This window comes from Ixodes scapularis, unplaced genomic scaffold (genome assembly GCF_016920785.2).
Source record: "Ixodes scapularis isolate PalLabHiFi unplaced genomic scaffold, ASM1692078v2 PGA_scaffold1__304_contigs__length_218370807, whole genome shotgun sequence".
Classification (NCBI taxonomy): domain Eukaryota; kingdom Metazoa; phylum Arthropoda; class Arachnida; order Ixodida; family Ixodidae; genus Ixodes; species Ixodes scapularis.
Window position 1 is genome coordinate 90713931 of NW_024609846.1, and position 72089 is coordinate 90786019.

At 47.3% G+C, this 72089-nt stretch overlaps 1 protein-coding gene across 1 annotated transcript; it reads right to left on the minus strand.

The window, feature by feature from the left end:
* Positions 1-24032: 24032 nt before the first annotated feature.
* On the minus strand, positions 24033-24911 carry LOC120844393 (endothelin-converting enzyme homolog). The gene has a single exon (XM_040216166.1). The coding sequence runs from the start codon at positions 24909-24911 to the stop codon at positions 24033-24035; it is 879 nt and encodes a 292-aa protein (XP_040072100.1).
* Positions 24912-72089: the final 47178 nt, after the last annotated feature.

Here is a 72089-nt window from a genome sequence, read left to right on the forward strand (position 1 = left end):
GCTAGATTGAGCTTGCCGATACCGACGTTTCTATCCAAAGGTGATTCGACAGTTGTTGACGAGCAAATGCTCGCTAGCAACTGGCGCTTAGCTCCTCCCGTTTCAAATATGTGTCGAAAAAGCTTGGTCACATCGCGACAATGCGTAGCACACTTGTTTAAGCTACATTGAGCTTGCCGATACCGACGTTTCTATCCAAAGGTGATTCGACAGTTGTTGACGAGCAAATGCTCGCTAGCAACTGGCGCTTAGCTCCTCCCGTTTCAAATATGTGTCGAAAAAGCTTGGTCACATCGCGACAAAGCGTAGCGCACTTGTTTAGCTACATTGAGCTTGCCGATACCGACGTTTCTATCCAAAGGTGATTCGACAGTTGTTGACGAGCAAATGCTCGCTAGCAACTGGCGCTTAGCTCCTCCCGTTTCAAATATGTGTCGAAAAAGCTTGGTCACATCGCGACAAAGCGTAGCGCACTTGTTTAAGCTAGATTGAGCTTGCCGATACCGACGTTTCTATCCAAAGGTGATTCGACAGTTGTTGACGAGCAAATGCTCGCTAGCAACTGGCGCTTAGCTCCTCCCGTTTCAAATATGTGTCGAAAAAGCTTGGTCACATCGCGACAATGGGTAGCACACTTGTTTAAGCTACATTGAGCTTGCCGATACCGACGTTTCTATCCAAAGGTGATTCGACAGTTGTTGACGAGCAAATGCTCGCTAGCAACTGGCGCTTAGTTCCTCCCGTTTCAAATATGTGTCGAAAAAGCTTGGTCACATCGCGACAAAGCGTAGCACACTTGTTTAGCTACATTGAGCTTGCCGATACCGACGTTTCTATCCAAAGGTGATTCGACAGTTGTTGACGAGCAAATGCTCGCTAGCAACTGGCGCTTAGCTCCTCCCGTTTCAAATATGTGTCGAAAAAGCTTGGTCACATCGCGACAAAGCGTAGCGCACCTGTTTAAGCTACATTGAGCTTGCCGATACCGACGTTTCTATCCAAAGGTGATTCGACAGTTGTTGACGAGCAAATGCTCGCTAGCAACTGGCGCTTAGCTCCTCCCGTTTCAAATATGTGTCGAAAAAGCTTGGTCACATCGCGACAAAGCGTAGCACACTTGTTTAGCTACATTGAGATTGCCGATACCGACGTTTCTATCCAAAGGTGATTCGACAGTTGTTGACGAGCAAATGCTCGCTAGCAACTGGCGCTTAGCTCCTCCCGTTTCAAATATGTGTCGAAAAAGCTTGGTCACATCGCGACAAAGCGTAGCGCACTTGTTTAAGCTACATTGAGCTTGCCGATACCGACGTTTCTATCCAAAGGTGATTCGACAGTTGTTGACGAGCAAATGCTCGCTAGCAACTGGCGCTTAGCTCCTCCCGTTTCAAATATGTGTCGAAATAGCTTGGTCACATCGCGACAATGCGTAGCACACTTGTTTAGCTACATTGAGCTTGCCGATACCGACGTTTCTATCCAAAGGTGATTCGACAGTTGTTGACGAGCAAATGCTCACTAGCAACTGGCGCTTAGCTCCTCCCGTTTCAAATATGTGTCGAAAAAGCTTGGTCACATCGCGACAAAGCGTAGCGCACTTGTTTAAGCTACATTGAGCTTGCCGATACCGACGTTTCTATCCAAAGGTGATTCGACAGTTGTTGACGAGCAAATGCTCCCTAGCAACTGGCGCTTAGCTCCTCCCGTTTCAAATATGTGTCGAAAAAGCTTGGTCACATCGCGACAAAGCGTAGCACACTTGTTTAGCTACATTGAGATTGCCGATACCGACGTTTCTATCCAAAGGTGATTCGACAGTTGTTGACGAGCAAATGCTCGCTAGCAACTGGCGCTTAGCTCCTCCCGTTTCAAATATGTGTCGAAAAAGCTTGGTCACATCGCGACAAAGCGTAGCGCACTTGTTTAAGCTACATTGAGCTTGCCGATACCGACGTTTCTATCCAAAGGTGATTCGACAGTTGTTGACGAGCAAATGCTCGCTAGCAACTGGCGCTTAGCTCCTCCCGTTTCAAATATGTGTCGAAAAAGCTTGGTCACATCGCGACAAAGCGTAGCGCACTTGTTTAAGCTACATTGAGCTTGCCGATACCGACGTTTCTATCCAATGGTGATTCGACAGTTGTTGACGAGCAAATGCTCGCTAGCAACTGGCGCTTAGCTCCTCCCGTTTCAAATATGTGTCGAAAAAGCTTGGTCACATCGCGACAATGCGTAGCACACTTGTTTAGCTACATTGAGCTTGCCGATACCGACGTTTCTATCCAAAGGTGATTCGACAGTTGTTGACGAGCAAATGCTCGCTAGCAACTGGCGCTTAGCTCCTCCCGTTTCAAATATGTGTCGAAAAAGCTTGGTCACATCGCGACAAAGCGTAGCGCACTTGTTTAAGCTAGATTGAGCTTGCCGATACCGACGTTTCTATCCAAAGGTGATTCGACAGTTGTTGACGAGCAAATGCTCGCTAGCAACTGGCGCTTAGCTCCTCCCGTTTCAAATATGTGTCGAAAAAGCTTGGTCACATCGCGACAATGCGTAGCACACTTGTTTAAGCTACATTGAGCTTGCCGATACCGACGTTTCTATCCAAAGGTGATTCGACAGTTGTTGACGAGCAAATGCTCGCTAGCAACTGGCGCTTAGCTCCTCCCGTTTCAAATATGTGTCGAAAAAGCTTGGTCACATCGCGACAAAGCGTAGCGCACTTGTTTAGCTACATTGAGCTTGCCGATACCGACGTTTCTATCCAAAGGTGATTCGACAGTTGTTGACGAGCAAATGCTCGCTAGCAACTGGCGCTTAGCTCCTCCCGTTTCAAATATGTGTCGAAAAAGCTTGGTCACATCGCGACAAAGCGTAGCGCACTTGTTTAAGCTAGATTGAGCTTGCCGATACCGACGTTTCTATCCAAAGGTGATTCGACAGTTGTTGACGAGCAAATGCTCGCTAGCAACTGGCGCTTAGCTCCTCCCGTTTCAAATATGTGTCGAAAAAGCTTGGTCACATCGCGACAATGGGTAGCACACTTGTTTAAGCTACATTGAGCTTGCCGATACCGACGTTTCTATCCAAAGGTGATTCGACAGTTGTTGACGAGCAAATGCTCGCTAGCAACTGGCGCTTAGTTCCTCCCGTTTCAAATATGTGTCGAAAAAGCTTGGTCACATCGCGACAAAGCGTAGCACACTTGTTTAGCTACATTGAGCTTGCCGATACCGACGTTTCTATCCAAAGGTGATTCGACAGTTGTTGACGAGCAAATGCTCGCTAGCAACTGGCGCTTAGCTCCTCCCGTTTCAAATATGTGTCGAAAAAGCTTGGTCACATCGCGACAAAGCGTAGCGCACCTGTTTAAGCTACATTGAGCTTGCCGATACCGACGTTTCTATCCAAAGGTGATTCGACAGTTGTTGACGAGCAAATGCTCGCTAGCAACTGGCGCTTAGCTCCTCCCGTTTCAAATATGTGTCGAAAAAGCTTGGTCACATCGCGACAAAGCGTAGCACACTTGTTTAGCTACATTGAGATTGCCGATACCGACGTTTCTATCCAAAGGTGATTCGACAGTTGTTGACGAGCAAATGCTCGCTAGCAACTGGCGCTTAGCTCCTCCCGTTTCAAATATGTGTCGAAAAAGCTTGGTCACATCGCGACAAAGCGTAGCGCACTTGTTTAAGCTACATTGAGCTTGCCGATACCGACGTTTCTATCCAAAGGTGATTCGACAGTTGTTGACGAGCAAATGCTCGCTAGCAACTGGCGCTTAGCTCCTCCCGTTTCAAATATGTGTCGAAATAGCTTGGTCACATCGCGACAATGCGTAGCACACTTGTTTAGCTACATTGAGCTTGCCGATACCGACGTTTCTATCCAAAGGTGATTCGACAGTTGTTGACGAGCAAATGCTCACTAGCAACTGGCGCTTAGCTCCTCCCGTTTCAAATATGTGTCGAAAAAGCTTGGTCACATCGCGACAAAGCGTAGCGCACTTGTTTAAGCTACATTGAGCTTGCCGATACCGACGTTTCTATCCAAAGGTGATTCGACAGTTGTTGACGAGCAAATGCTCCCTAGCAACTGGCGCTTAGCTCCTCCCGTTTCAAATATGTGTCGAAAAAGCTTGGTCACATCGCGACAAAGCGTAGCACACTTGTTTAGCTACATTGAGATTGCCGATACCGACGTTTCTATCCAAAGGTGATTCGACAGTTGTTGACGAGCAAATGCTCGCTAGCAACTGGCGCTTAGCTCCTCCCGTTTCAAATATGTGTCGAAAAAGCTTGGTCACATCGCGACAAAGCGTAGCGCACTTGTTTAAGCTACATTGAGCTTGCCGATACCGACGTTTCTATCCAAAGGTGATTCGACAGTTGTTGACGAGCAAATGCTCGCTAGCAACTGGCGCTTAGCTCCTCCCGTTTCAAATATGTGTCGAAAAAGCTTGGTCACATCGCGACAAAGCGTAGCACACTTGTTTAGCTACATTGAGCTTGCCGATACCAACGTTTCTATCCAAAGGTGATTCGACAGTTGTTGACGAGCAAATGCTCGCTAGCAACTGGCGCTTAGCTCCTCCCGTTTCAAATATGTGTCGAAATACCTTGGTCACATCGCGACAATGCGTAGCACACTTGTTTAGCTACATTGAGCTTGCCGATACCGACGTTTCTATCCAAAGGTGATTCGACAGTTGTTGACGAGCAAATGCTCGCTAGCAACTGGCGCTTAGCTCCTCCCGTTTCAAATATGTGTCGAAATAGCTTGGTCACATCGCGACAATGCGTAGCACACTTGTTTAGCTACATTGAGCTTGCCGATACCGACGTTTCTAGCCAAAGGTGATTCGACAGTTGTTGACGAGCAAATGCTCGCTAGCAACTGGCGCTTAGCTCCTCCCGTTTCAAATATGTGTCGAAATAGCTTGGTCACATCGCGACAATGCGTAGCACACTTGTTTAGCTACATTGAGCTTGCCGATACCGACGTTTCTATCCAAAGGTGATTCGACAGTTGTTGACGAGCAAATGCTCGCTAGCAACTGGCGCTTAGCTCCTCCCGTTTCAAATATGTGTCGAAATAGCTTGGTCACATCGCGACAATGCGTAGCACACTTGTTTAGCTACATTGAGCTTGCCGATACCGACGTTTCTATCCAAAGGTGATTCGACAGTTGTTGACGAGCAAATGCTCGCTAGCAACTGGCGCTTAGCTCCTCCCGTTTCAAATATGTGTCGAAATAGCTTGGTCACATCGCGACAATGCGTAGCACACTTGTTTAGCTACATTGAGCTTGCCGATACCGACGTTTCTATCCAAAGGTGATTCGACAGTTGTTGACGAGCAAATGCTCGCTAGCAACTGGCGCTTAGCTCCTCCCGTTTCAAATATGTGTCGAAAAAGCTTGGTCACATCGCGACAATGCGTAGCACACTTGTTTAGCTACATTGAGCTTGCCGATACCGACGTTTCTATCCAAAGGTGATTCGACAGTTGTTGACGAGCAAATGCTCGCTAGCAACTGGCGCTTAGCTCCTCCCGTTTCAAATATGTGTCGAAAAAGCTTGGTCACATCGCGACAAAGCGTAGCGCACTTGTTTAAGCTACATTGAGCTTGCCGATACCGACGTTTCTATCCAAAGGTGATTCGACAGTTGTTGTCGAGCAAATGCTCGCTAGCAACTGGCGCTTAGCTCCTCCCGTTTCAAATATGTGTCGAAAAAGCTTGGTCACATCGCGACCAAGCGTAGCACACTTGTTTAGCTACATTGAGATTGCCGATACCGACGTTTCTATCCAAAGGTGATTCGACAGTTGTTGACGAGCAAATGCTCGCTAGCAACTGGCGCTTAGCTCCTCCCGTTTCAAATATGTGTCGAAAAAGCTTGGCCACATCGCGACAAAGCGTAGCGCACTTGTTTAAGCTACATTGAGCTTGCCGATACCGACGTTTCTATCCAAAGGTGATTCGACAGTTGTTGACGAGCAAATGCTCGCTAGCAACTGGCGCTTAGCTCCTCCCGTTTCAAATATGTGTCGAAAAAGCTTGGTCATATCGCGACAATGCGTAGCACACTTGTTTAGCTACATTGAGCTTGCCGATACCGACGTTTCTATCCAAAGGTGATTCGACAGTTGTTGACGAGCAAATGCTCGCTAGCAACTGGCGCTTAGCTCCTCCCGTTTCAAATATGTGTCGAAAAAGCTTGGTCACATCGCGACAAAGCGTAGCGCACTTGTTTAAGCTACATTGAGCTTGCCGATACCGACGTTTCTATCCAAAGGTGATTCGACAGTTGTTGACGAGCAAATGCTCGCTAGCAACTGGCGCTTAGCTCCTCCCGTTTCAAATATGTGTCGAAAAAGCTTGGTCACATCGCGACAAAGCGTAGCACACTTGTTTAGCTACATTGAGCTTGCCGATACCGACGTTTCTATCCAAAGGTGATTCGACAGTTGTTTACGAGCAAATGCTCGCTAGCAACTGGCGCTTAGCTCCTCCCGTTTCAAATATGTGTCGAAAAAGCTTGGTCACATCGCGACAATGCGTAGCACACTTGTTTAGCTACATTGAGCTTGCCGATACCGACGTTTCTATCCAAAGGTGATTCGACAGTTGTTGACGAGCAAATGCTCGCTAGCAACTGGCGCTTAGCTCCTCCCGTTTCAAATATGTGTCGAAAAAGCTTGGTCATATCGCGACAATGCGTAGCACACTTGTTTAGCTACATTGAGCTTGCCGATACCGACGTTTCTATCCAAAGGTGATTCGACAGTTGTTGACGAGCAAATGCTCGCTAGCAACTGGCGCTTAGCTCCTCCCGTTTCAAATATGTGTCGAAAAAGCTTGGTCACATCGCGACAATGCGTAGCACACTTGTTTAGCTACATTGAGCTTGCCGATACCGACGTTTCTATCCAAAGGTGATTCGACAGTTGTTGACGAGCAAATGCTCGCTAGCAACTGGCGCTTAGCTCCTCCCGTTTCAAATATGTGTCGAAAAAGCTTGGTCACATCGCGACAATGCGTAGCACACTTGTTTAGCTACATTGAGCTTGCCGATATCGACGTTCCTATCCAAAGGTGATTCGACAGTTGTTGACGAGCAAATGCTCGCTAGCAACTGGCGCTTAGCTCCTCCCGTTTCAAATATGTGTCGAAAAAGCTTGGTCACATCGCGACAATGCGTAGCACACTTGTTTAGCTACATTGAGCTTGCCGATACCGACGTTTCTATCCAAAGGTGATTCGACAGTTGTTGACGAGCAAATGCTCGCTAGCAACTGGCGCTTAGCTCCTCCCGTTTCAAATATGTGTCGAAAAAGCTTGGTCATATCGCGACAATGCGTAGCACACTTGTTTAGCTACATTGAGCTTGCCGATACCGACGTTTCTATCCAAAGGTGATTCGACAGTTGTTGACGAGCAAATGCTCGCTAGCAACTGGCGCTTAGCTCCTCCCGTTTCAAATATGTGTCGAAAAAGCTTGGTCACATCGCGACAATGCGTAGCACACTTGTTTAGCTACATTGAGCTTGCCGATACCGACGTTTCTATCCAAAGGTGATTCGACAGTTGTTGACGAGCAAATGCTCGCTAGCAACTGGCGCTTAGCTCCTCCCGTTTCAAATATGTGTCGAAAAAGCTTGGTCACATCGCGACAATGCGTAGCACACTTGTTTAGCTACATTGAGCTTGCCGATATCGACGTTCCTATCCAAAGGTGATTCGACAGTTGTTGACGAGCAAATGCTCGCTAGCAACTGGCGCTTAGCTCCTCCCGTTTCAAATATGTGTCGAAAAAGCTTGGTCACATCGCGACAATGCGTAGCACACTTGTTTAGCTACATTGAGCTTGCCGATACCGACGTTTCTATCCAAAGGTGATTCGACAGTTGTTGACGAGCAAATGCTCGCTAGCAACTGGCGCTTAGCTCCTCCCGTTTCAAATATGTGTCGAAAAAGCTTGGTCACATCGCGACAATGCGTAGCACACTTGTTTAGCTACATTGAGATTGCCGATACCGACGTTTCTATGGAAAGGTGATTCGACAGTTGTTGACGAGCAAATGCTCGCTAGCAACTGGCGCTTAGCTCCTCCCGTTTCAAATATATGTCGAAAAAGCTTGGTCACATCGCGACAAAGCGTAGCGCACTTGTTTAAGCTACATTGAGCTTGCCGATACCGACGTTTCTATCCAAAGGTGATTCGACAGTTGTTGACGAGCAAATGCTCGCTAGCAACTTGCGCTTAGCTCCTCCCGTTTCAAATATGTGTCGAAAAAGCTTGGTCACATCGCGACAATGCGTAGCACACTTGTTTAGCTACATTGAGCTTGCCGATACCGACGTTTCTATCCAAAGGTGATTCGACAGTTGTTGACGAGCAAATGCTCGCTAGCAACTGGCGCTTAGCTCCTCCCGTTTCAAATATGTGTCGAAAAAGCTTGGTCACATCGCGACAACGCGTAGCACACTTGTTTAGCTACATTGAGCTTGCCGATACCGACGTTTCTATCCAAAGGTGATTCGACAGTTGTTGACGAGCAAATGCTCGCTAGCAACTGGCGCTTAGCTCCTCCCGTTTCAAATATGTGTCGAAAAAGCTTGGTCACATCGCGACAAAGCGTAGCGCACTTGTTTAAGCTACATTGAGCTTGCCGATACCGACGTTTCTATCCAAAGGTGATTCGACAGTTGTTGTCGAGCAAATGCTCGCTAGCAACTGGCGCTTAGCTCCTCCCGTTTCAAATATGTGTCGAAAAAGCTTGGTCACATCGCGACCAAGCGTAGCACACTTGTTTAGCTACATTGAGATTGCCGATACCGACGTTTCTATCCAAAGGTGATTCGACAGTTGTTGACGAGCAAATGCTCGCTAGCAACTGGCGCTTAGCTCCTCCCGTTTCAAATATGTGTCGAAAAAGCTTGGCCACATCGCGACAAAGCGTAGCGCACTTGTTTAAGCTACATTGAGCTTGCCGATACCGACGTTTCTATCCAAAGGTGATTCGACAGTTGTTGACGAGCAAATGCTCGCTAGCAACTGGCGCTTAGCTCCTCCCGTTTCAAATATGTGTCGAAAAAGCTTGGTCACATCGCGACAATGCGTAGCATACTTGTTTAGCTACATTGAGCTTGCCGATACCGACGTTTCTATCCAAAGGTGATTCGACAGTTGTTGACGAGCAAATGCTCGCTAGCAACTGGCGCTTAGCTCCTCCCGTTTCGAATATGTGTCGAAAAAGCTTGGTCACATCGCGACAAAGCGTAGCGCACTTGTTTAAGCTACATTGAGCTTGCCGATACCGACGTTTCTATCCAAAGGTGATTCGACAGTTGTTGACGAGCAAATGCTCGCTAGCAACTGGCGCTTAGCTCCTCCCGTTTCAAATATGTGTCGAAAAAGCTTGGTCACATCGCGACAAAGCGTAGCACACTTGTTTAGCTACATTGAGCTTGCCGATACCGACGTTTCTATCCAAAGGTGATTCGACAGTTGTTGACGAGCAAATGCTCGCTAGCAACTGGCGCTTAGCTCCTCCCGTTTCAAATATGTGTCGAAAAAGCTTGGTCACATCGCGACAATGCGTAGCACACTTGTTTAGCTACATTGAGCTTGCCGATACCGACGTTTCTATCCAAAGGTGATTCGACAGTTGTTGACGAGCAAATGCTCGCTAGCAACTGGCGCTTAGCTCCTCCCGTTTCAAATATGTGTCGAAAAAGCTTGGTCATATCGCGACAATGCGTAGCACACTTGTTTAGCTACATTGAGCTTGCCGATACCGACGTTTCTATCCAAAGGTGATTCGACAGTTGTTGACGAGCAAATGCTCGCTAGCAACTGGCGCTTAGCTCCTCCCGTTTCAAATATGTGTCGAAAAAGCTTGGTCACATCGCGACAATGCGTAGCACACTTGTTTAGCTACATTGAGCTTGCCGATACCGACGTTTCTATCCAAAGGTGATTCGACAGTTGTTGACGAGCAAATGCTCGCTAGCAACTGGCGCTTAGCTCCTCCCGTTTCAAATATGTGTCGAAAAAGCTTGGTCACATCGCGACAATGCGTAGCACACTTGTTTAGCTACATTGAGCTTGCCGATATCGACGTTTCTATCCAAAGGTGATTCGACAGTTGTTGACGAGCAAATGCTCGCTAGCAACTGGCGCTTAGCTCCTCCCGTTTCAAATATGTGTCGAAAAAGCTTGGTCACATCGCGACAATGCGTAGCACACTTGTTTAGCTACATTGAGCTTGCCGATACCGACGTTTCTATCCAAAGGTGATTCGACAGTTGTTGACGAGCAAATGCTCGCTAGCAACTGGCGCTTAGCTCCTCCCGTTTCAAATATGTGTCGAAAAAGCTTGGTCACATCGCGACAATGCGTAGCACACTTGTTTAGCTACATTGAGCTTGCCGATACCGACGTTTCTATCCAAAGGTGATTCGACAGTTGTTGACGAGCAAATGCTCGCTAGCAACTGGCGCTTAGCTCCTCCCGTTTCAAATATGTGTCGAAAAAGCTTGGTCACATCGCGACAATGCGTAGCACACTTGTTTAGCTACATTGAGATTGCCGATACCGACGTTTCTATGGAAAGGTGATTCGACAGTTGTTGACGAGCAAATGCTCGCTAGCAACTGGCGCTTAGCTCCTCCCGTTTCAAATATGTGTCGAAAAAGCTTGGTCACATCTCGACAAAGCGTAGCGCACTTGTTTAAGCTACATTGAGCTTGCCGATACCGACGTTTCTATCCAAAGGTGATTCGACAGTTGTTGACGAGCAAATGCTCGCTAGCAACTTGCGCTTAGCTCCTCCCGTTTCAAATATGTGTCGAAAAAGCTTGGTCACATCGCGACAATGCGTAGCACACTTGTTTAGCTACATTGAGCTTGCCGATACCGACGTTTCTATCCAAAGGTGATTCGACAGTTGTTGACGAGCAAATGCTCGCTAGCAACTGGCGCTTAGCTCCTCCCGTTTCAAATATGTGTCGAAAAAGCTTGGTCACATCGCGACAATGCGTAGCACACTTGTTTAGCTACATTGAGCTTGCCGATACCGACGTTTCTATCCAAAGGTGATTCGACAGTTGTTGACGAGCAAATGCTCGCTAGCAACTGGCGCTTAGCTCCTCCCGTTTCAAATATGTGTCGAAAAAGCTTGGTCACATCGCGACAATGCGTAGCACACTTGTTTAGCTACATTGAGCTTGCCGATACCGACGTTTTTATCCAAAGGTGATTCGACAGTTGTTGACGAGCAAATGCTCGCTAGCAACTGGCGCTTAGCTCCTCCCGTTTCAAATATGTGTCGAAAAAGCTTGGTCACATCGCGACAATGCGTAGCACACTTGTTTAGCTACATTGAGCTTGCCGATACCGACGTTTCTACCCAAAGGTGATTCGACAGTTGTTGACGAGCAAATGCTCGCTAGCAACTGGCGCTTAGCTCCTCCCGTTTCAAATATGTGTCGAAAAAGCTTGGTCACATCGCGACAATGCGTAGCACACTTGTTTAGCTACATTGAGCTTGCCGATACCGACGTTTCTATCCAAAGGTGATTCGACAGTTGTTGACGAGCAAATGCTCGCTAGCAACTGGCGCTTAGCTCCTCCCGTTTCAAATATGTGTCGAAAAAGCTTGGTCACATCGCGACAATGCGTAGCACACTTGTTTAGCTACATTGAGCTTGCCAATACCGACGTTTCTATCCAAAGGTGATTCGACAGTTGTTGACGAGCAAATGCTCGCTAGCAACTGGCGCTTAGCTCCTCCCGTTTCAAATATGTGTCGAAAAAGCTTGGTCACATCGCGACAATGCGTAGCACACTTGTTTAGCTACATTGAGCTTGCCGATACCGACGTTTCTATCCAAAGGTGATTCGACAGTTGTTGACGAGCAAATGCTCGCTAGCAACTGGCGCTTAGCTCCTCCCGTTTCAAATATGTGTCGAAAAAGCTTGGTCACATCGCGACAATGCGTAGCACACTTGTTTAGCTACATTGAGCTTGCCGATACCGACGTTTCTATCCAAAGGTGATTCGACAGTTGTTGACGAGCAAATGCTCGCTAGCAACTGGCGCTTAGCTCCTCCCGTTTCAAATATGTGTCGAAAAAGCTTGGTCACATCGCGACAATGCGTAGCACACTTGTTTAGCTACATTGAGCTTGCCGATACCGACGTTTCTATCCAAAGGTGATTCGACAGTTGTTGACGAGCAAATGCTCGCTAGCAACTGGCGCTTAGCTCCTCCCGTTTCAAATATGTGTCGAAAAAGCTTGGTCACATCGCGACAAAGCGTAGCGCACTTGTTTAAGCTACATTGAGCTTGCCGATACCGACGTTTCTATGCAAAGGTGATTCGACAGTTGTTGACGAGCAAATGCTCGCTAGCAACTGGCGCTTAGCTCCTTCCGTTTCAAATATGTGTCGAAAAAGCTTGGTCACATCGCGACAATCCGTAGCACACTTGTTTAGCTACATTGAGCTTGACGATACCGACGTTTCTATCCAAAGGTGATTCGACAGTTGTTGACGAGCAAATGCTCGCTAGCAACTGGCGCTTAGCTCCTCACGTTTCAAATATGTGTCGAAAAAGCTTGGTCACATCGCGACAATCCGTAGCACACTTGTTTAGCTACATTGAGCTTGCCGATACCGACGTTTCTATCCAAAGGTGATTCGACAGTTGTTGACGAGCAAATGCTCGCTAGCAACTGGCGCTTAGCTCCTCCCGTTTCAAATATGTGTCGAAAAAGCTTGGTCACATCGCGACAATGCGTAGCACACTTGTTTAGCTACATTGAGCTTGCCGATACCGACGTTTCTATCCAAAGGTGATTCGACAGTTGTTGACGAGCAAATGCTCGCTAGCAACTGGCGCTTAGCTCCTCCCGTTTCAAATATGTGTCGAAAAAGCTTGGTCACATCGCGACAATGCGTAGCACACTTGTTTAGCTACATTGAGCTTGCCGATACCGACGTTTCTACCCAAAGGTGATTCGACAGTTGTTGACGAGCAAATGCTCGCTAGCAACTGGCGCTTAGCTCCTCCCGTTTCAAATATGTGTCGAAAAAGCTTGGTCACATCGCGACAATGCGTAGCACACTTGTTTAGCTACATTGAGCTTGCCGATACCGACGTTTCTATCCAAAGGTGATTCGACAGTTGTTGACGAGCAAATGCTCGCTAGCAACTGGCGCTTAGCTCCTCCCGTTTCAAATATGTGTCGAAAAAGCTTGGTCACATCGCGACAATGCGTAGCACACTTGTTTAGCTACATTGAGCTTGCCAATACCGACGTTTCTATCCAAAGGTGATTCGACAGTTGTTGACGAGCAAATGCTCGCTAGCAACTGGCGCTTAGCTCCTCCCGTTTCAAATATGTGTCGAAAAAGCTTGGTCACATCGCGACAATGCGTAGCACACTTGTTTAGCTACATTGAGCTTGCCGATACCGACGTTTCTATCCAAAGGTGATTCGACAGTTGTTGACGAGCAAATGCTCGCTAGCAACTGGCGCTTAGCTCCTCCCGTTTCAAATATGTGTCGAAAAAGCTTGGTCACATCGCGACAATGCGTAGCACACTTGTTTAGCTACATTGAGCTTGCCGATACCGACGTTTCTATCCAAAGGTGATTCGACAGTTGTTGACGAGCAAATGCTCGCTAGCAACTGGCGCTTAGCTCCTCCCGTTTCAAATATGTGTCGAAAAAGCTTGGTCACATCGCGACAATGCGTAGCACACTTGTTTAGCTACATTGAGCTTGCCGATACCGACGTTTCTATCCAAAGGTGATTCGACAGTTGTTGACGAGCAAATGCTCGCTAGCAACTGGCGCTTAGCTCCTCCCGTTTCATATATGTGTCGAAAAAGCTTGTCACTTCGCGACTTCTGCTCGAAAGAAAAAAAAAACATATTTTTTTTATAACTTCTTCAGGCGATTGATTAATTTGTTCCATCCAGTTTTTACTAAGAATTGTTTACCAGTTTAAAATCGCTTGCTGAGGATGTATGCGCATTTGGATCCGGAAAATTCTACATACAAACGGTAGCAATTCTTAGGATCTGTATACCTCATTTTTTGGCGCCCTGAAGTGTCACCGACTTACTGGATTTAACAGACCAGACCACGAGGGGGGCCTCGCACGTTTCGCGTCGACCGGGTGAATAATCAGGAATTTAGTTGGAACGACTCCGGAAGCCAGCCACCGCTTCTTTCTGCCAGTTATTTTAAGGACATTTGTGTTTATTGGTTTACAAAATTGAAAAAGGAATCAAATTGCAACTAATAAAGGACTCACAGAGCACATTGCAACCAACAAGATACACGGGTTTGCTTTCACTGAAATGTTTACTACACACGCGAGAGGTTCTGGAATTTTGCTTCCCTATTTTCAATTTGATGAGACATTTCTTTGTCAGTTTTATTTTGTCCGAATCATAATAAGAAATACACACCATTCGCCATGGTAGATGCATAGTATAGTGAAGTAAAGCGCTGGATGTTCTATTTTTATCATCCAGCTTTTTGTACTGTAGCACACTGCCATCCCAGCGGTTTGACGCCTCAGCGCCAATTGTGTTCATTAGTACGACTCCGCGTGCCACGGTTTCAGGCTTTGGTGAAATGTTCCACTACAAATATCACCTCACAAAAAAAAAAAAAGGAAAAAAAATTGCGTAAAACAGGTTTTGTTGCGCGTTAAGGTTCGTTCACACACTTGCAACCGAGTACGACCGAGAGAGACAAGACCTGTTGAAACCTCTTGAAATTTCAATTAGCGGACTTTGGCTAATTAATTGCGGGAATTGATCCCGGCCACATATAAAACAAAGGACCGAAAACTATTCTTTCCTGCTTGCCCTAGTTTTCATTAAAAAAAATAAAAGAAATTGGTATCTCCGGCTCCCCTTAACTCAACATTGAAGCGGCACCAGCTTCGCCTGTGACGTCATTCGGAGTGGCATTGGTTTCGGGTTGGGTTCTTCTGGTTTCCGTTTCCCCAGCGCTCGCCGGCTCGCCAGGCTCGCCGCTCTCCCGCTCTCCCGTCGATTCCCGACCAACATGGCGGCGCGGCGGGCAGTCGAAGTCAAAGTCGAGACACCAGGAACAATAACGATACCACGATACTACGGACCACGACCAACGCACTCCGTCGAGCGAGGGAAAGACAAAACGTCCGGGTTGCTCGTGTAGCCGCCGTAGGCGCCACGGGCGTCGACGGATGACGGCGACGGCCGGTTCTGTTGACTTGCGGTAGATGGCGCTACAAATAATTCATACCCTTTTAGCTGCAATATTAATAATAATAATAATAATAATTTTTATTTGCACGAGAAAGTTTGCCCACTCAGCGGCGTGCAAGGCTAGACAGAAAGGTTTGTACCCTTACGCATGTGCGCCTGCTAGCCCGCCGCTGAGTAGGTGTAAACATAAACAGTAGTCGTAAATACAAGATAACCTATATACATGTATAAAAACAACGAATAATCATAACCCAGAGGGGAAGATATGAAACCTCGCTGTGCCTCACCCCACCCCCACGCAGACCACGGCGGAGGCCCCAGCCACAAGCCCAAACACGCGAGCGCACCGCTGTGTGCGGTGCACCCCGCGCAGCCGAGCCCGCAACCGCGGCCCCCGCCACGCCCCGCCCCAGGGTGACACGGAGCACGCGCGAAGACCCTTGGGCGAACCTCTTACGGGCCATCAACTTGTGAACAGATGCTGGCCGTATCGTTTGCATAGCTCATGGGATTCCTCCCTGCCCCGCGGAAGAGGCTTGCGCTCCCTCAGCGGAACAGAGAGAAGCTCACTTACGCCTGCAGGGATCGCGGACAGACCATGTCTTACAGTCCTGGCATGCAGTGGCGCAGGCTGGCCAGTACGTCTATTCACACGCACTGCCGTTGATAGGTACGACCCGGTCAGTGAGCCGTCCAGCGTGCGGCAAACCAGGCGCACGCGAGCCATTCGCCGACGTTGCTCAAGTGGCCGCCACCCCGCAAGTTTAAGCCTGGTTGAATAATCTGCGTCCGTGGAGCCCGAAGCGCGTGCGCAAAGAATCCGGGAACCGCGTCTCTGCACGCTCTCAATGCGGTCCACGAGATGCCGCTGAGACGGAGACCACACTGAGCTACAATACTCCAATGACGGCAGCACGATCGATGTATACAAGGTGCGGAAGGCCGAGGGTCCACATGGCCTGGACACCCGAGACACAAACCCCATGGATCGTCGAGCCTTGGCCACGACACTGGCTATGTGGACAGAAAAATCCAGTGTTCTCGTAAATGTGACCCCTAAGATGGTGAGAGAGTCGCATGTGGCTAGTGGCACACCGAGCAGATGGTAGCAGGGTTTTTCCACCTTACGGCCGCTGCTAAAGCGCATCACGGCACTTTTCGCGGGGCTAAGCCGCAGGCAATTGTCAGTCGCCCAGCCCTTTATGTTGTTGATGTAGTCTTGGAGGAGGAGGCAGGTGTCGGGGGAAGTAAGTGGGGCCAATATCGACGTGTCGTCCGCGTACTGGACGAGGGGGAACCTGTCGTCCCGGGGCATGTCATTGACGTAGATTAAAAATAATGTAGGACCCAGGACCGACCCTTGTGGCACACCGGAGGGAACGTTCATCGCAGCCGAGCGCGCACCTCGGTAAACGACTTGTTGGCTTCTTCCGCTCAGAAAGTTCGACAGCCACTTCAACAGGAAACCTTGGATGCCGGCGCCCGACACCTTGCGCAGCAGGAGACCGATGTCGAGGGTGTCGAACGCGTTGCTGAGATCAAGCTGAACGAGATCTGTCTCTGTGCGATTGTCGATGCAGTTGCTTACGAAATGGCTCAGGGTCGCCAGGGCCGTCTCACAGCTACGGTTGTGTCTGAAACCATGCTGTGACTGCGATAGGTAGCCAGTGCCCTCGAGGAAGTCGAGAAGTTGGCCGTTCACCACGCGTTCGAATGTGCGGCAGATGATCGATGTTATTGAAACCGGCCGATAATGCGTGACGTCGTCTGTAGGCTTTCCTTTTCCCTTGTGGATAGGGGTAACCAAGGCGTGTTGCCAGGAAGCAGGAACAGCTCCCACGTCAAAAAGTCTCTGAAGCACACGGGCGAGCGAGGGCAAAGTGTGCTGCGTGATCATCTTGAAAAAGGCAGGTGCCACACCGTCTGGGCCAGGACATTGCGAATGCTTGATCTTGGACACCGCAATGCTCAGTGCTTCGGTTGAGAAAGTGATCTCCTCCAGGCTCGATGCGTCGGTGCCAGATGATGATGGTGCGAAAGCAGCGGAATGCGCAGATCTCAGCCGCTGTCCGTCGGTGTTGTAGACAGACGAGAAGTGGTCTGCGAAGAGTGCAGCAATCTCACCGGGGGCATCGATCATTCTTCCGTTGGCGCTGAAGCTGGGACGTTGGCAAGGCCTTCTGAGGCGACTTACGTACGACCAGAAGACCTTAGGGTCGTCCTTTGCTTTTTGTGCTATCGTGGAGGTGTAGCGCTGGTGTGCGACATGTATGGCAGCCTTTAGAGCGCGCTGGTGGTCTTTTGCAGCGCGTAAAGCCACGGGACAGTTGGAGCGGGAGGCCTTCCTGAAGAGTCCCCTCTTTATTCTCGCTGCCTTCATTATGTCGGGGGTCATCCATGGGCAATAATTTCGTCCCGACGAGCGGGTGCGGAAGGGCACGCACTCCTTCTGAATTGCTCCCGCCAGGTCGCACCACAGATCGAAATTACCAAGGGGGTCATTGCCAGTCGTCGTCACGCACCAAGGTGCGAGGTGTGCCAGGCGTGCTAGGTGGCCGTGGTCGTTCTGGTCGAACTTCCATAGTGTGCGTGCATGGTGCCCCCTACGTGGCAGCACAGCGGCGTACGTCACCTCGATCGCCAGGTGATCGCTACCGGGCAGTCCCTCAGAAGTCTCACAGGAAACTATTCGGGTCGGGTCTACCACGAAGAGAAGGTCTAGAAAGCTGGAAGTTCCGTCGCGAGTTGAGTACGTCGATCCAGTGCACGCCTGCGTGAGGCCAGCTGATGACGCAATGTCGAGTAAGAAGTCATCCGAACGATCGCGGGGAACAGGCTCCTCGTGTGTGAACCAGTCAATGTGCGAGTTGAAGTCGCCGAATACCAGTATGTTCTCATAGTTCCTGAGAGAAGCGGCCCGTAACGATACCTCCAGGAGCCTGTATGACTCCTCCCGTATCGACGGCGGGCAGTAGACACAGCCCACTAGGACTGTGCTGTGAGGCAGGCAGAGCTCCACGAAGAGTGCTTCGAGATCGTGGTGTTCAAGGTCCGTGCGACGAAAAACGCGTGCCGACGCCGGGAAAGCCAATAGGACACCTCCCCCCCTGCCACACCTGTCTTTCCGGAACACGGTGTAAGCATTCGTGTCGAAAAGTTCGCTGTCTGCTACACCTACGTCGAGCCAAGTCTCCGTGAGCAACACAACAGAACCTGGGGGCAACGAAGACACGTGTGCCTGGAGGTCTACCACCTTGTTTCGAATGCTTCGGCAGTTGCCGTACCAGAACGTTGTCACTTTCCTCCCTCCGCCGGACGATCTCCCGGTTGCAACAGGCGTAGGTACCGTAGGAGGCTGTATCGTGGAGGCCACGGGAAGGTCAAACAAGTCGTCCGCGAAAGGGGGCAGGGAGCAACCCAGGCAATACCACAAATCGTTGCTGGAGCTCAACTTCCTGTACTCCGGCAGAGAGACATACACGCATGCACGGTGGGACCAGCGGTCACATGCATCACAGCACAGCGCGGCCTGGCAATCCAGAACACGTTTGGTACAACGGGTGCAGGTGGGGTGCTGAGGTCCTGGGTTTGAAGCGACGTCGCCGGAGAGAAGAACCGTCGCGTCGACCAGCCACTCGGTACTGAGGCAGAACAACAAGCAGGCAGCAGAGTGTCTCCATCGCGGGGTCGTAAGTCCTTTAAGCCTAACGGCAGCACCGGGCCCGTTCAAGCATCTCGCGTAGGACGCGTCGGACGCGGTGGCGGCACACAAACCGAGACCGCGAAGGCCCACGCTGTTCGGAGGAGAGATACAGGTGGAGGCACGGTAGGTGACGAGCGACAGCAGCAAGAAAACGGCAAAAATGCTGTGAGACGAGCGGCAACCTGTACGTACGGCCATTTTGTTGTTGCCGTTGCGTTTCTGCATGCCTAAACAACAAGATTTTTTAAACTTAACCTTAAATCACGCTTACAATTACCTAACACTATCACTTACAAAAAACACTCCGAATGACGTCACAGCACAGGTTCCATTTGCGGCCACCATGTGGCTGCAGGATGGGAAAAAAAGGGTTTTTTCTTTTGCGATTACGCAGCAAAATAGAGGTATTTTGGGGTATGGTAGCACTTTTTCTCTTACTTATGCCGAAGTAAACAATATAAAAAATACAAGCTGCACATTCGTTCAGTGTTAAAATCATTGCACCACACCGTTAAAACGAGAGAATACACTGTCACGCTGGCACTGTCTATGTCATCTATGCGGTGACCTTGGAACTGCATTTCACAAGAGCGAAGGTTCTGCGGGATGCCCGAGGTCAAATGTGCGTAATACCTATGAGAAAGGATCGTGTACAACGTTAACAAGAGTTTTCCGAGCCGAGAAAAAAAGGGTTATTGCGCGAGAGAAATAGAAAATATGCCGGACCGCCAAGTTTACACTGCTACCCAATAGATGGCGCCAGTGTGTCCTCTTGTTGTAAGAGATATTAAGAGGTTCCAAGAGACCCGGTTCTAAGAGGTCACAAGTGTGTGAACGAGCCTTTACCCAAACAGCGCATGAAACGAGCTGACAAGCCGAGGGATACAAGATCTGCGCGGCCTGTCCCAGCCTGTCCTACCCGTGATGTCACAAGCGATGATGATGATAGCTAGAGAAGCGCCCCCTGCTGTTCGTTGCGAGTCTGTATCGACCTTCACTTCCCGGTACATTCGATACATCGAACCGCGCGCCGAACCCCTGCTTGGGATACTTTTCCAGAAGCGATTAGGGGCGCGGTTTGTACGCATTGAGGATAAAGAACTCTGGCAACGGGCAGCGTGCGGCATATAATCCGATGTAAACGGCACAATGCGCTTCTCAAGCGGATTATGCCATTTACGTATTGCCGCTTTGAATGCAATAACTGTAGTTGATGGGCTAAAGTCGCATTCATGTAAACGCGATTAAAAAGAGAGGAAAACAACACTTCGCTTCAACTCCTTAGCCCCTAATTAAAAATTACAAAAAGTTTTTGGCTAGTCAAGTCTGCTGACATTGGTTCCGCCATTGCACTTTGAGTGCCGTGCTTATCTTTGTTTACCAATATCTTACGTTGATTTTACTTTGCTTTTTTCACACTGTATAATTCATTTAGTTCATTTTACACCTAGATATACGAGAAATAACTCTGCAAAGTTTCGTTAAAAATCTTCTGTAGAAAAAAAGCTGCGCATGTTTGCGTAAGAAAAAAAAAAAAGTGGGTTCCGAAAAAGAAACTTCGAAACATCACCTCATATATAGTTTGACTTCTCCTTAGTCTTTCTTTTTTTTACTTGTTTGTTTGTGTAACAATCAGATTTTTTTTCTGTTTTGCGGCATGTGAGTAGATTGGGGGGAGGTTTTCGCAATATGGTGTGGATCGCCTGTTAGGAAAGTTTTAATTGTGTATAGACGAGGTTTGATTCCAATGTGCTTCTGGATGTCAAGCGTGCTTCTGTTCCCAATGTTGAAATACAGTAACCAGCGGCGGTATACAGGCGGCATTTTCTTATACATATGGGTATCGTATATTTGTTTTCGCGAAAATAAACCCCCCTGTATATTATGCCTCTGGCGCTGCGGGGTAACCTGAAATAAATAAAACTTGAATATTGGTAGGCCTACGTAAACACCTTTAGAAAAGTTCCGCCCGATCATATCGATTTGAAACACTAGTTGGCATTCCACGTTTTCCGATGCAAGAACTCGTCTGAGCACAGGTCAGCCTTCTCCTTGTTGAGAACCTTATTGGAAGGTTGTACCTAATGCTTGTAGATCTCCCAACCTGGTCTCGGTTAAAACCAACTATCCAGCCTAGTAGGGCGCAGCCCGTTCCTTCAATGGTCGTTTTGGGAATTGCAATAGAACATAACCAGCCAGTGTGACCTGCTACATTCCTGAAAGACCTCCTATATTAGCTCTGATAGCAATTTCACAGCAGTTTTGAAAGCGGGCAATGAGCATATCAGTATTTTTTTTGCCTTCCTGTTTAGTTATTAAAAATAGTAACATACTATAAATGTTCACAGATGTTTATTAATATTATCAACCAAATAAAATAACAAAAAGAAGACTAATAATTTAGTAAAATTTATTATTTTTATATCTATATGCAACCCAAACTTTTAGTTTTGGTTTCGCAAGGTATGTAGGGGTACGATTTTGGGTGTACCTCAAGAATGATATTCGGCAGAATCATGCTTTTTCTTGTAATATATTCAGCATGCATCATTATGCTGATAAACAAAACACATAACAATATTTTATTGAACTTTTAAGATGGCCTTTTTTCTCGTCGTTTTCCCAACTATTTTTACAGTTTTTTTTTTCACAGATATTTTACAGTTAGTTTTATTCAGTTTTCACAGCTAGCACATCTGTAAATATTTTTTTTTTTTCTGAGGACGAACCTAACAGTTCAGCAAACACTGTTCAAATTTCTGCTAAAATAATACGGACGCTTCTCCTAAAATATTGACGTATACAAATCGGCCGGACCGGATAAAATTCCTAGCGAATTTTTGAGGCGTTATTGTGAATGAGTAGCTAAGTTCATGACTGTTATTTTTCAGGCGTCATTAAATCAATGCCACTTACCAGATGAGTGGTTAACCGCTAAAGTTGTACCTGTTCACAAACTGGGGAATCGTCTTGAAGTGAACTAGAGAACGATATATTGTTGACATGGACATTTTGTAAAATGATCGAGAACTTAATTTGCAAAGGGCTTGTTGAGCACATGTAAAATAATATTATATTTGTATAGCAAACATGATTTTTGTAAAACACTGTCAACTTCTACTCAGCTATTTGAGTCAAGTCACCAGTTTGGAAGCGTGCTGAATAATCGCGGTTAGGTGGATGTTATGTCCACCGACTTACCTAAAGCGTTCGACAGGGTCGCCCACTCGAAATTGGCTGAAACATTACTTCATACTGGTCCTGATCTCAAACAGTAATCAGTATGTTGAAATTGACGGTCATATGCATCACTTCTTCGCCGGTCTCATCTGACATACCTCAAGGTTTTGTCTTGGGACTTGTTTGGTTTATAATGTACATGGTGCCCCCCCCCCCCCCCCCCCCCCCATAAAAAATAGTTTTTTTTCCATTGCAAAAATAAACTATGCATGGCCGAACGCTCATTCTTCGCCGAAAGGTAACGCTAGAGGTCCGAACCCTGCGTATGGAAATCACATTGTTTTAATATAAACGTTAATGTACATCGGCATTCAGTATACATAGTATAACAGAACATTCTTTAAAATGAAACGTTCTAGCCCATAGTTAGTATAGTGCCGGTACCGTTACCTCCATGGCGGAACCGGACCAAGAACGTACCGCGAAGAAAGCACTTAAAGGGTCGTCCAAACAGAACACAGCAAATGTCGTGCACGGCATTTGCCATGCACGGCAAACAAACAAAAAAAAATGCGTGCACATTTTTTTGAAAAACGTGAAGGTTGCGGCGCACGCTTACCTTTACAGTGAGGACATCAACCACGCAAACGACACAGCTTTCGAGAGGTTGGGGAGGGACTAAGAAGAGTGGCAGGGTTACAGGTTAAGAAGGTAGCGGCAAATGCCCCTCAAAGGGAATCAGATATCCCTCTGCGACCTCCGCATCCAATAGCGTCCCACCGTTTCCGTGACGTCGCGGCCAACGCGCGAGGAGGGTCTTGCCTTTCTTTACATATTTGCTTTATCTTTCGACTTTGACTTAGCATTGTGGAACCCACGAGAGGGAGATTAGAGTTTTACCCCACCGACGGAAACCAATACGACTTTCGGGGATTAGCTTCCCCCCTCCGATGGATACAAAGGCTGCTTTCAGGGGCTCGGTTCCCCCTTCAATGAATACAAAGGTCGCTTTCGGGAAAAGTGGGATCGGAGACAAGTTGGAATCCATTGAAGCGGAACAAAAAGCGTTTCCAGTGAACTCTTCTTTCGACTGCGGAGAGATTTGAAACAGGCGCATCACCGCTTATGGGAGGAGCTTCTCCTACCTTCTTGACCTGTAACCGACTATAACAGAGCTTGTGAGAGGCTGTACAGACCCACGAGATGAGAGCACGCTCAAAGCCTCTAAAGAGGGAAGCAAAAAATAACCTTCTCTTGCAAAGAAATAAAAAAAAAATGTCCGAAAGAGGATGGGCACTGGAGGAAAATGTCCAGCAAATGGTACAGCAGTTGCTGTGACTGCAAAAAACGTATCCTGTTTGGATATCTCCTTTAGCCAACTTCATCTTACATTGAACCATCGGAACAAAATAAATCTCGGTATAAAATTCCATTTAATTAAAACACCTTTTTTTCGCTACCTGAGTCCGGTTTCGGTATGGCGGTTACGGTATTACGGTAACACTGCTTTAATGTATCTTCGGAAGGTATTAACGCTTTGCAGCAGCTGTACATGGGCGCCGCCATAACCGACCTTCAGTTTTTGTTTCCTATTATTCCGCCTACTTCTAACCATTACTACAGAAGGACAGGTTATTGCCATTGTAGATTCTACTGTGTCCTTCAAACCAGCATTCGCCTTTGGGGAATCTCGTCAACGCCCGCTTCACTGGCGTCCCATCTGAGTAAGACGTGAGAAGGTCAACAATGGCGGCTGTAATCCGGCGCGTGTGCAAAGCGTCTACATGTTTATGTTTCTCCTATAGTATACAGTGTGTATTTCAAACCCAGAGGCAATTCTTAAACAAAGAAGCAAACGTACTTAATTTCTATAGTAGTACGCATTGTTTGTTTTGTGGTGCAACACATCTAAACGCATCCATGAATTCCCTAAAAAGTCTGATGACATTGATGCACCTGTGGTAATTGGCAGCATAGCCATCGTAAAAGTAAGTTCGTGGATTGTTCGATGTGCAGTACATGTAGCAATGTGCCACGAAGAAGAGCTGCATGTTGTTGAGTCCCTCTATTCCAGACGGAGCGTCGGGCTTGACGCACGGGTCGCTCCTCATGGCTGCAAAAGCCATCTCCATGCCCGCTACATCGGCATAATTTTCGTCCAAAGTTAACCGGGCGTATCTGACGAAGGAGGGCTGGTGGTACAGGTCGATGATGCAGTCCAGCCGCGCGCTGTAGTCTCGCCATGTTCGGTTGGTCATCCATCTCCTCCGAATACCGGTCGCCAGTAGGTCCACCGATTTCGGGCTAAAGGCGTGCGAGATCTCGTGTCCCAGTACGGTTCCTAGGAGGGCGTAGGTGGCCACGAGCGAGTCCAACATCACGAACGGCTCTGTCAATATAACCGACGGTATGTACACGGTATGCAAGTGAGGGGTGTAGAAAGCATTCCCGTATTGACCTAGTTCCGTAAAGACGGACGCGTCCCGCTCCAACTTGCCTGTCCCGTGGGCGAACGCGAAGAGTTCTACTTCCGCCCTGTTCTTAAAGGCTTGGAGGAGGTCCTGCAGAAAGGGTCCCTCGAAGACGGGCAAGTAACGGTATTCTTTCTCCATGACCACGGGAGAGTAAAATTTCCTTGCAATGCCCAGGATAACAAGGATGTCGCTCAGTCGTTTCATAGCTAGCTGTCTGGATTCAGTGTCGGTCCAGTTGTAAAATTTGGGGAAAAGATTTCTGATTTTAGTCATTATGTGCTTCGCAGTTTGCACATCATCGGTGGACACGATGAGTTGAGTTAAGAGAACGTTGAGTGCGTGTGGAGCGACATTCCTTACTTAAGTTAAGCACCTGTCTTTGTAGGCGATGAATAGCTTAGGGAGCCGGTAGGAACTCGCGCCTGCAAAGTAGTAATGGAGGTACATTGTGATCCAATTCGCAGCCGGCCTGGGGTTGTCCTTGTATTCCTCCATGAGCTTGTTGACGAGGTAGAGTCCTTGTGACTCGTATACGTAGATGACCGTTTCGGCGGAAATTGAATTCAGAAGGTTGAGGTTGATGGCGTTGAGCCAGTTGTTTTCTGATATTCTGGGTGTCTCGTTGGCCAACTGAGCTACGCTAAGGTACGTCGTTCCGAAGGCTTTTACGTTCGCGAGCCATGTTTTGTACCTGGCCTGGACGTTTTGGACGTCTCTTGCAAACGCTGCTCCATTAACGCCGTCAAGCAACACCCACCCTATTTTTTCGTTGTATAAGACTTTATCTGTGATAGACGCAGAATTTTTTTCTCTTTGGCGGTGATTTTAATTTACCTGATATTCATTGGACGGATCTCAAGCCGTCTACTTCTAACAGTACGGGTATATACTCAGCATTTGTTAATCTTGTCAATGACTACGATCTCCATCCGTTTGTTACAGAACCCACGAGGATCGGTTCTAGTCGTTGAAGCGTTCTCGACCTTGTGTTTAGTAATCGTGCTATGGACGTCTCTGGTATTGCCGTTATCCTTGGTATAAGTGACCATAAGGCTGGAATCGCAAATCTGTCCCGTTCTTCTGATTGCAGAGCTTCCTTACGCCTTAAAAAATATTATTTGTTTGACAGGGGTGATTATGCTGGTTTGTCTAGCAATCTTGATGTATTTTACCCGGTGTTTGAGCAAATGAGCGAAGCAAGGGACGTTAACTTTCTCTGGATGATATTTATGAACAGAGTTAAAACTCTTGTTGACACGTTTGTTCCGTCAAGAATTATTACCTCGAAGCGTCGTCAGGATAAACCATGAATAAACTCTGAATTACGGAAACGCATATGTAAAAATAAACGTGCACTAAAATAATGCCATGCTCGTAATGGCTCTACATCATATAATAAACTCAAGAAGATAGGTGCCGCCCTTAAAAAAACCACTGACACGCCAAAAAAAATGTAATGTTAGGCGTTAAAATGGTGTATCAGTACATCAGCAAGAAATTGTTTCACTTTAGAGTTCCGTAGATATTCTTTTTAAATGAAAATAGAAATACGAAGCCCAATTCAAAGTGCCCGCCAGTGCCCTGTGACGTAACAGTGTACCGCAAGGTGTCGGGGCGGTCAGAAGGGAGGTATGAAATGGGCGTTTGGGGGCACATTGCAAAACGCCAAACCAGGGAGTACAAGGAGACATGGGATGGGCGTCATTTGAGAGCAGGGAAGCGGTGAGCAAGATAGAATTTGAGGATAGGTTGAGGCAAATGGATGGGGAGCAATGGGCACGAAAGGTTTTCAGCTATTTATACATGAGGAGTGTAGACACAAAGTGGAGACAGCGCACTAGGAAATTAAGAGGAAAGTTTTTAGGCTATAGTGAAGATACGGAAGAACAAGTCTCAGTTAAGAAGAAAGTCAAGGCCACAGGAAGAGAACGGTGGCTAGAGGGAATGCAGACAAAGACGGCTCTGGAAAGCTTTAGATTAAACAAAACAGTTATTGCCAAAGAAAGCATTTATGACAATTCTAGGGGAAGCTCATTGTTGTTTGAGGCGAGGACGGGTGTTCTGCGAACCAGAACGTACAGAGTGAAGTACCAGGAAATGGATGCAGTGTGCACTGCTTGTGGAGAGGAGGACGAGACGGCTGAGCACTTGATACTCTACTGTAAAGGGCTTCACCCTATGCCTACCGAAGACAACATAGATTTAAAAAGGTCATTGGGTTTTAGATACAGCGAAGGGAGAGTGGATTTCAAGACTGTAGAGATTACCAAGGAAAGATTAAGTGAATGGTGGCAGAAATCGAGAGAAAACTAGGTATTCTCTTATTAACTGATGGCAAGGGGTTTTTTATAGCCTCACTTTCTTTGCAGTGCGGAGTGAATATAGATTTCACATTTAAATATTCTAAGCCTAAATGGCAAAACAAAATGGCTAGGTGGCATAAGCTACCGCCCGATCCAAAGGGCTCAGCCGCATTCATCCATCCATCTGTCCATCCAGGCATCGACCTACGTCACTAAAAATGGGTTCGCTAAAAGTCACGTGAGTTTCACTCCTCGTGCTCTCTGCAACCGTGCCTAAGAGTTTTTTTTTTATTTTACGAGCGATCGTAGAAAACAAAGTTTCAGTTCCATTAGTTTGTTATTGCTGCACCGTTGAATTGATTAGTTTGCGTGCTGTAAAAGTTGAGGACGAAGAGTCAGTGGATTGACGTGATGGTCAATGATGAAAGCGTTGCGAGTACGAGCCAGTGTACGAGTGCATGCCATCAGTTCAGTGGTACAGAGCCATACTAAATCTAAAACAAGCTATCGAGTTTTGAAAAAAAAAAAAAGATTAGAACGCTTGCAGAAATTAGGATTGCTAGCATACGACAACACGCCCGATCGCATTGCTGAAGGTTCAGACACCGAGGTCGTCGAATCATCGGATACTCTCCAGACTGAAGATGCCTGCCGTCTAGAGAATACGAACAGTGAGTGTACTAAGTACAAGTAAACGTCGAGCATGAAGTACATGTTTTGTCTAGAACACGAGTAGAACTTGTTTACTATGTGCACATGTAGCCGATGCGTCGTGCTGCCGGAATTCAAGCCTCGCTGCTGCAGGACACGTCAATTCACTGACTCCTTTTCTTCTTCTACCTTTACAGTGACATTAAGCGATGAAATGCAAATAAAAGAAACCTTGTCTGCTTGGAACGCTCGCGGAGAATAAAAAAAAAAAAAGAAACAAAAAAAAAAAAACATTACACGCGGTTGCGGTAAGCACGAGGAGTGATACAACTCACGCGACTTCCGGCGATGCCTCCCTTCTGACCGCCCGACCTATTGCGGTACATTGTTACGTCACAGGGTATTGGCGGGCACTTTGAATTGGGCTTCGTATTTCTATTTTTATAAAAAAAATCTACGCAACTCTAAAGTAAAACAATTTTTTGGTGATGTCCTGATACACCATTTTGACGCCCAACATGAAAAATATTTTTTTTTTGCCGTTTTAGAGGTTTTTTAAAGGAGCTGTGCAACAGTTTCAGTGCTTTGCTTAAATAATTTGGAAGTTGGTGTCTCGACTTTTTTGAAGTAAAGAACAAAAAACCACTTTTGCCTGTATGCTCTAGTTTTTGTTTTAAAATTGGACAGAGTTGAAGTTTTCGTCACCTCTCAACTCCTTCATCATCTTCCGAGTCACGTGCGCTGTGACGTCACGCGTGTTTCCGGTGAAGCTGTCTCTCTCTAGAGCCATCAGTGAGCAGCGAGGACTCATCCGCTCGCGACCGCGTGACCACGTGCTGGCCCAGCGCGAACAATATGGCGAAAGGAGGTAAGTCTCATCCGGGTCCGGCCATACCCGTCCGGCCCAGTCCCCTTCCCCCTCCGGCTTCTGGCGGGTGTTCGCAGTAGCAGATAGAGCTTACGGTTTTTGTGGACCTAGGAATAGATGGCGCCACTACACCTCCGTATAATTAAAGGTTTGTCGATGATAACAGGTTTTTGACGCATTTATATTTATGTTGAAATGACAAGATTTAGAGAAAAGTTACTTTTTATCGAGCAGGTATTCGCACAACTTGCTATCTTTCTACAAGACCCCCATTGACGTCATGCCGCGTGGTTCTCATGGCCGCCGCTCGCGGCTGCAGGTCGGGGGATACTCGAATTTTTGCCTCGCGATTACGCGGCGGAATCGCAAACACTTCGAAGGAAGGAGGTGTGTTTTCTGTCCTTAGCGAAAAGATGAACAATGTCAAAAGTAGAAGATGCCAATTCTTTCAACGCTAAAATTGTTGCACAGCTCAGGTCCCCTGAAAAGAAAAAAAAATACTTTTTTTAAACAGTCTGGATGGGACACGCGTGTCAAAAAATTTAATTTAGGAAAAAACAAAGTTATTTTTACCAATATTGACGGTGCGGGAAGCGATTTAGTCGGTCGTCACCCCCTTTCCACTCTTTTTCTCTCTCGGCATTGCGGGCGCGTGGAGGAGAGGTGGATAGGCTTGGCCATCACGTTGAGGCGGAGAGGGTGTATGAACATTCTGTGACATCGTGGACTTTGCGTGCAGAACTAAAAATAAATCTCGCGCCGTCAATATTGCTCTAATTTTTTTTTTGCGTAAAAATAATTTTTTGACATGCGTATCCCAATCAAACTGTTAAATAAAAAAAAAAAAAAAACACACTTTTTTTTTTTTTTAGTGCAGCTGTCAAGCCCCATATTTCACGGCTCTAAATAAGAGGAATGGCATGGAACGGTTCAGCCATTGTGGGAGTAGGAGTTGGCCCGACTCTCAATTCCCGGGAGTTGAAATGAATGCAATCATCGGAAACTCCGATTTCAGAGAATAGAGTTAACATGAACTGGGGCTGCTCATTTCGCCACACTGGCGTCTACCACATGACAGTGAAGAGAGCGAGAGAGCGGGAAAGACAGCGAGCGAGGGAGAAACACAGTCACTCGCCTCTCAGTCGCTGACCGATCTTGCACAGCGTTAAAAACGCCAAGGCTCGTTGAGAAGGTGGTGGAAGGTTTGACACAAAAGAAGGAGAAGGGAAGACGAAACCTGCTTCAGGTAGTAGAATTGTAAGCAGTGAGAGAGTGCAGGCGAGCTGGTAATCAATCGTCATCTTGTAAACCCTGAGATGGGGAACGATAAAAAAAAACGGACGAACACAACAAAAACTGCCTTCGCCCGCTCTTGAGTTTCCTCCGCCGTCTGCTACAACCGGTTGCACGCTACCGGCATTTCTTTCGGGGCCGCGTGCGGCGCTGTGCGCTTCGCAACAGGCAACGTTGGCAACAGGACCCGAACATTTGCCTTTAGATAGATTGTTACAGAGCGCGGCCCGTGTCCATTTCGTGAGTTGGATCAACACCACCAAAACCAATCAGTCCATGTGCTATTTTTGTTCACATTATCACAGTGAGATTGAGTGCCGATGATTGGACACGAATGCTGCGTCAGCGCCCGGCTGAGCCCCGTGTCCAAACAAAAGTACTCGGTGTCGGGCTCGGGTCCAAACGACCTTTCGCAAAATGGACGGGATACTAGAGGCGTAGTGCAGTGCAAAACATCTTGAGAACCTCTGGGCTACTAAGTTTCGGTTTCATTTCGTCAAGCTCACTTCACGACATCCAGTCACGATCGAATACATTGCTCGCATTTTCGAATCTGGGATTTTCTTTAAAATTATAATACTGCAGGTGAATTGCCTACCTATAATAAAATAAAATGCTGGGGCACGTTCTTTGGGGGATCCTGACGCACCAGATTTTGTGCGCAGGTAAACAGGACTGCGATGGCACATTAAAAAGGAAATATACTGGACCGGTCGTCCTGTTCCATCGTCTCCTCAATGTCCTAGGTTTCTTAAATGATGCGTGAACCGGGACAGCCATGCTGCACTCTGCAGTGGTCGCCGGGCCGCCCGAGAGGTATGGGACGCGGATGACCGTACTCCCACCCCTCGCTAAGCCTACGCAGGTCTTTACGGACGGCCGCCGGACGTCAGTGTTGCAAGGGGGGTTCTCACGAAGACGAATGGGTGCAATGCGAGCGAGCGCCGAGTTTATTTTCATGCAGTGCTGAGATGCACTACTTCGTCAACGAGACAATCGAAATCGAAACCATGCCGCTCCTCATGACCAAACAGGTCCCATAATGCAACACGCGCAGTTTTGCGTGCGGGCATTTTTGAAAGTAGTCTATTGCTGAGTGGAGGTAGAGAAGGCTGTTGAGAGGCGGTGATTGTTCTTGGTGGTGTTGACTGAATTCAGCTGCCGTGCTTGTATGATCCAAAAAAATCACAGTAAAAAGGTAAAAAAAAAAAAAAAAAAATTGTGAATAAAAGAGAAAAAAAAAATTGTCCGCTCTCATTTTGGAAATTTCATGGTGAAAGTCATGTTCCTAACTCCCCAGCCTTGTACAGCTGCTAATGGTTGCACAGCTGCTAATCACTAAACAGTGATCCCAATAAATAGGTGGATGCACCATAGGCCCATCGGGGTAGATTGATTCCCCGCTGCCTGAACATGCATGGACGCTAGAGCCACGTAGTAAACAACGCTTAAAGGGGCCCTGCAAGGACTTTTTACTGTTTTTTAATTTGCACCGAACCTGAGCGCACTTAACGTAGGAACTTAGTGAAACTTTTCTTTTCGTGAAATTCGCTTTATTTTAAAACTTATAGGCAATTTAGAATTACAAAAACAAGCAAAAAATAACCTCCTTCATGACGTCGTAGGTCCTGGCTTGAGTGGCCGTGAACTAGAGGAGGAATAGTGAGCTCATCGAGAGCTCACGGCCGCCGCACTCCGTGTCGACGGCGCCAGAGGGCGCCACTAAAGCATGTTCTGGATAGGCTGTATGCAGCGGGCAGCCAAAGTGGCCTTCATTGCGTTTGCTGCGCGATTAAACACTAATTCGGCATGACATTTGATTGGCCACAAACAACAGCAAACACGGGGTAAAGATCAGTCCAGAATGGGAGCCACTTCGCGCTGTCACACCGCGAAACGGCCAAACCGCAAGACAAAGCCTCTCGCCGAAGGCCTTCGGAACGCACGGAGCCGGTCGGATCCTCCTGTCCATACGACTGCAGCGCCACCGCGTACATCCGGGATTTTTCCGTGTCGGCGCCTTATCCCACTAATCCTTTCTAGTATGCGCCGCCTTTTCCACCGCTTGGCGGCGGGTATGTTGACGGGTCATTTCTTGTTTCCGTACTTTATAAACTGCATTTCTTTCTTTTTTTCATCTATAATAGTGAACAAAAACTACTTTTATAAATAATTGAAACAGTTCGCGCCACTTATATTTTGTATTTCGACCAAAAAGAAGTTTTTAGTGGCTCTGACCAGTAGTAAGCCCAGGACCAAAGACGTCACATTTTGCGCGCTTTCGGTACCGCGGGTCGCCCTCGTCGGTGGAGGAGGTTTCCGTGTCGTCCGGTTAAAATATGGCGCATTGATATTTAGCTACTCTTTCCGTGCCCGCTGGCTTGCCCGAACCCCAAGAGACTTGGAAACCGCATAAAAGGTAGACGCTTAAATATGATTGCAGGGCCCCTTTAAAGTAACGGCACTCCGCTCCCCGATTTGCTAATGAGCACCGCCATCTTGGTGCTTAGACTTGAGCAGACGCAACTGTTGATCGTCACAATTAAAAAATGCGACTTCCTCAGCTTCAGACATGGTGGTAGGAAGCTCAGGTGATATCGTTTTGCTTTGTCGCGAACTGTTCTAACATTTCTTGAGCTCGAAAAAACGTTTCATGCGATTTCAGATAAAACTTCAGATAACTGGCAACCATGATTTTAAGCACCAAGATGGCTGTAGTGTCGTTTCTCTTAAGCGTAGCTTATTTCGTGCCTCTAATGCACACAACACAGCGGAGTGACGTCACGCGTAAGTACTTTCCCTGAAGAGGCCCAGCGCCGGTCGAGGTGGCGAGTTTGACCCCCGGCCGAGGAGCCCATATGCCCTTCGTTGCTTAGGCACGTACTACACCCAAGCTTGACTCCGATCTATACGGAGGAAGTTTGGTGAATGACGATGAACGAAACAAGGATGAGCCGTTCAAACGGGACTCGAGACTGAGAATGACTTGAGCGTGAGAAACGTCATGCTCAGTGTTAGATGGCCGGTTTCATATTTCTGCCTAACGCATTTCTCGGTATCGTTATTCGCCGGGTCGAGTCGCAGATAATGGTGTAGACTTATGGTGGAGGAAATGTCGTGTGACGGAAATGTCTGTTGCACATTGTCAAGGATATCTAACAGTGTCCAACAAATGAGAAACGTTACCTGATTGATACGACTACGGCTGCTTTGGGCATTTTTCAAAGAAGACATTCTTGCATCGAAGTCGCTTGAAGTGAAATGATCGCTCGAGTGGCACTCGGCTCGCGCCGAAGCTACGGCTCTTCTTCCTCGTTACGTCTATCTACTGTTTCTTTGGAGTGCCACAGCTCGGGGGACGAAAGAACGTCTACCTCAACCCTGCCAATGCCTCCTGTACTAAGATGCCTGTCAGGTGGCTCGCACTCCCATTGCGGCCGTTCTGCCATCGTGTTGTAGCCAAACGCCACGAGGTGGCGCTCGCCTCCGACAAAATTTAACCTTGGGAGCCACCTCATTAAGGTGCAACCCCACCGTGCATGACTTTTTGGTGCTTTTCCGACGGCTTATGACTTTCTTTCTATGTATCTTGCAATTATAAAGTTAGTGTCAAATTAAAGAGCAGTTTTTCAACACTGCTTTAATGTCTTGATATCACGATTATTTTTAGTTGTTAGTTAATTATTTGGCTTTTAATAGACCACAGTCTCTAATATTGAAAAAATTATTTCTCGAGTTATAACGTCACATCGTCCACAATATTTTACGTGAGCGTTCGGTTAGATGTAATAAAATAAAAACGTAAGCAACGAACTGTACAGATAAAGTATATTTTAAAATAAAAAATAAAGTTTAAAATTGTAATATTTTATGGCGCTATAAAAACGGAATCACGACAACTAATCAAAATAACGAGACATTAAATTATGAAGCATCCTTCGATATTACATTTTCCTGAACTTCCATATCGATATATGACACGTTAAGAATGTTATAATACCTCAAACTTTTCCCATTCAGTTAAGGCGAATTGCAGTTTCTTAATATAAAGTACAGATGGCGACACGTGTTCAAGAACAGCTTGATGTGCATTTTCCGTCGTGTGCCGCTTGGAACGCCACGTGAAAGACAGAAAAAGCGCCAGATGTCAGGGTGTCAGATGCCTGGATGCCCGCAGTGAGCGAGCCAGAGATGTAAGAACAACAAGCGCGAGGCTGCGGGTGCACCACAGCCACTTTTGCGCGCGTTCTACTGTGCGTCGGTACAGATGCCCGACGCGATCCAAATGAAATGGGCGCCATAAAATGCATTCTGCCATTTCAGATTCCGCCACGTATGCGAAAACGTTTTAATGTTTTTATCACTTGCATAAATCATTTACGGTATCAAACTATGCTTGTCGGAATGGTTCGACTATAATTTGTTTCAAAAACCACCTCGGTGGTTTTTAAGTGGCAATGAAATTAAAACTTCTCAGTTCCTCTCAGCCAACGCGCCGGCCTATGAATCTATATTTGTCCGGTTTAAATATCGGCCGAGGTGCCCGCAATCCGACGCAGCCCAATCTGAGATTTCGGTTGCACGTCAAAAAATATTTGCTCTGCTTTACCTTAGTTCAGAGCGCAATCAACGCTAAGGGCTGATGAAGCCACTGAAGCAGCGCCAAGAGTCCGAAGTTAAGCTGTTCGTTCTCTTTCTGTGCCTATGCGGTTGGGCTAAACTAGACCCACTAAATAAGCTACGCTTCATACAGATATGGATGCTTAAAATGATGGTGGTCAGTTATCTCAAGCTTTATCTGAAATCACAGGAAACGCTTTTCCGTCCTCCACAAATGTTTAAACAGTTGGCGACAAAGCAAAGCAATATTACGTGAGCTTCCTGACACCGAAGCTATTGCTGAGGAAGTCGCACTTTTGAATCATGACGACCGGCAGTTGCATTTGATTTGTTACTAACCACCAACATGGCGGCGCCCAAAACAATATCGGGGAAAAATTGCCGATAGTCTAAGTGTAGCTCATTTGGTCTAGCTCACAGGATAAATCAAGTGCGGTGGGGGATCGTTGGCCGAGTGTGTTGTGGCACCGCAGATCAGAGCACGTGGAGAAATACTCGAATGCGAGCTCCGATCAAAGCACGGAGCTCCCGCTGCAGAGCGTGGAGGGACTAAATCCCCTCGATATATTTGCGTTGGTCTTTCAAATAACCTCAAAGATGCCAGTGCACGAGGCCCGTGTCTCGACCGGCCCTTGGACACAAATGGCGACGCAGCGCTAATACATTCGAGCTGCCCGTGTGGAACGCGCGCCACACGGGCAACTCGAATGTCATTTACAACGAATGACATTCATGTGATCAACGAATCGTCTCGCGATCTGTCGCGCGTGGAACGCCCCACGCGCGGAGTGTCGCGCGCTGATTGTCCGATCCTTCAAATGTCATTCGTTGTAAATAGAATTCGAGTTGCCCGTGTGGTTCGGGTATATAATGACTGGCCCTTGAAAGCGAATGGCGGCGGAGCGCCCGCTCGTGGCACGTGTCTTGCGCGTTTTCACACTAATGGTTGGCGGTACTTGTAAAAAACGCCTTTATCAAGGGGCTTTAGCAGGGACCCTGGGTTCAGTCGCCCATCTGCATCCTACCGTCGTGCGATCGTGTATCACATATACGCGTAACGCACGTTAAAGACCCCGAGCTAACAGTTGCACTGCACTTTTTATAACCTTCATCGGGTAACAATGTCGTCCTACGAAATTGCTGCTCTCTAAAAAACTAACGACTAATTTTGAATGCGCCGTTACATCGCATATCTAATGTGTGTTCGTGTTCTTTTTTATTTTTATTTTTTTGTCTACATTTTTGAATTATGTGGCTCTTGCTTATAATGAAACAGACTACAGTTGTCAGACTTCTGGAAAAATATTATATAACTAAGAAAATGGCACCTGAACGTAAAAGTAAAAAAAAAAAAAAAAAAAAATGCATCGGCGCACTAAATAAAAATAATTGAAATAATAGATTTGATTATAATTGTGTTTTCAAAGGTTTGAGCACCCCAAACGCTATAAAAGCGAGCTCGGTGCTTTGGATGGTGCGCTTGTTTACTGGAAGTGTAGTTCAGGACAGTATGCTCGCACTTGTATGTCCCGCTTCGCTCGCAGGGTAAAACTAAATACGTTATTGGTAATGTATTTAGTGAAACAAAGCTTACCTTCTGTATATGTGCAATGCCCTCAGTTTTCGCGTGATTACACGCTTGTTTATCATTATTGTTTTCGTCTCCCACAGCGATTCAGTTCGTGCTCTTTTGTGTGTTTCATGAATTATTAGAGACCAAGGTAACCCAAGAGCATTCTTTTTCGCGGATTCCAAAAAAAAAAAAAAAATCCTATGCAACTTGCTACGTGTGCCACAACCAATAGAAAATATTCTAAGCTTCACATATGGCCGCTTGCCTGGCTGTACATTGTTGTTTGTCAAAAACAATAGCGATCATGTGAAATCACGTGGGAAAAACTCGTTCTAACACGCGACCGTTGGCATGCACTGAATACTCATAATCGCCGCCGACATGATTGGTGGCCATCAGCAGGTGGAGTTTTTCTACCAACCCAGAGTTAGAATGTTTCCTTCTTTCTGTTGTAAGCAATCAGGAGACAACTTACACCAAATCTGAGGGTAATAAATTACTATGAGCATTCAAACACAATGGCCTGAGCAGTATACGTGTACAAGCTTTATCTTTTGATGCACCCTTAACTTTCGACACGCTAAACGTTAGTGTAAAACGTTGGGCTGTTTCATTCTTAATTAGCGTACCATGCGCGTGCTTACACTATATTTTATACAACGTCAAAGCCTACCCGTTTGCATCGTTTTCATTTTTGCACACCACTGCTTGCGCGCATGAATCACCAAATTAAGACTGGCACAGGATGTCACAAAACAATTTACAGGGTTTTTTTTTACCGCAAAAATAAACTACGCATTGCCTAATCCTCATTCTCCGCCCAGAGGTAGCGCTGGGTCACAACCAGATGCCGAAGTTTCATCCCGAACGGACACCTTATTCAAAAGTTTTAAGTGATTTTCTGAAAATTCCAATGGGAAAAATGGAGCCCATTTTTGGCCTGTGTTTCGTTTCTGGTGCCATAGAGCTCCATGTATTCGAAAACTCCGACGGCCGCTATTTTCCCATTGAACTTTTCAGAAAATCACTTATAATTTTTGAAGAAGGTATCGTATTGGGCTGAAACTTTGACATCTGGTTGTACCTCTAGCGCTACCTATGGGCGGAGAATGAGCGTTCGGCGATGCCTAGTTTATTCTTGCGGTAATAAGAAACCCTGTATTTTTTTCTTTTGTGACACCCTGCAAGTTGCTTAAACTATGTGCAAAAGCTATCAACAGACCCAGAATCTTTGCCTGGTCAGTCACTGAATTTATCACCGAATTCGTATTAAAATTAATAATTATTCTTTATTGCTGTGAGTTTATTTTTAACCTCGGCATTTTTTATTATGACGCCCGCACCAGTCCTACTTTGGGTTTATCAAACTCAACATCTAAACCTGAGTGTCATTTTTTTGTGTTTTCCAGTCTCGTGGTTTGGGTCAAAATAAACACCCAGCTACCTAAATGAGGCACCTGACCGCCCAAAAATATTCTTTTCTTTTAGGTAGGTAATTCCTCAAGCTAGAATTTTGGAAACCAGACTATGAAGTCATCAGGTTTTGCTGAAAATCCACAAAGATCCAAACACCTGCACGATAGAAGGGCCGGCCAGTCATATTGCCGCCCGCAGAGCCGAGAAAGCAACGCTCGGTCACGGACTTCTGGAAGATTCGCGTTCATTCTTGCACCAGACGGAACTTTCGCCTTGTTTTCTTGTCCTCGAAAGCGCCAATTCATCCTCGCCCCGAACGCGCGACGCTCGAACCTTCTTTGTCGAACTTTCGAGATGGTGACGTGACGCACTCTAGATAAGCAGCTGCCAGCGACCTTGTCGAGTTAGTCTCGCTCTCGCTCTTTATTACGCTGCCGAATCGCCGCCTGCTTTTCTGCTGCCTTGACGCTCTTTGTTTACTTTTTTTTTTGTTTGGAACAAGTTCGCCGATTGAACCTTTATTTTTCAGTTCACTGTTCGTCCTCTCGTCACGTTCATTCGTATCAGTATAAATCTGATCACATTGAAATATGAGTAATTGTCCTATGAAATCTCCGATAACGGCGCACAGGCAATTTTATATTTTTCGACGCGTCGGTAGTTTTGTTGTGCATGTGTCTCGCCATTTGGCTCAGGACGATTTTCGCGTTTTGTTCTGCCTACATTTGCTGGAGACATGAGCTCGGAGCGTGGCAACTGGCCCCCTTGCACGAGAACTGGCGCAGCCGTGCGCTTTTCAAAGAAAGCTCGTGCGGAGAAAAGCAAGCAAGGGACCAGGATCGCTAGGTTGGACCAGAACGGCTCTGGGTTGGACATTTGAGAAAAGGTACATGGAAGTGACGTAATGCAAAGGAGGAGCGTATCCTAGCAACACTCACGTGGCGGCTCTGCCCACTTTGACGCCGCTACGTCATCGCAAACTTGACGCCTGTCACCCGTTTGAGCGACGTCCGGAGCCAACCACCGACGAGCGGAAGTAGCTACGCATTCCCTGAGGCGTCCCTACGCGTGGGATACGGGGTAGGATTTACTACGACGCGGGGAGCAGTTCCTGCGTTTAGCGAAGGAACGGCAACCAATCCTGTGCGTCGCTGGCCGTCGCATCTGTTCTAGTACAGGTAAAAGTATTGAAAAACAATCAAAACCTTTTGGGCGCTGTTAAAACAAACCGCTTTTTTGTATCCTTTTGCAATACATTTAACAATTAATTGGAGAGAAAATTGTTCCAATATTATGCGGGATGTGCGCCACGCGCCTTCTTCAAACCAAAATGTCGGACGGGTCGGAGGGCCACGAGGAGCCGGGGATGCCGGGGGCAGCGGAGAGGTCGGCGGGACCAACGAGGAGCGCGCGAGTGACGGCTGCTCAGAAGGAGGAGCAACTCTCCTTCATGTGTGAGCACCCGTCGCTCGCGCGCAACGCTACTGACCTCTCCGCCGCCCTTACGCGGGACGACAAGCGGCGTCTCTGGGAGCAGCTCGCTCTGCGTCTGAACGCGCTGGGGCCTCCAACCAAGAGCTACAAGCAATGGAAGGATCATTGGTCCCGGCGCGTGATGAAGGCGCGGAAGCGAGCTGCACAGCTCAACGAGACCGCAAGGTAATCTTTGTAGTCTGCTGATAGTGCAATGAAATTTATTCAGTCGTTTTCGTTATCAACAGAAGGACCGGGGGCGGGAGCTCCACCGTGCGCCCACTAGCGCAGTCCCTGGCCAGGATCCTGACGCTGGTGGGCACAGATTCGGCACTCGGGGCCCCTGGGGTGCGTGTCCCCGGTGAACCGGGCGACCAGCAGGTACGTACTTCAACAATTACCATCATGTTAACAAAGAGTGCAGGGCAGCGGTAACCAATGCGCTGCACCGCGGAATATCAATGAGGGTGCATTTAAGAAACACGTTGACCTTTTGCAAATATTACGAGCTCTAGCGGAAGACATTGAATCTGTCCATGTAGTGCGAAATCTAATGTTTGACACCCAAACAGGGACATGCGTCATTTTTGCCACCTCACCCCTGGCTGTTGCAATAAATCCCTATGGTGTCTTGCTTGTAATTTTTGGGAAGATGATGTGCTAGCACTAGACATATATCCCGGTACTCAATGGAAACGTTGTCAAAAAAAGAAAGTGAGAGTGCCTCTGAGGTGGCATTCTCTAAATGTTCTCCTCCGAGTAGAATGCATGCTCGTCAAAATGTTTGGTCAACAAATGGGAAGCACAGACAAGGCTGCGTGTTCTCACGAGTTGTTATAAATTCCCCTTCCAGGAGAGGCCAAGCAGCAGCAGGCGCCAGATGGCAGCTGAGCCGGTGCCCTCCACCTCACGAGGTAAGCTCTCTTGCTAGGGCATCTGGGACCTATCATCAGTGGTGCAGGTATGAGCACCATCATCACCCATACTCGGTTTCTCGGCAGACACAACGACAAGCTGGGGGCCGTGGGTGCGGCCCACCGTGCCTCGCGCCCCCCCCCCCCCGCCCCCCCCCCCCCCGGCAGTCGAGGCAGGAGCGGCACGACGTGGCTGCCATCCAGGCCGTGGAGCAACAGGCCCTGCTGCTGCAGCAGAACGTGGACCAGGCGGCTGAGGAGAGGGAGTTCCGAGGCCGGGTACAGGCTCAAACTTAACCTTACACGCACTTACAACTAACAAGGTTAGGACCAAGGTGCTGCCACGAGGCCACAGAAAGCAATGCATGTCCACAATGGTGCAGAATGACACAGTTGTGTCATGAGCAAGGTCTTGGCAGACTGTGGGTGTAGGGAAATATGCTGCCCAATGTTAATGAAACTCCTTTGCCATTTCAGCTCCTGGAGGTCCTGGAGCGGATCTCCGCAAACCTTGACAGGGCGGCCTCGGGACAAGAAAACACCCACAGCACCCTGGTCCAAGTGCTCCTCCTGCTGGCCAGCAGGGCGCTGGAGCAGCCCGCAGCCCCGGCCCCCCCTGCAGCCCCGGCCCCCCCTGCAGCCCCGGCCCCCCCCGCAGCCCCGGCCCCTCCCGCAGCCCCGGCCCCTCCCGCAGCCCCGGCCCCTCCCGCAGCCCCGGCTCACCCCGCAGCCCCGGCTCACCCCGCTGCTCCGGCCGCTGCTCCGGCCGCAGCCCTGGCCGCAGCCCTGGCCGAAGCCCTGGCCGCAGCCCTGGCCACATTCACAACCCCCGCCACCCCATGAAAGTGAACATTAGATTTATTTATTTATTTATTTATTTCATTTAATCCAAATGGCCAAGCCGGCCATTTAATTTTGCAGCCCGAGATTGGCGCAATAGTCAGATTAAAGCAATTGCCAAGAGCTCGGTTAGTCCTTTTTCCTTGGCTATGACCCGTGAAGGAAGTAGAAAATATTGGCTGGGCAACAACAGATTTATGCCCAAGCAAGCCATGTCTTGTGTTTGACGAACAGCGGCAGCTATACTCGGCAACAGGTTAACAGTGAAGTGGAAGCTCCTCCCACCTCTTTGCACTTTAGCAGAGCGAACAGTAGAGAGGAAGCAAGCTCCTCTCCAGCCTTTGCTCTGCTGAAGTAGGAAGAGGTGGGAGGAGCCTCCGTTTAATTCTTAACCCGTCGCTAACTGTAGGAGTGTTCTTCCATTGTCGAGAAATTTTTCATTGAAAACTTAAGAGGCCTGCAGTCTAGTCATGGGTTGCAATAGCAGCTACATTCATTTTGTCTTACCTAAGCATTGAACTTGGTCTTTATGCTTTTTATATGTAGCATTGTCATATGTCTGACAATATGCAATCTAGAGACAATGTGCTTCATAGTGTCCTTAAAACATCTGATATATTTCTTCAGAATGACCCACTGTTTATATGGTGCATCTCTAGTCAGAAATAAGTTTTGTATTTTTCGAGAACTTGCTATTGCAAAAGCTCAAATAAGAATGTTTGGAGCAACATCTGTGTTAATTCTTTCAGAGTGGTCCAGTGTTTATATGGTGGTATGCTAGTCAGAGAATATATATATTGTTTTTCCTTTCGAGATTTAACTATTGTGCTCAAATAAGACCAGAGTGTTCAACAAGATATCTGTGATATATACTTCAGATTGCCCAATTGTTTACAAAGTTCCAGTCAATGCTCAGTTTTACTTCCATGATTGAAATATTACATTCCATGTTGTCACACTTTCAATCATGAAGTCACAGGGGGTGGTGGTGGTGGTGGTATAACTTTATTTTTCGAAAGGTTACGAGACTGACGAGTCCCGGTCGGGGCCCTTAGTCCAGGGCTCCGTTGGTTTTTCTTTAAGAAATGAAGCAATTTTCAAAACAAACTACCTGTGCACTGTTAAGATAACACAATCACCTAACTTTGATGAAGTGCCATAAAAGAGATAATGAAATGGAGCAGAAGGCAGGACGCTTTGAAGCATTTGTAATATGAAACAATGTCCACGACAACAATATCCCTGGTTCAATCAGCAACTAAGAAAGCAACCTCTGCTAAAGCAAGCATTTCTTTCTAGAGGTAATCTAAATTAATTCTCAGTTCTTTGCAGGGGCAATCAGATGACCTGTTGGTTTGGCAACTAAACCTGCGAACCTTTTCTGTCATTGTCGACTGCGTCTCGTGCCTTCTGCTCATAAAAAGTAAAAAAAAAAGGCTGTATCGATATCACCGCGATACACTCGACACGTATCCGGAGGCAGCACGCTGGCTGTGCGACGAACTTCACAAGGTGAAGGAGCTGAAGAGAGTATGTAGCTTGTGGACGGCCATGACTGTGGAGCAGGAAGCGAAGTGTGCACTTTACGGCTTCCACGGGGAGGGCTTCACTGAGGGCAAGGATGTGACGGGGTCCTTGGTGGTCAGGACCTCAGTCGTGGTGGCGAGAGGTTCCCTGTCGCTGGCGGCGTCCATGCTGGGCACCACCGCGGCGAGGGCGCTGAGGGGCTTCCCGACGGTGTCCCTGGTGGTCGGGACTACCGTCGTGGCGGCGGACTCCTTGCGTGTGGCGCTCCGCACGGGCACGTCTGCGGCGGGTTCCGAACCGGGCGACCAGGCGCTGCCTCAGAGCCTTCCCCCTGTCCGAGAGGCCGACCGGAAGGCCGACCGGAGGGCCGGCAGGAGCCAGCCTCTCGGGAGCCGACGCTGACCTCTCCGAGCTCGGCTCAGAACCGTCCGAGCTCGGCTCAGACTCCAACTCTGACTCTTCAGGGTCGGAGTCTGACTCCGGTTCTGGCTCGCTCGATGCAAGGCAGATGTTGTGGAGCACTGCACATGCCGAAATAATGGCGGTGGCTGTTGAAGGGTGGTAATACAGAGCCCGGTGCCTTTGCAGACACCGGAATCTGTTTTTCAACAGCCCGATGCAGCGCTCCACAACAGACCTGATCGAGGAATGCGCCTTATTAAACCGGCCGCAAGCGGTGGAGGTCGCGTGGTTCCCGGGGACAGGGGTGATGAGCCAAGGCTCCAAGGGGTAGCCGCTGTCACCTGCACATGTAGAGGATGGAACATATTGCATTCTTTACTTTTTAAAATAAAAGGCAAGAAAACAGCTGTGTGCAACTATGTCAATTATAATGTAACCTAAGTGTGACTTAAAAGGGTGTTAATATTTCTGCACTACAGTATCAGTTTACATTATGATTAATTAGCACCAGCTTGCCTGCAAACTCCCTGTTATTTCATGTAACTATGTGTTTTCCTGGTGGGTTGTATGGGATGTGTGCACGATTCCTTAGGGGTGCTGTGTTGTATGCAAGTGCATTATTAGGCCCTTGCATCCGACAGATAAAAGCTCTGTTGCTTTTGGGAGTGTGGCCGTGACCTTAGGCACGGGCAGAGCAGAACACGCTGGCCTTGTCTTTGGCAAGCAAGGGGATAAGGCGCCAGTTCGACGAACCTCTTTCCTAATCCTCGGTGGAGTTGGAGATGGGGAAAAGAGAGGGGGTGGTTAGATTGGAAAGGAGTCGGGTCCTGTTGGGACACGGAGGGTCTAATAGGAGGAGCTATATAGGCAGACCGAAGAAGAAGGGTCGGGGAAAAGAATCCAGTGTGTGGGGCAGAGACGACCCGAGGACAGATTTGGCGAGCCCCAAGTGGCCAAGGAGGAATTGATCCCATTCCGTACAAACTGACTCAAAGCGACCAGGCGAGCCCCCAGGGATCGGCGAAAGAGCTCCAACTTCATGCAAAAACCAACCAGCAAGAGGGTACAGGCAGACAGTAACAGTGAGTGGGCCGAACTGGACAGCGACTCGCACTGCGGTTGCATGCCTTGCGCAGTCTATCACTGTCGTGAGATTGGTGTAGTGTGGCTTTCGTAGCCTGCAGAGTGTGAGAGTTATGTGGACATAAACAGAGGTTAATGGCCAAACTTGGGGTGTTGTCTCACTTCAAGGAGTTGCAGCAAGTGTGTCTGTGTGCCTCACAACAAGCACAGTACGTGTGGTACTGTGGCTTTCAAGCAGTGGGAGCCACCGTGTGCGTAAGGAATGAATTTAGTATGCTCACCAAGCAGGAACTGGCCGTCGTGTGGCAGCTGCCCTTGCTCGAGTTGGTTTCGGAGCCAGGAGAATTGCCACACGAAGGAGTCGTGCACCGACCCGGGATACCGTGGGTCGATGCACATTATCCGGCAGTCGGCGTCACACACCTGAAAGTGAGAGAGATATTGACATGTAATTACCTGAATCCACAAGTCGTAGATTGTACTTATGGTTCACAAAGCAGTCGCAATTTCAGAACCTTTTAAGTTATTTTGTCTGACACATGCATGTCAACACACCTTCCTGGATGCAAGGTACCTTGAAACAAAAATAATGTTTTTTTTTTGTTTTCTTTTTTACGGAAGCTTTAACAGACAAGTATTATTTTTGGGAGAAGAGTCTCAAGGCTCACATGCTACGTAGAGCACACGCTCGCGCAGTCGTGAGACCCCACAGCCCGCAGTCATAAAACGGCATACTTAAACCGTATCGGCAATAGGTTTTTTTTTTTTTCTAGAGATTTGGGGCGCGTTTTGACAACGTAACATGAGTGTACTTACCACCATCACGTTGAGGGCGTAGAAGTACTTGCGGCACCAGTACGCCGCCTTCGTGACGGTGGGGTCGTTCTTGGACGGGCCGACGATGGAGACCATGGTCCCGTCCACGCAACCGATGACGCCGGGTATCCTGCCGAGCAGCCTGAAGCCCTTCTCCGCGTCGAACCTCTCGCTCGGCGTCTCGGGGAAGTGGATCCAGCCACGCTGGACCCCGAGACGACGCACGATAGCGACGGACACGGCGCGGACCGCAACGCTGACTGTCTTTTGGTCCCGCGCTACGTGTTCGTCGCTCGCCACCATGCCTTGGAAGCTCCCCGTGCCGTAGAAGCGCAGTGCACACAACACTTGAAGCTCCACAGTCATGACCGTCCACGAGGTACGCACTCTCCTCACCTCCGGTTCCTCGCGAAGTTCGTCGCACAACCACCGCACCACGATCTTGGGCAGGCGGTATTGCTTCCGAAAGATCTCCTCCGGGAGCTCGAATGCATCGCGGTGTTCCCGATACAGCCTTTCGGGCGAAAAAAAAAGCTCTATTACAGAAAAAGTCGAATTAACGAGACGGCGACGCCTCGCCGCCGAAAACATGGTGCCAATGACACCTAGTTCCGAGCAAGTACCTTTTGAAACGTACTCGGTACAAAACGAAACGTCATTTTGTTGTCACGTCCGGTAGCCGACTCCGCCCAGTTTTGCCGACTCCGCCCACATTTTTCTAGGGAAATTACGTCACTTTTGTTTCCAACCAATCAGACGTGATGACGTCACTTCCGTGTACTAAAAAAAGGTACATGTACAATGTCGAACCTAGCTATCCAGGGATGTCAAATTCGGGGTATAGAAGAATATCCAACTGTATCGAAGCGGCACCACACACAATTTCTCGCATTGATGTACAGGCCTGGAAGGCGATCCCACCGCCATCTGTTGGTTCAGAATCACACTAACCAGGGGTGGGGTTGCACCTTAAGTAACTGAGGGAGACATTTGCTCCTGAGGAGATGTCCACACCACAAGAAGGCCGGCTTGCCCCGGATCAATCGGACTCCAACCAAAAGGGGGACATCGGCCGAGTGATGGTTGTGCGTGCACTGGCACGCTTGAAAGAGGCTACTTCCCAGGGATTAAACGGGGTCCCGGCGAGCGTTCTCAAGTCCTTGGGAAACGATGCAGTGAAGCAGCTGGCAGGTATCTTTGGAGCAATATTAAAGGGGCACTGACACATCAAAATCATATTTTTTTTTATTATCCGAAACGATTGAAAACGATGCCGGGACATTACCCTCAAAATTTGAGATTTGGGAATTCAGTATTCGTGAAGTAAAAAAACAATTTCCAAATGCCGAATTCGAAGTTCCCGCGCGATCGGCGCCGGTGCCTTGACGTCAAAAATTGAGGAGACCTGAGAGTCCACTTTCCTGTCACCACTCCCTGCTGTTGCCATGGCGACCCAAAGCGAGGAGAATAGGAGCGAGCGCCGGCTAGCGCCGGCGTTGCGGCGGACCGGTTTTGAGCGGTGTCGCCTGTTTTCCGTTGGAGGATACAAATCCAGGAGACGGCACCACAACGAACTCCCGATTTTTGGTATTTCAAAAAGAAGGGCCGTAGTGCGTTCGCAATTGCGTTAAAAAACATGTTTTAAGATTGCCGTAATTAAATGTTATAGAGATGTCGCCTACAAAGCTTCTAAATTTCCTGATTTTTGACGTCACCGATCAAAAGAAGCGAGGAGGCGAGAGGCGGGAAAATCAAACGCCAAAAATAAAAAGGCGCGCGCGCGCGCGGGAAAATTTTTTTTCGCGATGCGGTTTTTTTTGCGTGTCTATGACTACAACTTGCATCGTTTTAGACAATAAAAATAAATACGACCTTTGGGGTGTCAGTGCCCCTTTAAGGGAAGAGGAACCTGTGCCCCAAGACTGGCGGGTCGGCCGCGTGGTTCTGATCCCGAAGAGAAGGGGCGACAAACAGTTTTTTAAGGATTATCGGCCCCTGACCGTGACCTCTACGATATACCGGACCTTCGGCCACATTATCAAGGAACATATGGCAGCATGGGCAGAAGAGAAGGAACTGCTCACCGAACTTCAGGGCGGATTTCGGAGGGGTCGAAGGTTGGAAGACAACCTGTTCACCCTCACGCAGTGTATTGAAATTGTCCTAAAACAGGGCAGAAGACTGCTGTGCTTTTTTCTAGACGTGGCAAAAGCATATGACAGCGTGCCGCACGCGTAACTCGTGCGACGTTTGGAGGAGCTATACTCACGCAATACAATAATGACGCAACTGAAGGGGGTCGACTCAGAGCAAGTCACAGTGACAGGGGGTCTCCGACAGGAATGTCCACTCTGCCCTTGTCTTTATATTCTGTATGTGTCAGGGTTGGAAGAACGCCTGATCCAGTCGGAGGTGGGTTTTTCATTGACACACATGGAAGCAGGCGCAGAGGTGAAGGGGATGCCGCCGGGCCTCGCCTATGTGGACGATATTGTATTGACGGCGGAGACGGTGGAGGACGTGCAGCGTCTAATATGTGTATGTGAGACAAATGCGGCTACGTTGGGCTTTCGGTTCAACAACAAAAAGTAAGCAGTGCTTTAATTAGTCGGGTTCGATGAGGCTAAATTAAACAGTCTGGTGCTGAACGGCGAGCAAGCACAGGTACAGGAGTCGTACAAATACCCGGGAGTTGTACTGACCAACAAGCCGGAGTACTTGTCCGGGCATTATGCTCACCTCCGACAGGCAGCCGTGCGAGGTACAAATGTACTCCAAAAACGTAATCTTTGGAGTTGTAATCGTTTTCTGGTGACTTGCGAACTCTAGAAAGCTGTTGTGATGCCTGGATTAACCTTCACCAACGCGGTTCTTTGTGTCCCTGGCACAGTGCGGGAAGTCATGGAACGTCGTCAACAAGGGGTCGGGAGGCAGGCTTGGGGCTGTCACGGAATGATGGCCACCGAAGCAGTCCAGGGAGATCTTGTGTGGTCGTCGTTTGAGGCCAGAGAGGCGACCAGGAAGATAACCTACGACAGCCGTCTCCGTCTCATGGACCGCGGCCGGTGGGCCAAGAGACTCTTCGTCCACACGTACCTCACGGGAGTGCAGACTGGCTGGAGGAAGCGGCTGTATCAGTTAGAGGAGAAATACGGCTTCTTTTCAACCCCTGTAACTATTACATTACATAACTATTACAAATGGAGATATAAATAGGGTGAGAGAGGAGGAAGCAGCTCGGTGGGCAGAAACGCCAAAGTCGAAGTCGACGCTATATATGTACCATCAATATAAGCAGGACATTTTGGCAGAGAATAGACTATACGACAACAGCCTGGGCAGCCGGCTCCTCTTTGAGTCAACCGCAGGAGGGCTACGAACGCAGGTGTATCGCCGTTGCTTCGACCAGACGGTGGAATCTGCAGCATGCCGTGTGTGTGGTCTGGCGGATGAGACAATTGAACCTCTTGTGCTGTCGTGCACCGGTCTACAACCAGTTGAACCAACGGAGTGTGGACAGGCAATCCGGGAGCTCGCACTGGCAGAGGCACTAGGCTTTGGGTCTGCTTCCAGCTCAGTGGCAGATTCTGCGGGTGGGACTAACAGCAACAACAACGCCGACGCTGGTGGAAACCACGAAGCGAAGATTAGAGAACTGGTGGATGCTAGTTCACCAACGGGGATAACCGAATCCCCACTGGCTAGGTCCCAAACTCTACGGGACCGCCTGATTCAAAAGGGAAAAGCCGCAAACCACCACCATCATCATCATCATCTTTTTTGGCCAGGCACGAGCCTGGTTCGGAATCGCCCGACTCAAAGGGAAGAGCTACATCAACATCATCCTCAATTAGTGCTGGGCGCTCGGCCATCTCGGCGCAACTGGCGCGGGCGGGCGCTGGCAACTTAACGCCAATTTTATTTAACATTAATTTTAGCTTTAGTTTTTGGTTTACCGTTTAGAATCCTATTCAAGAAAAATGCAAAGCAAACAAACAAATTAGTCGTTAGTTGTTTATAGAGCAGGAGTTTAGTCTGCCAGAACGTGGCGACATCGTTACCCACTGTAGATAAGCAATTTAGCCAGTGCGGTACAACCGCTAGCCTGGGGTCTTTAACGTGCACCACGCAGTAGTGGTATACACTACGGCACGCCGGTACGATGCTCATCCAGATCGAAAGGGGCGGGGGTGGGGATTGAACCCAGGATCAAGTGGCGTACCAACTTGTTTTTGAGTGGGGGGGGGGGGGGGGCAAACCAGCCTCCCCCCCCCTCCCCCCCCCCCCCCCCCTGGGTCGCATATTTATACTAGCGATGGGCCGAACATTTGCAGAATCGAAAATTCGGAGCAACTTTTGCCGAACTTTTCTAAAGATTTGGCAATGATTCGGCAAAAATACACTGTTACCAGACTTAACATAGATATTTTTTTTTCTGACGAAAAACGCTTTTTTTTAAACATAAATACAACATGTAGTGCCTATTGACACAGTTGTGACTAAATAAGGTGATATTCTAGGACATCATTGTATCGATGTCGCTTTTTTGTCTTTACTGGCAATTTTAGTGTTTGTTTGCTGAAAGTGGCTTGACAACGAGGTTGGGTAGCCGGCGCAGTCCCGAATCACGCTACGAGAGTTTTGATTTTGAGGCTTCATCAGCGCAGGCCTGCAAGTGTGTTTACATTGTTAAAATAAAGGCAATCCCTGCGTTCTTGCTTTCTCTGGGAGTCGCCGAATGCAACGGTTACTGAGTCTTCACCAGAAGAAATAACAATATTGTAAATATGCATGTTTTTCGATTTGAGTCACTTGACGTCAGCTTTGCATGAAAGTGTGCGTTCCATATTCGCTACGCGCCGTTTTTAACTTTGAAATTCCGGTTTCTGGTGTTAGGACACACACTAACGTTTAGAAAGATGAGGAGAGTTAGGAATGTTGGATGTGCAACGTCGAGGCATGACAGTTCTGTTTAGTTTTATGCAGATACATGAAAATCGCGAAATAACGCGAACTAAAAAGCAGTATTATTCTGTTTTGGCACAAACTACTTGTGAGCCGAAAACAGGATTGTTATAATAGTAATAGTAAAAATAATAATAATAATAATAATAATAATAATAATAATAATAATAACAACTTTCTTTGCACATACTGGAAGGTTCCCATGTGGTGGTGTGCGGGGCTAGGCAGATAGGTAAAACCCTTACAAAGAGCGCCTGCCAGCCAGACTCGTTCAACTGCTCTACTCAAGTTACTGCAGTTTAACTACATTTCTGGGTAGTTTAGTAACTTTCAATTACATTTCTATTTTGGTATATAGTAGTTTACTTTAACTACCTTTCCGACTGACTTCTCAAATTACAAATTAGCTTCGAATTTTAGTAGTTGTTTCGCCTATCAACAGAGATAAGATGTTAGAAGATCAGCTGATATTTTCAGAGGGGAAGCATGTGCCGTAGAAAAAAGGGGGTGGGGAGGAAGAAAGCGATTCGAATAGTCCAAAATAAACCCCCAAAAGTTTAACCAGCCCCCCATTGCAACAACACTGGTATGAGGCGCGGGGAGCGAAGAGACACGACGCAAGAGAGGCCGAGTAGCTGTGGGATTAGCGCCGAAGACTGGCGTTTCTCTATGTCCCGAAACTCAAGAAGTCTTGAGGCATTTGAAGAAAGGGCTTGTTCCTGCTTCTTCTAAACGTGGGAACTCTCGCCCGCTACAGGTGGTGGACACACTGCATCCTCACTTCAAAGGATTTAACAAAGTGTAGCACCCGCTCTGAAGTTGAGCTGGTGCTCCTGAATAGCTTGTGCTGTCTTTCGAGACGTCATCTAGTCATTTCTCTGAGTGAAGAAATGGCGGCTATAAGACCGATACAAATAAGTGCCTTATAAGTTGATTGTGTTAAATGCTTCGTCAGCGAGAATAAAGCAATTACTCTATGGCGTATTAGTTGCCGCAATCCCCCCCTCCCTCCCCCCCAAAAACAAAAAAAAAAACAAAAAACTGATGCATCTTTGATTTTGACGTTCTTTCCAAAAAAAAAACATAAAACAAAAAAAAAAACACAAAAGAAAAACAACTGATGCACCTCCGATTTCTTCTAAAGCTATGCATACCGGCCCGTTACAAAAAAAAAACAACAATAACAACAACAAAAAACGTTGTTTAGGGTATGAAAGGGTATTCTGGGGGGAGGGGGGCGGAGAGTGTGTTAAAAAGTACTTCTGCTTTACTTTGAGAGAAATCATGTTTATTGGAAAGTTGAATACTTCACTTTGGAAGTACATTGTATTTATACTTCACTTCAAGTACCATTGCACCCATTATACTTACTACTTTACTTGAAGTACATAATCTCTCTCTATTTTGTACTTCCAAGTAGTTTTTAGACGTACTTTACGCAACACTGTAAGCAATCAAACACTTTCTGCAAAATCAAGCTCAGGCAGTGCTAAACCTCAAAGGTGAAATGATATATCCGCAGTACATCCTTGACCAAAAAGAAGTACACTACAATTAGGCATGCAGAAGCAGAACCATCTATTAAAGCGCTTCTGTGAAAAAAACATGCCGCTTTATATTCGGCTAGCATAATTTCGCTAACGCATCAAAACCTATGTACGTACTTCCTTCTTAGCATAGAAAAAAATAAAAGCAACTTTAAAAGTAATTTGCTCCTTTTTTACGGTAATTAGTAATTTACTGAATTACTTTCCATTTCAGTACCTTTTACTCTACTTAAATTACTCCTGAGGCTAAAACTCAGTAACTTAACTTAATTGCTTTGTTTGAGTAGCTTGTATACCCGCCGGCAATATGAAGGTGAACACCTCACCTGGTTTCTTGCCTGTTTTACGGCTTCCTAAAGCTATATTAACTCTCAATGTCTCAAATGGTACGTGGCTTGGGGTCTGAACTTGGCGTTCCATCCTTCTTCTGGAACAGAGCTTGTTCCAAAACTTCCAGGAGCGTCAAAAACAAGAAGGGGGCTGTTCAGCTTCATATCGTTTACGGGTGTACATGTTCTGCCAGCCCGCCACCGCATATGAAAAAAACAAAACAGACAGCTAGATGTGCAGAATATACACACTACAGAAAGTACGTAAAAGGAAAGAAAGGAAGAGAGAAAACATGTATAACATTATGACGAGGATGCCAACTACATCCCATACATTCTGGCAAGCTCTCATGACTCTGCCCCGTTTGGCGGCAGTGGGCTGCGCACGCTGAGCGTAATTGTGCAGTTGTCAGTCAATGTTTCAACTACCTCGTTGCATCAATGGAAAGGAAAAATGAAAATCACGTTATCCAGAATGCACCGCATCATTTGTCACTTGCGCAGTGGACTGCGTAAATTACTGGTCGATCTTCTATTTTTGAGGCAGAAAATATTGAAGAGAACCACACTCGCAAAAGCTCACAAACGCACAGTTACCGTGTCGCCTACTCCACACCTCGCCGTAACCGCTGGTTGTACCACACTGTACGATGGTAACCGCGCGACTGCACGGTGTCCATCTGTCATCCATGGCCCCATCGCTTTCGTGCGCGTGCGCAGACATGCAATGGTCAAATTTTGCCGAACTTTCTTTCAAAATTTCGGCATGTGCGGAACTTTGCCGAATCTGAAGTTCGGCAGATTCGGTCCATCGTTAACTTTTACGGCGTGTGTGTGAGTAGGCGTTGTAAAAGAGGAGGGGGGGGGGGGGGGGGCGAGAGGAGAGGAGAGGGCCAGTTGTGTATGCGCACCGGGCGCTTTGGTCACCGGCTCCTTTTACGGCGCAGGCGATAGACCCCCTAGCAAGGACGCTCACGCCGGATTGGCTGCTCGGCAACGCGCGGGAACTTAAATTTCGGATTCGGACGGCGCGTGTATCACTTGAAGCGCGTTAACCCACGCCCGTGTGTGCGTTCACGCCGCTTTGCGGCGACAGTGTGCGGCTGCTAATTACAAAACTATTAACCCACTTAGCCCCCCCCCCCCTCCTTTCCCCCCCTACACGCCGCTTTGCGGAGTCCAGTCGGCAACCTAAGTTCCGCTGTCCCCCATGCACTTCCGTAAAAGAGTCCCATACAATTTAGTTCAGCGATGTTTCGTCAACAACATTCGTTTTCTTCAGTGTTAATCGTAAAAAAAGAAATGTCGTAAATATCGCCAAATGCTGCGACAAAACAAAATGTAAGCCCACACCATGAATAGAACACGGGTCTGATACGTATGAAGCAGACATCTTGCAACAAAGTTACGCTACCGCTTCGGAAACTCGCATCGTATCCGCTGCCTATGTTGACGGCGGCAGCGCCTATCTCCACGAACCAGCCAATCCGGCGTGGGCGCCGTTGCTAGGGTGTGTATCGCCTGCGCGTTGAAAATATGCCCGCGCGGATCGGGGGGCAGTGCCCTTGGTATTCCTTGGGCGCCGCCGGCCAGTGCCCTGCCCAGTGGCGGCCGTTTTAGGGGGGGCAAAACACATGTCTTGCCCCCCCCCCCCCTCTGAGAACTGGGGGGGCAAGCGCCCCCCTTGCCCCCTCCCCCCCTCCCCCCCGGTTGGTACGCCCATGCCAGGATCCCAGGGTTCTGCAGCGCGAGCTTTCGCTCCACGTGCTCCGAGCTGGTGTGCACTAACCCCACTGATCTCTATTTTAGTAGGCTGGATCGCGGATCGGGAGCCCGTCAGTGTCGCCACCGGCGGCCATTGCTTGACACCAGGCAATACACGCAAGTCTATGGGAGAAACGCACAAAAGCAAGCATATTGAAGCATGTACGCTGTGCTCGGAGGCGAGTATTTTATGGTGCGCTGCGATCCTTATGTCGGGTGTTTGGAGACAGAATCGGTATTTGTCAAAGGTCCGGTCGCCGAATAAAAAAAATCAAACATACCGGAGCACCTACGGCTGAGCTGGCAAGCTTGCTCTCGTACTGGAGTAAACAAAGGAACTTGCCGGTCAATGAGACCGTCCTCGGGGAAGCCCAGAAGTTGATGAATCACAAAGAAATTCCACCTCGACAGCGGCTTTTCAGGAGTGAGCGAATTCCGCGTAGCAAAGCCTTCAAGCTTATCGTCTGCTAAACCGAACTCAACGAAACCGCCACCGACTCTGCGCTAACTCTAGGTAACTCTCGCCTCATTGAGCTGCACTACAGCGGAGTCACTCTCGACCACAAAATAGTTATTTATAAGAACTGCGAGGGCTGTCACTTGTAATGTTTGTACACAAGCTATTTGACGGGCTTATCGAAAAGCATGCGAAAAGTTTCAGTGCCGACAACAGCTTAGAAACGGGGAAAACGTCACTTTTTCTGGTACTTCCCATAGAGTCCCATGCATTGGCTGGTGTCAATCAATGGCCGGCGGTGGCGACACTCGGCCCCAGCTGCCGAGGCCGCGGTCCGCGATCCAGCCTACTACAACAGAGATCAGTGGCTAACCCACTCGGCCACCGATCCCCCGAAGAAAAATACCAAATTATTCTCCATGGCCCTTGTCCATAATACCAAAAGAAGACCAAGACGAAGAGTTGTTAGTCAGCGCTGCCTAACCGCTAGCTCATTCACACTGGAAGCGGATTTGCGTTCGCAAGGCAGTTGCGAACGCGGTTGTAAAAAGATCCAGTACAATTGCACGTGCACTTGATGTCATTGATTGCGCGCGCAATTGTACTGGACCTTTATACAACCGCGTTCGCAACCGCTTTGTGAACGCGGATCCGCTTCCAGAGTGAATGAGCGGTAAGTGTGTCTTTCTTTTGTGTGCGTGGACTAACCAGGGTAGTCAATATTTTTAGAGTGTGGCCACTCTTATCGCTGCCACTCTCCCATGTCTATGAAACCCCACGCAGGGAAGATCCTTCAATGCGCCCTCTTTTCTTCTCTGATATCGCTCCCTTTGTTACCCTTATCTAGAGATGGCAACATTACTTTAAAAAAGTAATTAAATTACATTACTAATTACTTTTCTGAAAACTGCAAACAATTTAATTAAGTTACATTACAAATTACCACAGACTGAAGGTAATGACATTACATTGCAATTACTTTCGAAAAGTAATGAAATTACTTTGAAATTACATTTGAATACCTTGAGGCAGTAATTCGTGCTCATTTTATTTACCGTATACACTAACACAGTGTTAACAAAACAAGCCCAGATTTGCCCACACAGCGAGTGTGGAGGAACCAGATCCGGGAGAAGCGAGGCGCTGCGCATGCGCTGTGCCGACGGCAGCGCCACCGCAGTGATGTGACGTCAAGGAGCTGAGTCGGTCTATATGCACCGAAACTCAGATCTTCCTGCTTACACCGCAACAACCATATGTGCCTCTGAACCATACTGAACAGTGGTTTTGCTAGCTCAGAAAGACAGTATACTCACCGGTTTCGCTGTTCATTCAACGGTGAATGTCCTTACTAAAAGGGTGATATGTTTCCGTCTTCCTGATATCGAAGTTGTAGTCCGTGTCAGTTTGTTAAGTCGGACAATTGCAGCTCGTTCTTACAAGGAGTCGTCACGTGAAAGTTTCCCTTCCTCTTCGGACGCATTCTGATTCTATTCTTTCAAGAGCACTATACTCGGCGACAACTTTTCTTGGCAATGAAGTGGGGAGGAGGAGAGCCCGCGCACTGCAGCTTTATTGAGCGCTCATAATGGGAGAGTGTACGCGTGCGAGTGCTTTCCACTGCATTGCCAAGAAACGTTATCGCCGAGCCTAGCTGACCTATTTTCGGTCCTTCCTTTCAAGGAGCATTTTTCCCGAACACCCGAAGAGCCCAAGTTTTTCCGCATTGTCACACAAATGGCCCGGATAATTGTTAAGCAGGAGCGTCGCCAGTTGTGGAATAGCGGGGGATTCCTAAACCGTGTACGTTCCCAACAAACGGGGGGCGATACCTGCTTGTAGGCTTTATCCCGAATAAGCTTCCCAAGGGAATGCAGCGAGGCATACCGCGAGCGGCACCTGCTTTGCTCGCAGGGACGCACGAAACGTTTTGGAGCTTCGACGAGGCATTTGGAATTAACGACTTATCCCGGTCGTTTCTTCTTCACAATGGTCGAAGCTTACGGTTAGACTTTGCTTGACGAAAGTGCAAGGGTGGGGATCTGTTTGTCCAGCCCTCTCAGGTTTTAAATTATGGTTTAACTCACTGGTGATGTGCCCGTCACCTTGTAGCCTATGAACCGTTCATCCGTAAGCTGACGCACTGTAAACTTAGGGATGAACGGTGGAAGCTATACGTACTCGTTGGAACAGTAGCACGCCAATCTTTCGCCGCGTAACCACGCTCTTGTTCATACCCACGCGTAGATGGCGGGACAGGTAATGAAAGGAAGGTGTTTGATTGGTTGTGGTTAGCTTGCAGCTCCTAGCGCACTGTCAGCTTAGGGATGAACGAAGTATAGTATCGTCGTGACAACGAGACGCCGGGAATCTGTCGTGCCTGGGGTTCGTAAACCGTTGCCTTCCAGCGATGTCTTCACGGAAGCTCTTCTCCTTCGCTTTTCCAGCCAAGCTTTGCGCGCCTGTCCAGCTCTTCGTACAAGGCTTTCCGCTCAGGTGGCCGTCGTTTATTTCCTATGATGCTCTTTTACAACATTTCACCTTGCAAAATAATTTTTCTCTTTTATTTAAAGCTGGCAAACAACTTTCTTATTTAGGACAAAAATAATTTCAAAGGTAATGAGTAATTTCCTTGAAATTACTGATTGAAAGTAATTCATCACACTACTAAATTACTAGCATAGAGAAGCAATTCATTACATTACTCATTACTTCAAGAAGTAATTTAATTACTGTATTTCTAGTACAGTAATTAAATTACTGCCATTTCCGTCCTTATCTTATGCAGGCCTGTGTCGCACACTATGTTTAACCTGTAAATCAGTGAAATGCTCGCGTCACAACAACAAAAATGTCGTGCCAGCTGGTGAAGCAACAAAACATTTTTTTTCGGGATAAATAAAGGTATTAGACAAATACAATTTAGCGAGCCTAACTGGTGTTAGAAAAATTCAGAGGAAACCTAAACACTTCGTATGAGTTGTGAATGCGAAAATATGAACGTCGTTCTTCCGCTTCCTTAGTTCGTCTGCGGCGTACTGGCGTGGACGGCCACGTTTCGCTACTGCCGAGGTCGCGGCCGCCGACGATATACATGCCTCAGACACCGCCATGCTCCTCGGCGCCAAGAGAAGCATAGCAGAAGCGGTCCTCCAGACCGAAACCGAAACTGACCAAAAACCCTTAGAGTAAAAGACGTCATCTGTGAGAAGCGGTCGCCAACAGCGGCATTCCGTGCGCTGCTTCTCCCGGATGGCGTTCTCTCATAGACGAACCGTTTTTTCCCCCTTCTAATATTTTATTTTGGTAATGACAAGTCTGGAAACTTTGGTATCTTGCTCGAACGGCTGTGGCTACGTTGGAGGGATCGGTGGCCGAGTGGGCCAAAGCGCACACCCAGCTCGACGCGCGTGGAGCGAACGCTAGCGCTGCAGAACCCTGGCATCCTGGGTTCGAGACCCACCTGCCCGTTTCGATCTGGATGAGCATCGTCCCGGCGTGCAGTCGTGTATCACTACTGCGTGATGCACGTTAAAGACCCCAGGCGAGCAGTCGTACTGCACATGCAAAATTGCTCATCTACAGTGTAAACCAGTGTCGCCCCATCCAGGGAGACCGACCTTACGGTGTATAAACACTAAACGTCCATTATGACTTTGATTTGATTTGGGGCCACGCTCTGGCGGAGTTTAAGCTCTCCGCGATGTCTTGTTTATTTTTGCGGTCCGAAAAACAGGGCTCGCTTTTCTCTCAGACATCTTGTGTGTGTTGTTCTAGACAAAATATTACTGCATCCTCAGCGATAGCTGCAGTTATTGCGTCGGTTGACGAAGTATAAATACATTTGGAAAGAACGCTGAAATGCTCCCATCAACAAGGTAAGCGCAAGAGTACCCTTATAATCGAGGCGCGCATCACTTCGGCCTTCTGAAACAGACGGGATGTCGACGCTCGTAAAACAATGCCATAAAATGCACGCGTGTGCTGTGGAGGGTCCTTGCCTGCAGTAGATGATCTGTCGATTGCAGAACCATTGAAAGCTTAAAAACAGGGTATGTGCACAGATGGCTCACAGGATGTGCCGTTCAAAGTTTCTGTTATAGACGGCAGTAAACTAATACAAACAGTTTTGCGAATTCTGAGACTAGTTCGCGCGGGGGGTGGAGAGTGTCGTCTTACCGGTGTAAAATATTCCCCGGGTGAATGCGCGAAACAAATTGCTATTTCAACTTTGATTAGAGACGAATTGTCATCAATTCGAAGTTCCTCAATTGAAACGCACCACACATTGCCAATTAGTCGTTCAAGTATATACTACCATGAAAGATAACTTACATCTCGAGCACCACGCATTAGAGGTCAGTACAAATTTCTTTTTACTTTTGTAATAACATCACCTAATTACCTAAAGCCTATTTTACTATTTTGCGCAAGATTTGTTTTTCTCTCTCGGCATAAAACTTCCATTGTACAGAAGTGATCTCGAAGTGTGAAGCACGCAAATAATATTAGGGTAACTTTAAAGGCAGCCAGTGGTATATTTTAAATATTTAATACATTGGCATACCACCTCTATCTTTTAAACAGAATATCCAAAAAGTCCAAAGTTTTTATATTTTTATAAGTTTTTTTTGCATATGAACTCAAAACGAGTACCAGTACATCCTCAAAAAAACAAAAAATAAAAAAATACTTCATCTTTTTTTTTTTTGTTTTTTTTTTTTGGCACTATCTTGATTCGATGCTAAAATTGATACTAGCCTCCGAGTCGATTATCGTGGTTCTTGTTTGAACGAAACTAATGGCATCTGGTTCGGACAGCTAGAGCTATATTTGGTCGGAGAATGAGCGTTCGGTGAGGAATAGTTTATTTTTGGGGTAAAAAGAACTGTAAATTGTTTCGGGGAACACCAGCATATTTTCATACATTGTAACTAACATTAAGATTAGATCTTTATACATCAGGTATTAAAAGCGCTTGAACGAAATACAATCGCGAGATAAAGGCAGCCATTATTTCCATACATAAAAAAATGAATTTTTTTTTCTGCCATATCTTTTGTGTATCAAAATCTGCTTCGCAAGACTAAACAGAAACCAGATGCGTGTAATTCGTGATAAAGGTGAGGGTTATAAGAGTAATTGTTACATCACCGCGAATCTTTATCTTCAGAAAGACTGACATAGCTTTGAGTATCTATGCTGCAAAGCATTCTTGAGCTAAACAACACTTTAACTAAATCACGGATAAATAACCCAACAGATAAAACACACTAATGCTCAATTTTTATTTTTATTTTAAAAGCGTAAATGTTTGTTGTGATTTCTGGTGCGCAGTAAGATACTTGGTTAGTATTTTATTAATACATATTTTCTACTAAAATTGCAGAGCTCGGAACTTTCACAATGGGCGTTCAGCATCGTTGCCACCGCTTTGGTATGCTGGTTGGGTCTAATAAGTCTACGGAGAGTCGTTCGACCCCAAGCAAAGAAACAGCCTCCTGGACCCTGGGAAATTCCGTTGGTCGGAAGCTTGGGCATCAGCAACACCTCATCGTTGTCCCGAAAATCTGTTGAGTGGACGAAGCGTTACGGTCCCATATTCAGGTAAGATAGTTCGTGTTAAAGAAATTATCCTTTCATTTCCAGAAGAACCGAACGTTGGAGGAGACGAGCGGAAAAGGCTCTCAGAAACAGCTTTACTTGCCCCATTCCCTCCCCCCTGCCTAAAAAAAAAAAAGATAGCAAAAGAGCACGCATCAAATATGTCGCATTGCACATTTACAAGGAACGACAAAAATAATGATTGGTGTATCTTGTGGGGTTATTCCACCTTATAGTACGCCCGATTCGCAAGCCACATTCCAGTCGTTCCAAAGGAAGTCACACAACATAGTAAATGCAATCAAATGGCTTACTAACTCATATTCCGTCACCCAAGTCCCGTTTTCCTCCGGTGCCGGCTGCAGCTGAACGGCCCCCTCCACTAATCAAGACCATCGACTAATGAATATCTCTGAGTCGACTCTCTCTAGTCAAAATCTCTAATAAAACCTCCAGATAAAAGCCCAATCGTGACTGTCTTTGAAAGACTGCTAACTGAAGACCGTCAAATCAAGACCCCCAAATTAAGAATCCAAGTGAAGACCGTCAGTGAAGACCGTCAGTGAAAACCCCCTAGACCCCCGCCTGCTATACCCTTTCATGGCCAGCCTGACCCCTTTTTCTGCCGCCCCCTCTCGCTCCTACCGAGACTCCCATGCCCATATAAGGCCACGGGCGTGCGCTAAGGCGCCTGTCCAGCGAGAAACACCCGGCTCAGTATTGCCACGTGAACCTCACCGGATGTTCGCAGTAGGCAAGCGGGGCATGCCATCCTCGGTGTTGTTTACGTGGTGGGGCTCAAATGGTCCCAAACTGGCGGGGGATGTCGGCTTCGGCGCTGCAGACGATGAAGGAGTCAGCAAGTGTTCACACTGGCGGGGAATGTGGGCTTGGGGAACGGACACGTGGATGCAATGTCTAAGGTGATCCACAGCTTATAGTCTTATACATTAGAAAAATACTCACTTTACACATATATAAACGAAGGGGGAAAGGCTCTCTTGTGCACGTATATAGCAAGTTGCCGTTGAAATTAGAGGACCGGGTTCAAAATGATCGTGACCATCAGATGTTTCCCGCTATTTTGTCAATGCCAATATTTCTTGGGCTAAACTGGTTGAGAATGCCAGAAGAGTTTACGTAGCTGTATACTGACAGCAAAATATTTCCAAAAGGTTTTGCTCAATATAATTACACACTTTGTCAAACTAAAAGAAAAAAAAATTGTTTGACATTCATTTGAATTCAAACAAATGCTTCTCATTATTTTAATGAGTATATATTGCAGACCGATTTACATCAGCAGAACTCCATACAATGTAACCATAATTTTTATGGGAATAAAAAATTAATCCGATATACTTATTGCTCGACGTGGTAGCACTTCTTTAAGTCACACCGTGAAATATTTCGGGCGCCCCACGAAACGCGTGCGTATACGCTAAACAGTGAGGCACACTGGCGTCCTTTTTTCCTGAACGCGTCCATGAGCGAGTTGTGGGACTAGGCGCTCGGTGGATGTGCCGCAGTCTTCACGAAGACCCCGCAAAAGCAGTGAGCGGATTGAAGAGGCTGATAGCTGAACAGAAGCAACAAAGCACCAAAAGACGCCGTGCTAGAGGAAACGACGTGTGACTAGGGAGAGAGCCGATATTTAATCCTAAGTCACCCGCAGTAGGGTTCGTCGCAATTTACCAACGAAATACGGCCTCCGAAGAAGACAAGGAGAGCTATCGTATATCTACTTACTGAAGGAATGGTCAACGTGCAGGCGAGCTGGGGCGTATTAACAATGATGTTTAATTCCTGAGACTGGGAAGGAAACTTGAAGGTATAGTAGAAGAGGCAGAATAAATCTTACAGAACTTATGGAGGACCTTGGAAGAAAGGTATAAAAGCGTTGCATGAAATAAATTTTGCTAGCTGGATTTGAAACGCTTGTCTGTTATCTTTATTGCGTCTCTTCTAGCATATCTTAAGTTTCCTTTTCAGTTTCAGGGCTTAAACATCATGATTTATATCTATGTAGTCGGCAGCAAAGCACCGCAGGAATATAGTACCAGCAGTTCTTGTTTAGTTTATGCCTCGAAAGGGGGAGGGGGGGGGGGGGTGTTACTGTGTAATCGTTAGCTTGAGAAACCACCCTATATTGAGTATTTTATTTTATTACGCCACATATTTACAGAGAGCATGAATTGGAATTGCTCAGCTGGTGACTTGGTGGCTGGAATCATTGAAGCGCTGGTCTCGTGTCGCGCTTCTCGCGACTGTCGTCAATGCTGTTTGTGTCATGGTAGAGTGAACTAGAAGGGACGAGTGGGGCCGCCGGGGTGCTATTTAGGTACCTCCGCATGTGGAAAAAACAGGCTAATCCAAGCCACTTCGCTTGTAGCGCCCGAGAGGGCGCTACGAGCGAAGTATATAATATATATTTTATATATATATTTATATATAATATATATATATATAATATATATTTTAAATAATAGCCATATATAATTAGAATACTATCTGAAAAGTATATGATTATGATTAAATTATTTCATGAAATACAGGCCTCCAAAGTTTGCCATTTGTTGTTCGAGCAGGCATGTTCCGCAATTTATAGAAAAAATAAATATAATATAAATAAATATTATTACGATATATTACAAGCAAGATGCACAAATAGTTTGCGTCTAAAAAGTACTAAAATTCTCCTTATGTTATCGTTTTAGTTATTCACTCTCAAACGTGCCCCCTCCATCAGTGCGCGTTAATGCAACTGTCCACCTCTTCATGCTTTACCGATTTTCCTGTCCCCAAACTTTTTTTTTCTGGTCAAAACCAAGTTTGGATTTGTTTATACCAGACACTAGTCAATGGTATATAAAAGCATCAGTTGATTTAAAAATGTCGACCAGCCACCCTTTGGTCGATCTTACTCTACTCTACTCTAACTTTCAATTATTTATTTAAATGGTGATATACAGGATTATTTATTTAGTTTTTTCTCATTTGTATATACTAATTTTTTTTTCTGGCCCTTGAGACAGCGACAGATCCCCGATTCGACCCGTTAGCCAAAACGTTTGGAGACCCCTGCCCTAGACCATCGCATCAACTTCGCGAACGCGCACGTGATTCATAGAGTCCAATATCCGAAAAGGGGCTTTCCTTTGAGTCATGGAAAATTCAGCACACACCAGGAAAGCTAAACAGGTCCTGGGCGCCTTGCCCTCTGTGTACGCACATGGCCTCCGTCATCCGACGAGAAAGTGCCGTGCGCCGACAGGAGGAGACAGAGAGGAGACGCAGTGTTCAAGAAAACAACCCCGTGATAAAAATGAGCGTCCAACTTCTTCTCCACCGTGCCGTAGTTCAACTCCGCTACCGAGAGGCCAAACGTTTGAAAAGAAGTTTCAGTACCTGCCTTCTCATCGTGTACAACAGTGTTTGTACCTCTGCTACCTCCGATCTTTCATTATCTTTCATTGCGTGCCGGTAGTTGTCGAATTCCATAATCCCACCTGGCCATTCGGAGGTTCTTTCGAAATTGGAGTTCCTCGGTGGAAGGGCCGTCAAAAAGGGATCTCTGGTGGAGTCGTCATTGTGCACAACGCGTGCCACACGTGTGTCTTGAGTGCCACGGGCGAAAAAGCCTTTATCGCACTTCTGACGCGATGTCGTGCACCGACGGGAGGAGACAGAGAGGCGACGCAGCGTTCAACGAAACAAACCCCCGTCCGTCGGCCACCCCGTATTTATTGCTTCCATACCTCGGCAAACCTCACTCATGAGGGCCCTCACTCACCCTCACTCACCCTCATCTTCACAGGTGAGGTGAGGGTGAGTGAGTTTCTGAACCAGGAAAATTCTTGAGTCTGAGGGTGAGTGAGGGCCGTGAGGGCTGTGAGGGCGGTGAGGGCCGTGAGGGCTGTGAGGGCGGTGAGGGCCGTGAGGGCGGTGAGGGCCGTGAGGGTCGTGAGGGCCATGAGGGCCATGAGGGCCATGAGGGCGGTTAGGGCGATAAGGGGTATGAGGGCCATGAGTGCGTGAGGGACGTGAGGGCGCTGAGTGGCGTGAGGGCCATGAGCGCGTGAGTGGTGTGAGGGCGGTGAGTGCGTGAGGGGTGTGAGGGCCATGAGTGCGTGAGGGCAGTGAGTGGCACGAGAGGCATGAGGGCCGTGAGGGCGGTGAGTGCATGAGGTGTGTGAGGGCCATGAGTGCGTGAGGGCGGTGAGTGCGTGAGGCCCCCTTCAGATCGAGCATCTTTCTCAGCAATTTTGGTGTTAATGACGGGTCGTTCTCTAGCTTTCCCTAGATCGACACGAATTGCTAAGATCGGGTCCGGCTCGAAATAAGCAAGCAACTCAGAGCAATTCGAATATATTTGAAGCGGCTGCATCCAATCAGGGACGCAAAATTTTCACGTGATACCTCGTGTCGGTGATGATGACACCGAAAGACTTAGTTCTGGTTTGAGATCAATCGTTTTTTCTTTTTTGGAAATAAGCTGTTTTAGAAAGGTGCATTAGTATTCTTAACGAGATTTAAATGCATAAAAACACGTTTATAACGCGTAATTGTGTCCAAATAGTGCAAGAAAAATAAAATTTCATGATGACGATGGCAAATTGCAGCAATTGGTTCCTGCGTGTGATCGCGGACGGCCCGTGTTGCTGGTGTTGCGACGTAAAGTTTCTGGGCGAAATAGCCCTCTCTGAAGCTGACCTGAGTGGCGTGAGCATAGGCGTGCGCACAGGGGGGGGGGGGGGGCAGGGGGGGGCGGCCGCCCACTCTAATCATCTAGGGGGGGGGGGCGCAAAGTGTGCCCGACTCGAGGCGCGACGGCGCCGGCGGTATAGGCCTCCTGCGCTGAAGCTTGAACAAACTATAGCGCCCTCATTTTAGGTAGTACAAGCTCACCTGATCGAGCATAGCCATACTTATGGCACGTTGGTCGAGCTTTTTCAATTCTATGTGGTGCTAAAGAGCGAAAAAACAACTTTGAACGCCAGAAATCGGCCAACCTCAACGTTGCAAGAGAGTCGAAAGTGACAAACTCATGACACCACCACTAGGGCACTCGTCTCTTACCTCTGGCAAGCGTCTGTTACCTTTGGGTGGTGACGTCAGTACACCTGTGTCGCGACGCTTTAATTTTTTTTTTTCGTTTTGATGTCTACTTTGGAACGCGTGAAACGGCATCTCTTGGCTCACGCTCTCAGCGTCTTAGCTTTGACGGCGTTCGAATTTTTGTTCTCTCTTTGCGTTTTCATCGTGATCTCGCGCTCCGCACCAGAGCAGGCACGCTTCTGCATGCGTGACAGTTTGAGGCGCTAAAATTTGTACTACCCAAAACAAGTACTAACAAGTCTTATTCGCAGCACCCTCTGGGCAGCGCAGGAGGCCCAGGGTTTCTTTTTGGACGGCATAAACACCGACGCCAAAGTTCCCTCCCTCTAGTGCGCGCAACGAAAAAAACAACCATAAAAACACGCCGCGACGCAGTCAGTCATCGAACAGTTCGCGACAAAATCGCGTAGAATTTTGCTTTAGACTTTTCACGATTGGCGAAAAGTACTGTATCTCCCACGTGCTAAACATTTTCAGTAATCTAGTCATAAAATATTTTTACCACCACATAACATATCCATTAGTTTGTATAATGTTTGTTGAGCATGACATAATGCGTGCGTGTTATCTTGTTGTTTCTATTACATGTTTCTGTCAAGCATTCCATGTTTCTATCAAGCGTCAGAAAGTAAGATTATCAACTGTACATTTGGATGCTCAGAAGAAAAAAAAATGGCATGTCGTAGCGTTTATCTTCAATAATTACTAAATAATGTAACTTGCTGTTTCGCGCATTTTTAATCTGCGGTATATTCTCGTGCTTTTAAGCTTTGCTATTAAGTTGTGTAATGGGTGGCGTTTTTCGTCGTCTGCATGAACGTTGCAGACGCCATATGACAGCTTTCGCCATGTGTAGGTGCTCCCATGCGTTTGCCCTATATGTATGCTATAATTTCCATACAAGCAGAGTCACGTTGAGGCAATATTTTTAAATATTCTGTGCTGTTAAAGATGGCATACTGTAAAACCCTTTATTTTCGCGGCCCCTATTTTTCGCGGATCGGTCACAGATGACATAATCGCGACCACTAAATTTCGCGAATTCCAGACGCCTGCAATGAAAATCTTAAGGACCGAAATTTTCGCGCGCCCTTAAATGGGCAGTCAAGTGGTTTTTGAGTTCGTGTTTTGATAATGACAGCTGAATTTAGACGCCTTAAGTATCCCTAAAAACCAAAAAGTATAGTCATACGGTGATTATTTCTTTAATAAAAATGTAATTGAAGGCAGCCAAACCTCGGATCCATCCGAAAACGAAACCACTCTCATTGGTCGTCGCACGCTTATCAAAAGGATCTCGGGCCAATGGCGTTGGACGACGTTCCGTCGCGCAGTGATCCCGAGGTAGCCGCATCGGCCGAACCTCTTTGTCATTCGAGCTTCGATCATGGCGGAGTTCTCTACGCTCGAGGACCTGACGCCGCTAGAGGCTGAAGTTCTTCGGCGGACAGCCGACCTGGGGATGATTTCCTATGACGCCACTCCGACGTGCGATGTGGACGATAGCAGCGCTTCGGAGTCATGTTCGGGTTCCGAGGACGACAAAACGCAGACCTTTTCGGGCGTTCTTCGATTTGCGGTTGGGGCAAGTCGTAACCAAACCAACGTTTGACATCGCAGCGTTACCTCTGGTACGTGATGTCAAACGATGTCGCCACGTTGACTTTCGCCTCGGGAGAACGGGGGGAAGGCTGGTTCAGACACGTGCAACGAGCGCGTACCTACGACTGCGTCCGTTGCAACCAAAGCGACCGGAACGACCGCACTGCGCCGCGCGTACACACACCTGTAACCACTGCAACAAGCGCAGCGGGTGGTCAGCACGGCGACCTCTTCTGTACGCCGCCGTCAGCTGTGTCAGCGGCCCCTCTAAAAAAGGGGACGCACTCCTACTCAATGCCGTAACAGAATATAGACAGACAGTTTTCTAGTCTAAAGCTTTATTATTTTTTCTTGATAGGCTTGCAGGGTACAGCGAATGAAAAAAAATAAAATAAAAAGATGCAGCGCCGTCTTGGACGATCACGACTCTAATACACGACATTGCAATAGTACAAATATCGCCACACGCCTTTTCTACGATTATAAAAGACAATGTAATCTTAGCAGCGATATAGCAACGTAGAAATATGATTTCGTGATCAGATAGACGTTGCGAGCGTTCAGGATTGCTAACACTAATAACTTTTCTCCGGTGATGAAAACGCGTGAAAATTCGTATCCTTTATACGGTACGCGCCAGTAATACCTTGAACTTGAGCACACGCATGAAATGCGCCAAATCAGAAATCCGGGCGATGTTCGAGGACACAAATGCTTAGAAAGCACCACTGTAGTCGAAGTAAACAAACACGACGGCACGGGCGTTTCTGCTATCTTGAGAGTGCCGCCACGACATCGCCGCACGAGTAGGTGGATGTTCCCTTCTAGTACGTGCTGGGTTATCATAGCGAAACACGACGAAAATTCACAGTCAAGGATAGCACTTTTACGCGGAACGATGAGCTTTCACCAGGCCGTCCATTCCGACGATCACCACCGACGCCACGTTTGCGGATAGAAGGAGCCGGCCGGCCCGCGACCGGCACGACCGGCCTGCAACGCGCGGAGATACGTGCGCTTCCGCGCATTCCTGAGGAACGGGAAATTCACCCCCCGCGGAGGAAGGCAAATAGAAAACGTAGTCCCTTGTTTGTGAAACGATAATTGCGCTATCGCGTATTCTAAACTAGAAATATTTTACATCTTGTGAAATTATCATGTACAACATATTTAAATGAACTGAAAATTGTTTTTTTAGCGAAACTTTAAAAAGACCGCCAAAATTTTCAAACATACGATAATTTCATTGGTCCTCGCAAGTACAGAAAAGAGTCCGCACGTATTTTATTCCTGCGTGATTAATAGGCGTTTCTGCCTTCTAAAACTGAAGATACTCATTCACTGACACTTCCTTAACACCATCGCACCAAAAAGTAGCTTCTCCAAAAACCACTTGAGTGTCCCTTTAAATTTCGCGAATTCTTCAATTCGCGAAATTCGCGAAAATTGAGGGCTCGCGAACATTAAGGGTTTTACAGTATGTGTCGTCTCCTTTTCTGGTTTAGAAAGAATAAAAAAAAATTGTATGCGCGTTGTGTCACTGACGCCTCAGCTGCGCAGGGACTGCCTTTCTTTGCGGACGTTTCACAAGAAAGTGAAACCTACTGCTTAATAATATTTTGTATATATTACAATTCAATATTGTTGAAATAAACGTTTTATAACCATATCTCGTCTCAGCACTACAATATGAGCGTAAGGACATCAGTGGGAGTGCGTTGATAGAAAGCGGGGGGGAGGGGCGGCGGGGCGCTCTGGGGAAACCTGGCCCCCCCTGATGAAAAATCCTGCGCACGCCGATGGGCGTGAGGGCCATCAGTGCGTGAGGGGCGTGAGGGGTGTGAGGGCCGCAAGGGTGGTGAGGGGCGTGAGGGTGGTGAGTGGCGCGAGGGCGGTGAGTGGCGCGAGGGCGGTGAGTGGCGTGAGGGCGGCGAGTGGCGTGAGGGCGGTGAGTGGCGTGAGGGTGGTGAGTGGCGTGAGGGCCGTGAGGGCCGTGAGGGCGGTGAGGGCCGTGAGGGCGGTGAGTGGCTTGAGGGCTATGAGTGCGTGAGGGCCGTGAGGGCGGTGAGGGCGGTGAGGGCTGTGAGGGCGGTGAGGGCGGTGAGGGCAGTGAGGGCGGTGAGGGCCGTGAGGGCGGTGAGTGGCGTGAGGGCGGTGAGTTTCGTGAGGGCCATGAGTAAGTGAGGGGCGTGAGGGCCATGAGGGCGGTGAGGGGCGTGAGGGCCGTGAGGGCCGTGAGGGCGGTGAGTGCGTGAGGGCCGTGAGGTTCAGTGAGGGTGAGTGAAGGGCTGAAGGTGAGTGTGACTGTGACGGTGAGGGTGAGTGAGGGGCTGAAGGTGAGTGTAGCTGTGAGGGTGAGTGAGGGGCTTAGGTGAGTGTGGCTTTGAGGGTGAGGGTGAGTGAGGGCGACCTAAAATGCCGACCTCTGATTGCTTCTCCCGGTACAGTGAGATAAAGACGAGCGCCTCCCAGCTTGCGTGCGCAGGTCTGATAATACAGCGTTACTGTATGAGATGTAGTTAGGTTGACACACGACACTACGAAAGCTGAAGAAATGACCGACTCCATAATTACAAAGGTAAATATATTATATATAACCTTTTTTTTTTTTTCTTTTAAAGACGACGAGGTACGGAGCTGCTGCCGCTCCGCGAGCTTTCAGTCACTCTTGAACAAGAAACCGAGCTGGGTTCGAAACGTCGTGTTTCCTTTCAAGATTTGGTTGGAGCTATATTTTTTTCGGACTGAGCGTCAACCACAGTCCGTTGCCATCACAACTTCATTTCCAACCCACCCAGCAAAAGAAAAAAAAATTGCAATCAGTACAATTACAAGATATCATTATTTCAAGAATTAACACTTAACAATTGTACCTAAAAACATTACAAGCCAAAAACATTACATTATAAAAGGCACGTTCAAAACGGGTCTGCTGATTATTGCAAGCTTTTCGGGAAGAAGGCACATGTCTACAACTACAGATATAAAACACTGACCGTCCGCCTAACATTCATGTCGTCGAGAAAGTGATAAAAATTGCGAATTTATCGCTTCCCTCATTGAACTCATTTCCCCTGGACTCCCGGCTTTTCTGCGGGAGAATCGTTTTTGTGTATACCTGCAAAGTGTGGCTACGTTCAATTAGCGTTTGCACAATACTGTTTGCGATTACTTGCTGAGAAGTATCACTCTAAGATATATTAATGCAAAAGCATTAACTTTCCCATAAAGCGAAGCCGGCGTTGTCTGTAGCCGTTGTCAGTTGCAGCGAAAAACGGCGCATAAATTCTCCGGCACCTAAATTCCCATTGGCTGAGCGAAACGGCAGCAACGCAGATACTTCGTCAAGGTTGTCGGCTGGGTCGCTCAAGGTCAAAGTGTACGAGCCTCAGAAGTAAAACCCAAAGAAAAGCACAGCAACGCAGATGCTTCATCACGGAAGCCGTCGTGAAGCCGGCGGGGTTCGCCGCGCCTGCGCAGTGGGGGCGCGTCATGCCACCGCCGCAGCGCCATGTGAACAAGGAAGGCGTGGCGCGCTGCTTGTAGGAATGATTTCGTATTCCTACATGTAAGCAGTCTTAAGTGTTTGCGCCGAATTTTATAGGCATGTCATCTATAAGCCACACATGTAGTACTCTTGCAGAAAAGAACTAACGAATGCTTTTGAACTACCTTCATTGAGCACAGGAAGTGTATTCACTGTTCTTCGAACTTTCAAAGAACACTTTTACTTGAGTATACGAATGCAAGCTAACCACACCAAATAAAGCCAACTCATACCCTCAAGAAAATAAAGCAATATGATGATAATAAAAGTATAGAGATTACGGCAGAATATTTCTCCCCTTCCCCCCACTGAAAAAGGTTTCTACGCCAATGGCCACAGCAGTAGGACCGCGCTGAATCCACCTAAATATTTCCTATTTGGTTTATAAAAAAATGTGAATAGCTTTTATTGGTATCCAATAAATTCAAGTTTAATGACATTTACTCTAATGAAAAAATAATATGAGTTATTATGGTAAATAGATCTTCGAGCTTAAATATAATGCGTCTTCCCCTTCGTTGAGATGGCAAGATATCGTATACCTTGTGTTTGGTGGAATCATAAAAGAAAAGAAAGGTGGAGTTTGACAACGAATGCCACCGACTCACGCGAGACTTCATGTTCGATTTATTTTTTCCTTTGCTCTTCTAGGGGTTCCATGAAGATATTAAATTTAACACCCAATGGTGATTGTCAGTATTTTGCCTAAAAGGGAAGTTTTAGATTTAGATATGCCAAAGCCCGCCTAAGTCGCGTGACGTGTGACCGTCAACGCCGCCGGTGACTCAACAATCCTGAAGTCTTCGAATTCCTTCGGCCGGCCAAGCAGTCTGGTTAAGGTGAAATCGGAAAAGGAACAAAAGCACCAGGGAGAACATCGCGAAGCGGCTTTGTTATACTGTGTACCCTAGATTCACGCTAGATGTATTTTACTCAGGCTTACGTTGGGCGCATAATTTAAGGTAATCGTGGAAGCAGAACAATATATGGCAAAATGGTCGTCCGACTGCTATATGTGTTCTAAGAAAGTTGAAGGTGAGACCATACCTACACTCGGCGACAACTTTTCTTGGCAATGCGGTGGAAGGTACGTCCCGCGTCCCCTCTCCCATTTCTAGTGTACACAGGCTCTCCTCCTCCCCCATTTCCGGGGAGAGGAGGAGAGCCTGCGTACACTCAAAATGGGAGAGGGGACGCGGGCCTGTACCTTCCACTGCATTGCCAAGGAAAGTTGTCGCCGAGTATAGTTCGCTATGATTCTTAACCATGGTATATTATGGGCACCTTGCATTATAATGTTCAAGAATTAAGTAACTAATATCAATTAGGTTTAATACACGCTCACACGCGTGCTATCAACACTCAGAAAGTGAGATTCAGACTGCCACAGCGATAAAATTTGTTGCGCTCTACGCGTTGATTCAGCATTAACAGACCTCTTTCAAAAACTCCAAATGGAGCTTTATACATTCACATTGAACCTTTATTTCGCGTTACAATTGCCTTTTTTTTCTAACTTTTAACAATTAAACGATTTATTTTTCAGGGTAAAAATTGGGATGGTTAAAGTAGTCATTCTAAACGACATGGAACATATCAAGACGTTCTACTCTTCAAAAGATGCCGTGGTCCGCCCTTCGAATGCTGTTCTTGAGCAAGTAAGACCCAGTGCCAAAAGCAAGTGAAGATTACGTTCTGACCAATTCATAGCAGTAATCACACCCAGAACATTTTCCTTGGGCCTTATTATTTACGTATTTGCAACTTCAAACGTCTAAACTAAGCAGTGACTAATATTATCGGGCACTAAGATCTACGTTAGAGCCGAGATTTTCTCTCAGCATTTCAGTATTACAAACTCGCGAGACGAGAATAATTCGCGCATAGGATTATCCGGATTATCAGCAAAACGCTAAGTGTTTCTTTATTTGAAAAAAAAAAAATATCGTGAAAATATGACTGTAACTAACCCTTTCATCGGTCGGAGGAAAATATGCCGCAAGAAAATAGAATTTTTCATCGTACACTCTAAGAAATGCCTGCGCGTCTACTTAGCCGAAAAACGCTCGAGGAGCCAATCTCTGTGATCTACGAAATCAGCTCAGCGAATGATGAGACAGAACATCCGTTTAGACCTCAAAATTAAGTCTGCGCTGTGGCATTATGCAATGCAAGCATGACGCTTTGCATTGCGTAATGCCACATCGCAGACTTCATATTTAGGTCTAAACAAATGTTCCGCCTCATCATTCGCTGAGTTGATTTTATAAATCTTAGAGATTTGCTCTTTGAGTGTTTTGCGGGTAAGTAGACGGGCAGGCATTTCTTATAGTGTAACATTTCTATACCAGCTTCGAGCTTTTTTCCGTAATGTCTTCTAGAGTCGCCTTCAACTCTATCCTTAGGAGTTACCAGTTTTGCTTTTTAATTATTTGTTTTTATGATTTAAACGTCGATCATCTGTTTTAGTTCCCTTTTGCTGTTGTTATGGTAATAATCAGTCAGCTGTTATCTTGATACTGTACTGACCCTCGTATACAAAGCAATTCAGGCTTCAATCTCGGCCTCGTGTATGGTATCTGCGATCTCCGCTTTGTCATGACATTTGTTTTTAGAAGGAAGCACTACTTATTTTTTTATTCCACCTTCTGGGAGCGGATGTTCACTCCAGAGCCGAAATGACCTCAGGAAGAGCTTGGTCAAAGAAGCCTTTATCTCATATGCGTCTTTCTACATATT

Excerpts from the sequence above, each read along its gene's own strand:
- LOC120844393 (XM_040216166.1), bottom strand. The coding sequence starts at position 24,911 with ATGACTAAAATCAGAAATCTTTTCCCCAAATTTTACAACTGGACCGAC.